Consider the following 72,089-nt stretch of genomic DNA (forward strand, 5'->3'; position numbering starts at 1 on the left):
GCCTGCACTTCTCGTACACCGTGCCCCGTACAGTCAGAGTTGCCTCACAGTAGCCGAGGACATTCACTGACCGGGATGTCGAAGCCATGGAGATTGATTGCTGCATTGGCAGTACTGGCAGTGCGTAGCACCTCACCGTGTTAGGGTGGATAAAACTCTCCGTACTCCCACTGTCGAAGGCCGATGGCGTCGAAGGCAGTCCCTCCCGCGGATCGCACGCGGTGCCGCTGGGCCTGGGGGCCGATTTTGCCCTGCAAACTTTCAGGTAATGACCCTTCTTACCGCAGCCAAAGCAGATCGCGTCTTTCACCGGGCAGCGTCGTCGTGGGTGCTTCTCCAGGCCGCAGAAGTAGCACCTCAGACCTCTGGAGACTGCTGCAGTGGTCAGTTCGGCGTCGGGACGGGGCCTGGCGTAGATTTGCGGCCCTCCCGGGTACAGAGATGGCTGTGGTCGCGGTGTCCACGGTGCGCCCTCGTGGTCGGGGGTGTAGGCCTCGAGGTTCCGGAAAGCCACCTCCAGTGAGCCGGCAAGCTCCACAGTTTTTTTCAGGTCCAACCCACCTTGTTCCAGCAGACGCTGCCGGATATCGGTCGACCTGATGCCCGCGACAAAGACATCTCTGATCAGGTTGTCGGCGTTTTGAGCGGCTGAAACGGCCTTGCAGCTGCAGGCTCTGCCGAGTGCACGCAGTTCACGCAGGAATTGTTCAGTCGATTCCCCGGGCTGCTGTCTGCGAGTGGCCAGCAGATGTCTGGCGTAGACCTCATTCTGCTGCCGGTTGTACTGGCTCTTTAGGAGATCGATTGCCTCCTGGTAAGTTTCCGCGTCTCAGATCATCGCGAAGGCGTGAGCGCTGACGCGGGCGCGGAGCACGTGTAGTTTGTCGATGTCTGTTACGACGATGGAGGAGGAGAAGGCGATGAAGGTCTCGAAGCAGCGCAGCCAGTGATCAAAAGAGTTTGAGGCCCCACAAACCTGGGGATCCAAATCCAATTTGTCAGGTTTCAGGAGTTGCTCCATCCCAAAATTTTTGTTAATAAAATTGATGCACCATTGATTACGCAAAGACTCGTTGTTGCGAAATAACAGGCTTTTATTAACAAAGAATTGGAGCACACCCGAACTGATAGCTAATCCGAACTGAGGCAAAAGCGGCGGAGAGCAGCCGCCTTTATACCCTGAGAAGGGAGGAGCCCCGGATTGAGGCAGCAGGGGCGTGTCCAGCCATATCACATAAACAGACAACTACAGTGGTTCACCACAATACCTTTCACAACTATCTCTGTTGATATTAGAGTAGTTGAAATCCCTGACCATTAACTTTATTGTTTCTGCACTTCTGAGCAATTTACCAACATACTTGCTCTTTTATCTCCCTCTGACTGTTTGGGGGATCTAAAGTACACTCCCAGCAATCTGAATGTCCCTCTTTTGTTCCTCAGTTCAAACCATTTGGCCTCCTTTGACGCTCCTTCCTGTACATCATCCCTCCTCCCAACTGTTCTTGCTTCTTTACCCAATATTGTGACCCCCCCCCCCACCCACCCCACCCCACCCCACCCCTACCACCTGTCTATCGTGTCTGAAAACCCTGTAACCAGGAATGTTCAGCTGCTATTCTGACTCCTCTTTAACTATGTTTCAGCTCAAAGATGTGTAGGTTAAATGGATTGGCCAGGCTCAATTGAACCTTAGTGAGGGGCCTGGATGGGATGCTCTTTCATAGAATTGGTGCAGGCTCGATGGGCCGAATGACCTCTCTTTGCACTGTAAGGATTCTATGATTCTATGAACTCCTTTGTTGTGAATGTCTGCCTTCTGTATTCAATTGTGAATTTCCTGCCTTCCATTTCCAGTTTGCCTTTTTTTTCTCCTGAACCTATGCCCAGATTCCCATGCCTCTGTGAAGCCAGTTTAAACCCTCACCAATACAATGAGTAAACCTGCCTAACATAATATTCGCTTGGGTCCTGTCCAGTTTGTACAGACCCCATCTCCCAGAACCAGTTCCAATGCCCCAGGAATCTAAAGCCCTCCCTCCCGCACTATCTCTCCAGATCTCTAAGGTCTTGATATTTAATTCCTAGCTTTTAAACCCAACCTACCGGACCTTACATTTCTTTCTCGCAGTGTTGTTGGTACTGATATGGGCCATGGCCTCCGGATGTTGGGACGGCATGGTGGCACAGTGGTTTGCATTGTTGCCTCACAGCGCCAGGGACCCGGGTTTAATTCCGACCTCGGGTCACTGTCTGTGTGGAGTTTGCACATTCTCCCTGTGTCTGCGTGGGTTTCCTCTGGGTGCTCCGGTTTCCTCCCACATCCAAAGATGTGTGGGTTAGGTTAGTTGGCCATGCTAAATTGACCCTAATGTCAGGAGGATTAGCAGGGTAAATTAGTGGGGTTACGGGAATAGGGCCTGGATGGGATTGTGGTCGGTGCAGACTAGATGGGCCGAATGGCCTCCTTCTGCACTGTAGGGATTCTACGGGATTCTCTTCTATGTTCACTCATCCCCACTCAGAGTGCTCTGCCTTAGTATATCATGAACTCTGGTACCAGGGAGGCAAGATACCATTGCTCGATTCACATCTGCATCTGCAGAAATATCATGCTCAATTTCTTAAATTACCACCTAAACAAGAACAAAGAACAAAGAACAGTACAGCACAGGAAACAGGCCCTTCGGCCCTCCAAGCCTGTGCCGCTCATTGGTCCAACTAGACCAATCGTTTGTATCCCTCCATTCCCAGGCTGCTCATGTGACTATCCAGGTAAGTCTTAAACGATGTCAGCGTGCCTGCCTCCACCACCCTACTTGGCAGCGCATTCCAGGCCCCCACCACCCTCTGTGTAAAAAACTGATGCGCGTCAATAAGCACATGGAACCAAGGCTTCGGTATTGAAGGCTTTAATAGAGTAACAATGGAACTACTAACACGAATACACCAGTTCAGACTGAAGGGGTCCTGCCGGAGCAGGGGGTCTTATACCTCGCCACCGGAGGCGGGACCCCACTGGAATGTGCCATGATAACTCTTATAACAGGTAAACACCCTAACCCAACAACATAGTACAACCCCCACAGTAACAACACCCTAGCCCAACAGTAACATAGTAACAAACCCCAGTGGTGAACCAACGATGGTTCACCACATTCACCCCTCCTTTAAGAACAAAAGGTGGCGGGGTGCACGAAAAACAGGTCATATAAACAGACAATAACAGACAAATCACAGGATTCACAAATCCAGACGGTCTGGAGGACCGCACCGACGCTGCGATCTCCTCAACACTGGTTGCGAAACCGGAGCAGGTGCTTGTGGTGGCGCTCTTTCCAAAGCAACGTCTGGCTGTCCCCTCAAGGACTCCCGGGCCGGCCGGCCCTGGTGAGGCGATGGTGCAGGGGATCCTGGAACGTTTGGTGGTATTGGTGGTGGTGATGATGATGGTGGCGCCGATCTCCGAGTCTCAGGCAAGCTGTACATGGGAGTAAAAGTGTTATGCACTGGTCCCGGTGCTGACCGCGCCACGTCTGGGGAAGTAATGAGGAGTAGTGGATTCGTGACTGGGGGAATAGGAGCGACAGGAGTTGCTAAGTCCCCTGCGGGCACCAGGTCTCTAATGGAGACAGTGTCCTCTCGCCCGTCAGGATATGCCACATAGGCATACTGAGGGTTGGCGTGGAGGAGTTGGACCGGTTCGACCAAGGGGTCGGACTTGCGAGCCCTCACATGTCGCCGCAGAAGGACGGGTCCTGGGTACGTCAACCAGGCTGGCAATGAGGTCCCCGAGGACGACTTCCGAGGGAATGAGAACATCCTCTCGTGGGGAGTAGCATTGGTTGCTGTACACAGGAGGGAGCGGATAGAATGGAGCGCATTTGGAAGGACCTCCTGCCAACGGGAGACTGGAAGGCCCCTGGATTTCAGTGCCAGTAGGACAGCCTTCCAGACTGTAGCATTCTCCCTTTCCACCTGTCCGTTACCCCTAGGGTTGTAGCTCGTGGTTCTACTAGAGGCAATCCCGAATGAGAGCAGGAATTGCCTCAAGTCGTTGCTCATGAACGACGAGCCCCTGTCGCTATGAATGTAGCAGGGGTACCCGAACAGGGTAAAAAGTTCACTGAAAACCTTAATGACGGTGGCAGTTGACGTGTCCGCACAGGGGAAAACAAACGGAAACCGGGAATACTCGTCTATTATGTTGAGAAAATAGACATTCCGGTCCGTTGAGGGAAGGGGGCCCTTAAAATCCACACTCAGCCTCTCAAAAGGGCGAGTGGCCTTGACCAATTGTGCCCGGTCTGGTCGATAAAAGTGTGGTTTGCATTCTGCGCAAATCCGACAGCTTCTAGTCACTGACCTGACATCCTCCACCGAGTAAGGCAGGTTGCGGGCTTTGACGAAGTGGTAGAGTCTGGTGACTCCAGGATGACACAGATCATTGTGGAGAGCCTTCAAGCGGTCCTCCTGCATGATGGCGCATGTTCCGCGCGAGAGGGCATCCGAGGGCTCATTGAGCTTCCCTGGACGATACATAATATCGTAATTATAGGTGGAGAGCTCAATTCTCCACCGCAAGATCTTATCGTTCTTGATCTTGCCCCTCTGCGTGTTACTGAACATAAACGCCACGGATCGTTGATCCGTGATCAGGGTGAACCGCTTCCCTGCCAGGTAATGGCGCCAGTGTCTGACTGCCTCCACAATGGCCTGAGCCTCCTTCTCCATCGCTGAGTGCCGAATTTCGGGGCCTTGAAGGGTGCGGGAAAAGAACGCGACGGGCCTGCCTGCCTGGTTTAGTGTGGCGGCTAGGGCGAAGTCAGATGCATCACTCTCCACCTGGAAAGGGATGGATTCATCCACCGCGTGCATCGTGGCTTTCGAGATGTCGCTCTTCAAAACCTTGAAGGCCAATTGGGCCTCCGGCGTAAGTGGAAAGGTCGTGGACTTAATGAGCGGACGAGCTTTGTCCGCGTAGTTGGGGACCCACTGTGCATAATACGAAAAAAACCCGAGGCATCTCCTCAGTGCTTTCGTGCTAGCGGGCAAGTGAAGTTCAGTGAGTGGGCGCATACGGTCTGGATCAGGGCCAATGACCCCGTTTTCCACCACGTATCCGAGGATGGCTAACCTACGCGTACGGAATACGCACTTCTCCCTGTTATAGGTCAGATTCAGGCGAGATGCAGTGCGCAGAAAGTGTTGGAGATTCGTGTCGTGGTCCTGCTGGTCATGGCCGCAGATGGTGACGTTATCCAGGTACGGGAAGGTAGCCCGCAACCCGTTCTGGTCCACCATTCGGTCCATAGCACGCTGGAAGACCGAGACCCCATTGGTGACACCAAATGGAACCCTGAGGAATTGGTATAGACGACCATCCGCCTCAAAAGCCGTATATTGTCGGTCCTCTGGGCGGATGTGGAGTTGATGGTAGGCGGACTTAAGGTCTATGGTAGAAAACACTCGGTACTGCGCAATCTGATTGACCATATCAGAAATGCGCGGGAGAGGATACGCATCCAGCTGCGTATAACGATTAATGGTCTGACTATAGTCGATGACCATCCGAGGTTTGTTCCCGCTTTTGACTACCACGACCTGCGCTCTCCATGGACTAGCACTGGCCTGTATGATCCCTTCCTTGAGGAGCCGCTGAACCTCAGATCTAATAAAGATCCGGTCCTCAGCGCTGTAACGCCTACTTTTAGTAGCGATGGGCTTGCAGCCAGGTACCAGATTTTTAAAAAGGGATGGTGTAGTGATTTTCAGGGTGGATAGATTGCACGCGGGGCGCTTTGGGCAATTTGGAGGCTGCGGCTGATTCCCTACTGCCAGTGAAGGGAGTGGCCCACCGTACTGTAGGATCACACTCTTCATGTGGACCATAAAGTTTAGTCCGAGGAGAATTGGCGCGCAAAGGTGAGGTAGCACAAGGAGCCTGTATTGCTCGTAAATTGTGCCCTGTACCTCAAGAGTTACCATACATCGTCCTTGGATCGGTACAGACCGGGACCGTGATGCCATGGAAATTGTCTGTTTGGCAGGGAAAATCCGGAGTCCACACCTTTTAGCAGTTTCAGGGTGTATGAAACTTTCGGTGCTTCCACTGTCAAACAGACAATTCACAGTTCTGCCACTAACCTTTACCTCCATCATAGAATGTTCCAGTCTGTAATGCCTGGTCTGATCCAGGGAGATCGACGCCACTGTTGGCCCCTGGGTGTCACTGCATGCTGCCGATGTGGATGCTGAGGACCCCTGCTGGTCGCTCCTAGTCGTCGTGGACCATGATGGCCGCCCCCATGAATCGCACGTGGGCGAGGGCGCCAAGCGCAGCGACTCCTGGTGGTCTTCCTCCTCCTCTGTCAGCCACGATGGCGCCGTCCTGGGATCGCACGTGGTCGGACCTCGTGGGTACTGCGACGCCGCAGGAGATTGTCTCCGTTCTGGAGGGTTACAAGCTGCACTGCCGTTTTTAGGTTTGGACCTGCAGACTTTGCCATAGTGGCCTTTTTTACCGCACTGGCTGCAGATTGCCGTTCTTGCCGGACACTGTTGCCGTGGATGCTTGGCCCCTCCACAAAAATAGCATCGCTGGCCACCTGGAGCTGCCGCCGTCGTCGAATCGATCTGGGAGCGCGGGTTAGCGGGGCGAGGAGGGAGCTGAGCTTGCTCCAACCACGTTGACTGCACGTGGTCCTCGGGGTACAGCGCCAAGCTCTTCGACGCCGCCTCCAACCTCACAGCCATCTCCATTGCCTGGGTCAAGTTGAATTTCCCCTTTTCCAGCAATTTAAGCCTGATGTACGAGGACCCTACCCCTGCTACGAACGCGTCTCGGGCGAGGTCGTACATATACTGTTCGGCGGAGACGTCCTTACAGTCGCAACCCCTGGCAAGCTGCAGGAGCTCATTGGCATAATCCTCCATGGTTTCGCCCGACTGCCGACGTCGTGTAGCGAGGAGGTAACGAGCATGTATCTCGTTGGGTGGCATAGTGTACCTTTTCTTTAGGAGCTCGACGGCACCCTGGTAAGTGGGAGCTGCACGAATGGCTAGGTAAATCGTGTCGCTTACCCTTGCGTGGAGGACCTGGAGTCTATCACTGTCTGTAGTGATAGCTACCGAGGCTGCCAGGTAGTCCTCAAAGCACTTCCACCAATGGTCGAATGTGTTAGCTGCACCGACCGCACGTGGGTCCAGTGTCAGACGATCCAGTTTTAGAATCTGTTCCATACTCTCTGTTTTTTTTTTCTTGTTGTACAGCTGTGAGTTTTCTGTTTACTCTATTAAATTGATGCGCGTCAATAAGCACATGGAACCCAGGCTTCGGTATTGAAGGCTTTAATAGAGTAACAATGGAACTACTAACACGAATACACCAGTTCAGACTGAAGGGGTCCTGCTGGAGCAGGGGGTCTTATACCTCGCCACCGGAGGCGGGACCCCACTGGAATGTGCCATGATAACTCTTATAACAGGTAAACACCCTAACCCAACAACATAGTACAACCCCCACAGTAACAACACCCTAGCCCAACAGTAACATAGTAACAAACCCCAGTGGTGAACCAACGATGGTTCACCACAAAAACGTCCCTCTGATATCTGAGTTATACTTCGCCCCTCTCACCTTGAGCCCGTGACCCCTCGTGATCGTCACCTCCGACCTGGGAAAAAGCTTCCCACTGTTCACCCTATCTATATCCTTCATAATCTTGTACACCTCTATTAGATCTCCCCTCATTCTCCGTCTTTCCAAGGAGAACAACCCCAGTCTACCCAATCTCTCCTCATAGCTAAGACCCTCCATACCAGGCAACATCCTGGTAAACCTTCTCTGCACTCTCTCTAACGCCTCCACGTCCTTCTGGTAGTGCGGTGACCAGAACTGGACGCAGTACTCCAAATGTGGCCTAACCAGCGTTCTATACAGCTGCATCATCAGACTCCAGCTTTTATACTCTATACCCCGTCCTATAAAGGCAAGCATACCATATGCCTTCTTCACCACCTTCTCCACCTGTGTTGCCACCTTCAAGGATTTGTGGACTTGCACACCTAGGTCCCTCTGTGTTTCTATACTCCTGATGACTCTGCCATTTATTGCATAACTCCTCCCTACATTATTTCTTCCAAAATGCATCACTTCGCATTTATCCGGATTAAACTCCATCTGCCACCTCTCCGCCCAATTTTCCAGCCTATTTATATCCTGCTGTATTGCCCGACAATGCTCTTCGCTATCCGCAAGTCCAGCCATCTTCGTGTCATCCGCAAACTTGTTGATTACACCAGTTACACCTTCTTCCAAATCATTTATATATATCACAAATAGCAGAGGTCCCAGTACAGAGCCCTGCGGAACACCACTGGTCACAGACCTCCAGCCGGAAAAAGACCCTTCGACCACTACCCTCTGTCTCCTATGGCCAAGCCAGTTCTCCACCCATCTAGCCACTTCTCCTTGTATCCCATGAGCCTTAACCTTCTTAACCAACCTGCCATGTGGGACTTTGTCAAATGCCTTACTGAAATCCATTTGGATGACATCCACGGCCCTTCCTTCATCAACCGTTTTTGTCACTTCCTCAAAAAACTCCACCAAATTTGTAAGGCACGACCTCCCTCTTACAAAACCATGCTGTCTGTCACTAATGAGATTGTTCCGTTCTAAATGCACATACATCCTATCTCTAAGAATCCTCTCCAACAACTTCCCTACCACGGACGTCAAGCTCACCGGCCTATAATTTCCTGGGTTATCCCTGCTACTCTTCTTAAACAATGGGACCACATTCGCTATCCTCCAATCCTCAGGGACCTCACCCGTGTCCAAAGAAGCGACAAAGATTTCCGTCAGAGGCCCAGCAATTTCATCTCTCGTCTCCCTGAGCAGTCGAGGATAGATGCCATCAGGCCCTGGGGCTTTGTCAGTTTTAATGTTCCCTAAAAAACCTAACACTTCCTCTCTTGTAATGGAGATTTTCTCTAACGGGTCAACACCTCCCTCCGAGACACTCCCGGTTAACACGCCCCTCTCCTTCGTGAATACCGATGCAAAGTATTCATTTAGGATCTCCCCTATTCCCTTGGGTTCTAAGCATAATTCCCCTCCTTTGTCCCTGAGAGGTCCGATTTTCTCCCTGACAACTCTTTTGTTCCTAATGTATGAATAGAATGCCTTAGGATTCTCCTTAATCCTGCCTGCCAAGAACATCTCGTGACCTCTTTTTGCCCTTCTAACTCCCCGTTTGAGATCTTTCCTACTCTCTCTGTATTCCTCCAGAGCTCCATCTGTTTTCAGTTGCCTGGACTTAACGTACGCCTCCCTTTTCCTTTTAATCAGATCCTCAATTTCCCTGGTTATCCACGGCTCTCGAATCCTACCTTTCCTATCTTTCCTTTTTACAGGCACATGCCTATCCTGCAGCCTTATCAATAGTTCCTTAAACATACTGTAAATAAATTTTAGACTTGTTCCTGAACCAGACAGAAAAGAAAACCCTCACCAGCTACTCGCTGATCACCTCATGCTTCCTTGTCTCCAGTCTCTCCGATAACAGACTGCTTTTGCCAAAGGAACAAATGGCTGACTGTTGACATGCCTGATTTACTCACCCTCCCGAGCACCTCCTCACTCTGCTGTCGTTGAATAAAGACCTGTCTTAGCTCCCTCCTCAGTGCCCACACTGGCTGCCCTGGAATGGACAGGTGTAACTTCCAGAGCTGCTACATCAAGCTCTCGGAGTGTGAAAGCTCGTGCTACCAAATAAACCTGTTGGACTTTAACCTGATGTTGTGAGACCTCTTATTGTGCTTACCCCAGTCCAACGCCGGCATCTTCACATCATATCAAGCACATGCAGCGAATAAGAGGGAGGGGTATAGAATTCCTAAAGTGCAGTCGCAGGCCATTTGGCCCATCGAGTCTGCACCAACTCTGACAGAATATCTTACCCAGGCCCTCTCCCCCGCCTTATCCCCCAGAACCCGATGCATTTACCATCTTTCGTCTTTCGGACTGTGGGAGGAAATCGGAGCACCCGGAGGAAACCCACACAGACATGGGGAGAACATGCAGTCTCCGCACAGTCACCTAAGAAGTATATGAGTATATGTATCATTACTATCTTCAATAATAGAAACATAGAAAAACTACAGCACAAACAGGCCTTTCGGCCCCACAAGTTGTACCAAACATATCCCTACCTTCTAGGCCTACCTATAACCCTCCATCCTATTAAGTCCCATGTACTCATCCAGGAGTCTCTTAAAAGTCCCTATTGAGTTTGCCTCCACCACCACTGACGGCAGCCGATTCCACTCACCCACCACCCTCTATGTGAAAAACTTCCCCCTAACATTTCCCCTGTACCTACCCCCCAGCACCTTAAACCTGTGTCCTCTCGTAGCAGCCATTTCCACCCTGGGAAAAAGCCTCTAGCTTTTGAACAAATTATTTGCCTGCAAGTAACTAGGTTTGATTGCAATTGTTTTATTTGCTTGTACAGATTGCAGTCTGCCGAAACATCCTTAATTTGGTGTGACCTTGGGTTTTATTCCCTGTAGGCTGGTGTAGATATTGAGAACCACTTTCAATATCTGCATGGAATTTTGCATTCACCCCGTGTTTTCCCTCCAGGTGCTCTGGTTTCCTCCCGCAGTCCAAAGATGTGAAAGTTAGGTGGATTAGCCATGGTAAATGTGTGGGATTACAGGGATAGGACGGAGGGGAGGTCCTGGGTGGGATGGTGTTTCGGAGAATTTGCAGACTCGATAGGCCGAATGGCCCTATGGTTCTATGTACTATAATCAATGTCACAGAGAGTACAGCCATGGATCGCTGTGGTGAAGTTCGATGCCATTAACATGCAAATATAATTTCACAGCAAAGCCCCTTGAGGTGATATCATCTGAAAACTGCACTGACGAGAGAAAGCCTCACTGCCCATCCAAAGTTCCAGAAATAGCTCCAATCTTGGGAAGGAGTTGAGGTGTTATTTGAATCTTCAGGTTCAGGCGAGTAAGCAGCAAATGCTGTGAATGTTTCACAGGCTGAGGTTCACAGGTTAACTTTGTTCCTGGGTAAACTTCAAAGGGATGGATTGTCTACGTCTGGAAGAATATTCATGATCATAAATTCCAAGCTAAGGGCTAGATACTGTGGAAGGTTTACTACATACACAGCATGCAGCTTTAATATCTATACAGTTTCTGAAATATTGTGGCTTTTCTGTCTGAGAAGAGGATGAATTAAATGTTATGAAGGTACTTTTTGGTCGTTTTTAATATATTTGTTCCATAATTTATAGCCCGTGTGTTTATTTGACTAATATCTTAGTTTAATAAACCACGACAGAATTCAGAATATATTCAGCATTCTAAATAAATCTAGAATAGTTTATTCTAAATAAATAAATTTGTGCTTGATCTCCTGTCCTGCTACATTACTAGATATTGAATTATAAAGGCACATTTCAGTTCATGAGCAACAAGGGCTCACTTACAGAAATTAATACTCAGCATTAGAAATATCAGAGTTAAAACCCCTAGAATCTTAAATGCCCTGTGGGGTGGACCATATGGGTTGAAATTGTGATACCGAAGCCAAAAAAATAGCTGACAAAGATTTATAAGCACTTTACAAAATGTTAGTTCCCAACTATTAGAATGATGCTGCTCATCGTAACTTTGAGATTGAATCATAGCTTTCTCGGTGAACCGGGCTAATGTAGTGTGAGATCTGTCAGTTTCCTTGAATTAGAACCATTAGGCCTAATTTTAGCCTGACCCTATAGCAGATGCAGCTCACATATTGACCAGCTGTCTCAAGATGAAACCAAATCTGGCTTAGATATCTCTGGAGCCACATTTAGGTCAATTCGTTGCAAGTATTCAATGACTCTGATTCCTCCTCTGGCAAAATATAGAGAAGTTAACTCGCGGAGTCTATTGTGATGAACCGGTTGAGCATTGATTAAAGTAATGCAGTTGATGTTGTCAACCTGGACAAATGATTGGTATCATACAACAAACTTGTCAACAAGACTGAAAGGCACAGGGTTGAAGGGATGGCGACAGGCTGTGCACAGGAAAGTTGCAAAGTCAAAATCTCCTCAGACATTCCATCCACAAAGTCTGTGAGTGGCTCACATTCTGAAGCCAACTCGTACCTTGCATTTGGTCACAAAAAACACACACTTGGAAGTTCCAACTGAAAAGTTAAGAGTTTCTCCTATTCTTAAACCGTGAATGCTAGTTCTAGCCCCTCCCACAAGAGGAAACATCTTTTCCATATCTACCCAATAAAGGCCACTAAGGTTCTTGTATGTTTCAATAAGATCACCTCTCATTTTCTAAACTCCAATGAATACAGACCCAGCTTACTCAACCTTCCTGCACAATTTGGAGGGTGATGGTTGAGGGGTGTTTTTCTGACTGGAAGACTGTGCCAATGGGGTCAGCGGGGATCAGCGTTGGGGGCCTTGCTGTTTGTGATTTATATAAATGTAGGAGGGTTGATCAGTAAGTTTGCAGATGATACGAAAATTGGTGGGCTGGTAAATAGTGAGGATAGCCTTAGATTACAGGAGGAGATAGGTGGGCTGATCAGTGGCAAATGCAATTCAATCCAGATAAGTGAGGTGATGAACTTGAACAGGACAAACAAGGCAAGGGAATACATGATGCACGGCAGGACCCTAGGAAACACCAAGGATCAGAGGGGGACCTTGGTGTATATGCACACCGGTCCCTTAACGTAGGGCTGGTAGATAAAATGGTTAAAAAGCCATATAGTATACTTGCCTTTATTAGCCAAGTCACAGGACTGGAGTAGGGAGGTTATGCTGGAACTATATATAAAACGTTAGTTAGGCCACAGCTAGAGTATTGAGTGCAGTTCTGGAATCCACATCATAGGAGGGAATTAATAGCATTAGAAAGGGTGCAGAGGAGATTTACCAGGATGTTGCCTGGGCTGGATAATTTTAGTTATAAAGAGATTGGATAGACTGAGGTTGTTTTCCTTGGAGCAGAGGAGACGGTAATATGATAGAGATGAATAAAATTATGAGGGACAGATAGACAGGAACAAACTTTCCTCTTGGAGGGATCAATGAGCAGGGGCATTGATTTAAGGTAAGGGGCAGTAGAGGGGATGTGAGGAAAAACTTCACCCAGAAGGTGGCAGGAGTCTGGAACACTGCCTGAAAGGGTGGTTAGAGATCAAGTATTATTTAGATATGCAATTGCAATGCCAAAGTATACAAGGTGTGGGCCAAGTGCTAGAAAATGGGATTAGAATATTTGGGTGGCATGTCTTTGACCAGTGCAGACTCGATGGGCCTGTGCTGTATTCTTCAATGACACCTTCATTCCAGGAATTAGTTCAACCTTCTCTGAACTGCTTCCAATACTATTGTATCCTTTTTCAAATGAGACCAGAACTATACAGCATTCCAGATATCTCACCAAGGCCCTGCACAGCTGCAATAAAACATCCCTACTCTTGTAATAAATGGCAATATTCCACTTGCTTTCCTAATTACTTGCTGTATCTGCATGTATTTTCTGCTTCATGTACCAGGATAGCCAGATCCCTCTGTACTAAGTTCTTGAATCTCCCCACTTGAATATACAGCTTTTCTATTCTACCTGCCATAGTGGACAAATTTATTTTTCCCTTCAGGATTGCTAACCAACCCATTTCTGGAAGTATGCAAAGACGTTGGACAAAGAACAAAGATCAGCTGTGATGCTTCTTCACTCAAACAACAGCAATTGGAGAGATATATGCAAGAGTGAGCAGCACCTGTAAACAGGAAAGAGACAATGCCTCCAAGATGGGAAGAAATTCAGCTGTTACCAGCAGCAACTCTTGACGTGTCCATGCAGTGTCAGACAATGAAAGGTTACAGAATACACGAGTAGTGAAACACAAAGCAAGATTATAAAACTTTAAGTTTATTGTCACAGTTTGAATTGGTTTGTAAACCATTTAAATAATGGCATTGTGACCCAGTTCAGTATTTAAATATTTCATGTAAATAAATTTAATGGCACAGACAGCTTTACAGGTAAACATTAATCAGAGGTATTTGTATTGTGACATTTACAGTGAAACAGAGAAAGGACCAGTTACGTCCTACTGGTGACATCTCCACAGTGCTACGAATTCCAGTCAACAATTCCATTTTTAACAGGATGCTAAGTTGTGAGAATCCTGTCTCAATTTTAAGACCGATTTATTTATTTAACCTGACAGACATTTTCTTTTTGCTACTATAGTATCAGTTAGAATTAAATGCTTTGTAACATATGGATCTAGTCAGCATCTTGTTCTGCAATGTGCCCTTTGTAAATATGTTAAGTGGCCATCTTTGGTGTAACAGCCAGATCAAGTGCAAGGAGCACAATTCTTCATTCACATGGGTAGATCCAAATATGAAATAAATCAAATACTGAATTCTGTGGAGCTCATTAACTGAATGAGTGGTTTTGCTTTTGCATAGCATTTTTAAAAACATGATGGAAACAGTTTTCCAGAAACTATTCCTTTAAGTAGATGTAAAATGTCTTTGAAATTATCCCCCATGTTAAACTTTCAAGTCAAGTCAGGTGTTCCTTTTTTGAAATGAAGCCATTTGGTGACCTTATCTGGAGCAACTAGTTTCAAGTCCCCCCAGGCATCTCCAAAATAATTTTGCTTTTAAGAGGTCTCCAACCTTAAAATTAAGATTGGCTTTAAAAATGTGACCAAAGTATAAAAATGTTTTCTTTTTTAAAAAAAGTGTGTAATTTCTGTTCCAACTCTCCACAAACCTAAGAAAAAAATGACTATGGAGCTGGTGAGGGAAATACAGATTTGGCCCCTTTAGTTTAAGCAATCTTTTCCAACACTTCAAGACAACCTCTCTAAAACCAACTACCCACATCATTCAGTAACTAAGAGGTTGATGACCAATATTCTTGATCCACCAAACAGTATTCCCATATTCACAACCTCTCCTGGAATCTGAATGAAGGTAGAACGAGCAAACCCTCCAGTAGCTGCAGCAATGTCTTGGTTCCTTGTTTGGGATTTTCCAGCATAGAGTCTAATCTAATCAGTCCTTCAGGAATGGATACAATTAGTACACTTCAAAATGTGAAAATCCCAAGACAAATTCTCCAACTCCTACAAAGTAAATCATTTGCGCAATGCCAAAGAGTGGTGCAATGACTAGCGCTCGACAGCCAGATCCCTTCAAGAATGCAGAAGGTCCCTCATTCACCCAGATTTTCCTGCAGGGAGAGAAAATTAAGTTAATTTCTAAGAGTCATTATAAAATCGTGCGTAGATTCAAGTGAAAATGTTATTTTAATAGGGTGGGAAGAGGGTACGAACCAAACAATGTTGGAATACATTTCTAGCTCCAGCAAGTTACCCTACAAACCCCAGCTGGTATAATGCATGCAGAGGTTTTAGGTCAGGTATAGCAGTGATTTGAGTTTGTAATCAAATATTCTGCCAACTGGCCCCAGGTTTCACACCATTTGAGCTTAGCCAGATTGAATTCACTTGCAGCACCATCTCAAGACGTGCACCCATTTGAGGTGATCCATTTGGCATGGAAACAGGCCCTTCGGCCCAACTTGGCATGGAAACAGGCCCTTCGGCCCAACTTGTCCATGCTGCCCTTTTTTAAAAAACCCCCAAGGTAATCCCAATTGCCTGCATTTGGCCCATATCCCTCCATACCCATCGTAACCATGTAACTATCTAAATGCTTTTTAAAAGATAAAATTGTACCCACCTCTACTACTACCTCGTTCCACTCACCACCCTCTGAACAATTTTGTATCTCTCCCCTCTCACCTTGTCTATGCCCCTCATTATTTTATGGACCTCCAAGATCACCCCTCAGCCTCCTACACTCCGAGAAAAAAGTCCCAGTCTATTCGGCCTCTCCTTATAACTCAATCCATCAAGTCCCAGTAGAATCCTACTAAATCTTTTCTGCACTCTTTCTAGTTTAATAATATCCTTTCTATAATAGGGTGACCAGAATTGCACACAGTATTCCAAGTGTGGCCTTACCAATGTCTTGTACAACTTCAACAAGACATCCCAACTCCTTTATTCAATGTTCTGACCAATGAAACCAAGCATGCTGAATGCCTTCTTCACCACTCTGTCCACCTGTGACTCCACTTTCAAGGAGCTATGAACATGTACCTCTCGGTCTCTTTGTTCTGTAACTCTCCCCAATGCCCTACCATTAACTGAGTAAGACCTGCCCTGGTTCAATCTACCAAAATGCATCACCTCACATTTGTCTAAATTAAACTCCATCTGCCATTCGTCAGCCCACTGGTCCAATTGATCAAGATCCCGTTGCAATTGGAGGTAACTTTCTTCACTGTCCACTATGCCACCAATCCTGGTGTCATCTGCAAACTTACTAACCATGCCCCCTCATCCAAATCATTAATATAAATGACAGATAACAGTGGGCCCAGCACTGATCCCTGAGGCACACCACTGGTCACAGGCCTCCAGTTTGAAAAACAATTCTCTACAACCACCCTCTGGCTTCTGTTAAGAAGCCAATTTTGTATCCATTTAGATGCCTCACCCTGGATCCCATGAGATTAAACTTTATGCAACAACTTACCATGCGGTACCTTGTCAAAGGCCTTACTAAAGTCCATGTAAACAACATCAACTGCACTGCCCTCATCTACCTTCTTGGTTACCCCTTCAGAAAACTCAATTAAATTTGAGACACATGATTTTCCACTCAAAGCCATGCTGACTGTCCCTAATCAGTCCTTGCATTTCTAAATGCCTGTAGATCCTGTCTCAAAATACCTTCCAACAATTTACCCACCACAGATGAGGCTCACTGGCCTGTAGTTCTTAGGCTTTTCCCTGCAGCCCTTTTTAAACAAGGGCACAACATTTGCCACTCTCCAATCTTCAGGCACCTCACCTGTGACTATTGATGATTCAAATATCTCTGCTAGGGGACCTGCAATTTCCTCCCTAGCCTCCCACAACGTCCTGGGATACACCATCAGGTCCCAGGGATTTATCTACCTTGATGCGCTTTAAGACTTCCAGCACCACCTCCTCTGTAATATGTACACTCCCATTTGACATGCACCCATCTGAGGTTTTACCAGAAGCACAGGACATGCTTCCACTAAAGCTCTCCATCAGAAAAGACCTTCTCCTACTTTATCATGTCACAGGTTAACAGCACAAAGATGGGACGGCTTTGCCTGATGCAGTTTTATGCTTGTCCGATACCCAATGGACTTTAAAAACCACTCTTCCACAAACTGCTCACTTGATTTTGCTCACCTTGCACAGTCCACAATTCCACTATAGGTTTCTTCATTTGCTCCTCTATGTAGTGACTGAAATCGGGTTTTGATCACTGAAATATAAAAATAGGTCAATTTACTATCAAATAGTTTGTTCCTGCATTTTCATAAGTGTAAAATAAAGTTCTTGGTCACTTTAGGTATAATTTAATGAAGCAATTGGATCTCTTTTGCCACGTGTAAAACATACTGGAAGCACAATGCTGTCCTTTATCTCAACCCTACATCAACTTTGTATAACCACCAACCGAACTAAGCTGATTCCAGGAAGAGGTGCCATTTATGTAACACAGGAAGCACTGTGCTTATTGGCAAGTGCTGTACTGCTTTAACCATTTAATTGCTAATTGAACCACAACTTAATTACAAACGGAGTGAATCCTGAATACAACAGTGAATAAACAAATTCATTTCAAACTCAAGCAGGTCAACTCCTGCGATGAGTCCTCTATTATGTTTGTGCATCCTATTTTGATTCTGTCCCAATTTTATCCTAACACAAATCACTATTGGAAATTGAAGTTTAGTTGGCCTGGTTAAAGCTTGTACAAAGTTAATCTTACCAGATTTGTTCTAGTCTTACACTTTTCAAATGTGCTTCACTGAGTTGTGAAGTGTAGTGTGGTGATACTGTGCTATTAATATATGGGTGGGGGGGGGGGTTGGCCTGCTTTAAGATCCAGTGTTTGGTTAGTCAGTTTGTCTGGCAGGGATACAGGTGCTGGAAAACAGGATAATTACTCATTTTGCAGAATGCGCTTTTGTTTACCAAGAGAATCCCTGGGGTGCTTTCTTGATTCAAGTAACGGAAAAAGTTAGTGACACGGGGTCTTATAGTCATGTGATATTAAACATGGGGAGGGGCTAGGTATGCAGCAGAGAAAGAGTTACCCGAGTTCAGTTGTTGGAGAGGGCTGTTTAAAGTTAGAAGCTACAAGTAGCCCTCTCTTCTACACAATCTCTGGAAGCTCCAAAGCTTCCCTTAACCTTAACAAAGGTTAAGCAAGTATGCCTGGATTTGCTATTTTTTAAAGCAGGTTTAAGCATTGAGAAATACTGCTCAAGATAGCAGTTAAAAGTAGTTTCCTTTCATTTTCAAAGATCATTCAACGGCCATTTCATTACAGTCATACTGTGTTATGAATAAAGCTTGTTTTGTTAAAAAGATCCTCAATTTGTCAATAGAATTACTTCTGGAGTACAATGACTGGTTAGCACAGATGCCTCAGCACCAGGCATCCAGGTTCAATTCTGGCTTCAGTGCCTGTGTGGACTTTTTTCATTCTCTCGTGTGGGGGGATTCCCACAAGCGCTCCAGTTCTCCCCCACCCCCCAAAACCATTGGTTACTTTTGACCCATATAGTGGAAGAAAAATCTTTCAAGTCCAACACAGCATGCTTACCATCACATGGGTTGACAGCTACAGCAGCAACAGAACCAGCAATACATCCTGATAAAAATGAATGGAGGAAAGAAGCTTTCCCATCCAACGAATTTTGTCCAAGTTTGTACAGATTGGCAAACAATGGGAAGTAGATGACAGAGAAAGGAACATCCCTGTTTATTAAAAGGAATATAATCAATAGAGAACACATTTTCGTACAATCATAATTGGCAAGGCTACATATTGCTGTTAATTTATTCAGTGATTGTATTACATAGCAAGGTTACATTAAGCATCCTAACCATTCAGTAGCTCAGTAAAGGACACTGGTAAGAACCCATTAAGGATTCAAGTACCTTGCTGAGGAATGTAGCTGCATCTTCCAACTGACCACGTTAGCAGAGGGGCAAGTCACATGCTGTACATGCAAAATATTTTGGCTGTTACCACTTCTGAAAAACACCCACCTGGTATATAGATTTTGCATTTCTAATTTGAGCACATTTTGAACTGTACAATATTAAATGTATTGCTGGGATTAACAGAAGCTAGCAATTGATATTATTGGTGCCTTGGTACAAAATGTCACATGATTTTATTTCTGACAGAATACTGGTAAATATAAAATAACCTAGTGACATTAAAGCTACTGTACCTCAGTATAGTGGCTCCTAATCCTTTATACAGTCCCCGGAATCCTTGGGAGTAGAACAGATCTTTGGCAATCTGGGTAGCAGACGTTGGCCTGGTAACAGCAGCAGGGCCAACATTGTATGCCCGACTCAGAACTGGGTTAGTGGCTACAACTTTAGTGGATGAACTTGAAGGCAATTTCAATCTCTGCTGGGCTGCTGTATCAAAGAAAATAAATTTAGTATCCTTGCTAATGTCTAATATAATCCTTGCCATATGAAGTTATGTTACTTAATTCGAGTAAATTGACTGGTTACCTAATCTGCCAGCATCCTGGAGCTGGATTTTCAACATCTCCATAGGAGTAGTGACAACAACTTGACAGAGTCCTGCCCCACAACCTGCCAGCATCTCTTTGAACACATTTAAGCCCTTACTGAAAAACAAAAGAATACATTCAAATGCCTGTGGAAATCAAGGTGCCACATGCTATATTAACCACAATACAACATAGATACTAAACAGTATTTAAACTTAATGATTTTTGACATAATACAATTAAGGAATTTCCATTAAAAGCTTTCCAGCTTGAATATCTTGGATTAGGAATGTCAAAATTAAATTTTACACACTACTATACACAATCAAACTGGGCAATTGTTCCCCTGCTTCATTTTATTACACAAGTTGATTATGTAGCAACATTACAGAAACTAGTGACTGCCTTTCCCATTAAGGCAACTATCTGATGAACTCCCAATTTACTTATGCTAAAACAAAACCAAACATACCCATTTTTTGACAAATACTGACGAAAAAAGTCATTTGCAGCAAGTTTAATGGCCTTCTCAGGTGTTACCAATGTTAGGTTCACAGCCGCACCTATGGGACAGAAAACAGACACCAGAGTCTTACTCCCCATGGATTTCATGTAGTCACCATTTACATTCAGCACAATTAGATATAATGATTTCTATATTCAAGTCAATACTCTGTCTCCCCGGTTTTAACACAACACTGAGCTTATGCAGCTTTATGGATTAATCGCCGAGCAGCTGTATGACAGAAAGTCTTCCAAGTGACAGAGCACCTGATGTAAACAGGAATGACTCAACAGAAGGAAGGGGAATCTTCCACACGAAATATAGGGTCTTAATTTCTGGTTAGATTAACCTATTAATAAAATAACTAGATAGCAATAGCCTGAAGTCTTGAAAGCAACTATTTACTCCATTTTGTTGAATACATGGGATGCCATTCTGAACAAGCTTCAGCATTTCAGAAGGCCTGGTTTAACAATGTGTTCCCCTTCAGTTCTCTCAGGGTGGAATTATACCCTCCAATGGTTGGGAGTGAATCCACCATCATGTGGGGTGATGAGCCATAAACTAAAAGCTTACAACTCACTTTGATTTGTCCGACCACAGTAAGGAACAGCTGGACACAAGTGTAGATAAGTAACCAAAGGTTCATAATCATAATTAATTAAATCTCTGGACATCATACAATAGGATCAGACTCAGCCAGGACAGTCCTAGATTGAACAGCTTTCCAATGTCATCCAAGCTCAAGAATAGAGACTTTGGCCAAGAGACCAAAAAGGTTGAGTGATGGAATTTGATCAAATCATAATGCAAAGTTTGGGAACTGTGCAATGTTAAGCACAGCTAGATGGGTTGAAATTTGGAGGGTTAGGCATCTAGCAGAGTGTATAATCTTAGGTACTCCCTTTAAAATGCTGCAAAAGCTCCAATGTTGGCTAATCCAGGTTTAAAGGGGATTAAAGTAGAATGTCTGAAATGCAACGTATAAATTACAGTATTCCAATTACACAAATACATATTTCCAGAGAATAGAAGATAGATCAGAAGGGACATAAATAGCTATACTTAAGCAGTGTTTTGATATTGCATGCAGATTAAAACTTTTGCACCATTGAGCAAGATTGACAGTGCTAATAGATTGGAATATGAAGATACAGAACAAAGACTCCATGAAATCAAAGTATTGGTTTGTTTGATGAAGATCACATTAAACTCCAACTTCTAATGAAGAATCTGTAATTTTGAGAAGTGATAGAAGTGACTATTGTCAACAATACTTCTATATCGTAAAAAAAACATCAAGAGCAACCACTTGAAAGTGTAGTCCGGGAAAATGGGAGCCGAATTCTTATTCAAACAAACTGCACATTTCACTGGTGAAAAGTTAATGCCACATTATTCTGGGCAATGCAGTTTTGCAGCTTCCAGGTTAACAGCACGGTAGCAGTGGTTAACACTGCTGCCTCACAGCACCAGGGACCTAGGTTCAAATCCAGCCTCTGGTCACTGACTGTGTGAAGTTTTCACATTGTCCCATGTCCACATGGGTTTCCTCCCACAGTCCAAAGATGTGCGGGTTAGGTGGATTGACCATGCTAAATTGACCCTAGTGTCAGGGGGATTAATAGGGTAAATGTGTGGGGTTGCAGGGGATTGTGGTCAGTGCAGACCCGATGGGCCAAATGGCCTCCTTCTGCACGGTTGGGATTCTATGCTTCTAATCTACGGAGATATCAAACACGTGCAAATCATCAGGCTCTCAAGTCCAAATATGGTTTATGCCAAGTTAACACACTTCGGCTAAGTTTGCTGCGTTGACACTTTTGACTTCAATGTACCTGGGCTAAGGAGAAGCTAATTTTCTGTACATCACTTGATGTATATCATTCTGTACATCAAGGGAAAGATTTAGGCTCAGCTGTGATCCCAATTGTAGTTAAATAACCAGACAATAATTTGCCACCTTTAGCTTTTAATTTCCAGATAAACTGCTTAGCACAAACAGCATTCAAGATAGTAAAACGACAGAGTGCCCAATGATTCAAATTACGACAGTTTGCTAACTGCACTCTACAGCAGAGCAAATGCTACCCATTGGGACAGATGTGACAACAATCACTAAAAACATTCCACCCCAATGTAAGGTCACCATCAAAACTAATAGGTTAAGATTTCAGAGTTTCTTTGCAAACTGAACTAAGGCAGGAGGGAAGATCAGTAGAGATGCTGCATACAGTTTTAAGAATGAAGAAATAAGAGAGCAGAGGGGAAAAGGGATGAGGACATTCTTAGGAGTGAGCAAGGTGGAATCTTTGCTGAAAGATTTTACAAATATACAGAAAATAGAATTAAATGGATCCTAATTACAATAGTAAATGGTACTGTAAACCATTTAATGATTTGATCCATCGTGGCTTCGCCAGATCGGCTAGCCCTCAATATCCTTGGCGACTGTCTGTAACATGAAAAACAGATACAAGCAACAGCATTTCCTCCAAGTTTTTTTAAGCAGTGGACACTTGGCATTAACATCTCCTTGTTTGCATTTACATATTTACAGTGCACTGCTTACATGAATTCCTAAACTTAAAGCACCTCATCAATAGGCATGTCTTAAGAGCTCACATTCTTGGTCACAGGTGTTACTTTGGTATTTAACATTAGCTGATTAACCAGAAAGCATACTGGCAGATTCCCCCCCCGGCAAGGCTAAGCAAAGTAGAGAATAGGCTAGGCTTAATTTCTTCAAATAGTGTATTCGTTTCGTTCATATCTGCCCTCTCAAAGGACAGGCTTTTATCTAAAATCCATTAGGTTGTGCTACCTTCAATAATTTGCAAGATTTCGGAGTTACCTCTGATTTGAGTCCCCTCTGGTGCTACACCCCAATAGCCATGACTCAAAATTAAGTTGTAAGAGCAAATGCTGGCAAGCTACATGACCACAAAGGACAATGTAACCAAGCTAAACACTTGCACAGCAACCAGGAAAGAACTGGGCTTACCCCTGCCCTTGACTGAGGTTCAGGTACATGTAACTGACCTAGACTATTTTAACCTTGCGTTGCCAGCAACCAGTCCTAGGTCATTCCAATCTGCTTGGAAAAGCTAACAATAGTGCTGCTTAGTTTAATCTCAACAGGTATATTATAGATCAGCTAGATAGTCAATATCTTTTCTCAAAGGTAGGGAAGTCTAAAACTAGAGGCATAGGTTTAAGGTGAGGGGAGAGATACAAGAGTCCAGAGGGGCAATTTTTCTACAGAGAGTGGTGTGTGTCTGGAATGAGCTGCCAGAGGTAGCAGTAGAGGCAGGTACAATTTTTGACTTTTAAAAAGCATTTAGACAGTTACGTGATTAAGATGGCTATCAAGGGATATGGGCCAAACGCGGGCAATTGGGACTAGCTTAGTCATTAAAAAAAGGGGAGGCATGGACAAGTTGGGCCGAAGGGCCTGTTTCCATGCTGTAAACCTCTATTCAACTCATTTCCCCTTAATTATTTTGCTTACATTTAACACTGTCAAAATAAAAAGAGCCCAAATGGCAAGGAGTCAAATTCACAGGCTGCTTTCTCCCCTTGCCAATCACGGTCTAAATACAATCGTTTTAGAGATCTGACACAAGCTCATGACAGAATTATTACTACAAGTTACTTTGATGATATACCACCAGTTTAGGTTTTATAGGACTAGTATAATTCAGTATATTGTGTTGTACTATGAAGCCCCACCAGTTTATCAATAGTTATTTTGTAGCAGCATATAGTTGAATCTACTACAATTCACCTGAAGAACATGGTCTCCTGAAAACATGCCCAATTACTGCAGCTTTAAACACTTAACTCCATACACTTGTGTACATGACCTACACAGTAGTGCTGAATGGCCTGACTACACCACTGAACCAGGTCTCTTATTTAAAAAATGCTCAGGAGTTTATTAAATCTTCAATATATTGTTTAGATATTTAATTCTGAACACCGGTTGTAACTAGTGATTTGAGAGATTATGAGGCCTCTAATTCATGTCATGTTATCTGTCTAAACAGGTGCACTCAGCACCCCAAGAGGCCCAGCTCTAGATGCCACCTGGTGATGCCTGCTGCATGTGCAGATGAGGCTAGGAAAGGAAGGAGTGGGTTCAGTTTATACATGAACGGCAACTGCAGAAGGGTGCCAGAGGATTCCTAGCAGCATTGCTGTTGAACCCCAGCATAATTAAAACAAGAAAAGATGGCGAGAAACTGACATGTCTTTAGACTTTTAATCTGAATGGTGACAGCTAATGCTACTATATTCAAAAGACATTCAATTTCAGGACAGTCTAAACTGAAGGGCTGTTTGCAAACTAAATGCACTGAATGGTACCCAAAAATATTATCTACACATGTTGGAGTAAGTCACTGACAAGATACGAGCTCTAAAAAAATTCAGGCATCATTGCACATTCTAATGTTGAGAAGCAGAAAGTGGAAACAATCCTTACCTCTGTACATTCCAAAATATCCTTCAGATCGCACAGTCTTAATCAGACAGTCCATCCTTGAGACAAGAGAAAAAGTAATTATAAAGGAGCAACAAGAGAACTCAACACAGCTACCAAAGAAATAAAGGATGGAACAGCAGTTGAAACTAATACCGCCTTTCCAGGCTTTTTAAAATCAGATTTCTAAATTGCAGTAAGGCTCAAGTTCAATGCTACTGTAGTGCACTATTATTTAAGAAATGTGGAGATGCCGGTCACTGAGCAGAGACTGATAGCCAAGTTCCGCACACATGAGGACGGCCTCAACCGGGATCTTGGGTTCATGTCACGCTATCTGTAACCCCCACAACTTGCCTGGACTTATAAAATCTCACTGGCTGTCCTGTCTGGAGACAATACACATCTCTTTAACCTGTGCTTAATGCTCTCTCCACTCACATTGTCTGTACCTTTAAGACTTGATTAGCTGTATTAGCATTCCAATCATTATTCTGTAAATTGAGTGTGTGTCCTGTTTGGGAGCACATCTCCCACTCCACCTGACGAAGGAGCAGCATGCTCCGAAAGCTAGTGGCATTTGCTACCAAATAAACCTGTTGGACTTTAACCTGGTGTTGTTAGACTTTTTACTGTTATTTAAGAAAAACATGGCAGTGGATTATATACAGACTAGTTTGACTTTCAAACTTCCACTCAACAGATGAAGGAGCTGCTCTCCGCCAAGAAACCAGCAACTGCCAATATCATCAATTTAGAACTTTTGACTAGCCTAAAATCTTGTATAAAACATTCCAGTCACAGCACAATAATGCACCAAGATAAGTTTGAAAGATGAAATGTTAGCTGAACCCAAATAGCAAATACATGTCAGATTTGGTGTAAAATGCATTCACGCCCTCATTTGAAATCAACAGTTTAATACTAAAGCTCACATGCTGGTGTAGATACGCTGCCCAGTCCTTTGGTTCTGCAGCCTGGTCTTGACCAGGTCTATCGGAAAAACACAAGTGACTCCAATCAATCCAGCAGCTCCACCATTGATGAGTTTAGCAGGGAGGCTGAGTATTGAACAAAAGGAAGCAAACAGTTAGTTGCAAGTTATATATTAAATGTCCAACAGAACTTCTGAACCTTGTTTGAACAGGATGGCTTAAGAGGCAAATGTGCCACAATATGGTACTAAGACAGACAGAGCACAGTCTCCAGTTTTATTATTGTGTCATGCTTAGATGGAGACACGTAGGGACCCCATGTGGTTTTGAGCATCTTGGGCCAGAAAGACAACTCCAACCAAGTTTGCCGCCCCTGATCATTTACCATGATGCTTACTAAAAGTGTAGACTCATGAGTTCAGATTCAGCTGCAATTTTTTTTAAACAAAAGAGACCCAATAAAACTTGCTGAAACTGGGCTGGAATATTGCAAGCTCAGTAAGAAGTTTAACAACACCAGGTTAAAGTCCAACAGGTTTATTTGGTAGCAAAAGCCACACCAGATACCAAATAAACCTGTTGGGCTTTAACCTGGTGTTGTTAAACTTCTTACTGTGTTTACCCCAGTCCAACGCCGGCATCTCCACATCATATTGCAAGCTACCATTACTGGTAGAATTATAGCCTGGCTGTCAGCACCAATTTCAGAGAGTGTGCTGGAGTTTCATATTTCCAATATTTCTGTAAAAACGCTGAAGACCTCATCCATTGAAATGTTAACTTTCTCTCTCCACAGATGCTGCCAGACCTGTTGAATTTATCCAACTGTCAATAACTGACTCATAACTGAAGTTCCACAATTTTGAATTGTACTTCATTCAAAATAAAAGCCACTTGCAGCATTACAAAAACATGAATAGAACTGAAGGGCACACTTCAACCACTGGGGCAGGGGTAGGAAGGTACAAAGAATATTAGAAATTGAGTGAACTATAAGCCTTTAACTTGTGAAAAACAAAAAATGCCTACCTGATTTGGTTGCTGGACATATTTGCAGTTTTCTTCAAAGTATGCAGAAACAAGATGGTTACAAGTTCACACAGCACAGCTGAACAGTTACCGAGGAAGTGCAGCTTAGATCCTGTAGAACAAATGTCATATTTCAGCTCACTTCAACAGTCACATTAATACACCCAAGAATCACATGCGAGTATGCTAGGTTATTCTGCACGCAATCAAGTCTCAACTTAATAGTCAGAGGTACTGTGCCTCAGTAGTAAACCTATTACAGAAAGTATGAATCCTGACTTCATTTTACTCCAGCAGGACTCAATGGACAAGTATTCCTCAGTCAGGGAGTCGGCTAGCTCAGTTGGTTTAATGGCTGGTTTGTAGTGAGCAATGCCAACAGTGCGGGTTCAATTCCTGTACCCACTGAGGTTACTCATGAAGGCCCCACCTTCTTAACCTTGCCTTGTACCTAATGATCCTCAGGTTAAATCACTACCAGTCAGCTCTCCCCTGAAAGGGGGAAACAGTCGATGGTCATCTGGGACCATGAAGACTTTGCCATTATTCCTCAGCAGGTACATCTTAGTTGATTTATTTCTTCAACCTTCCATCTCAGGTATCTTATCACTTCAGTTGCAGGACTTGGCTGACCAGAGACCAGGATTCAAATTCTTGGCTCTGGTTAATATCAACAGACACCAATGAAATCTTAAATAGGCTTATAGGATCCAAAGAAACTTCATTTCTTCAGATTTATGGACACTGGAATCAATTTATTTACAACGTTAGATTCACCTTCCACAATGACACACACACACCTTTCACTACTCTGAAGCCACTCCAAGATGATTCATTTAATCTGATCCTTGCTAGGTTACTGATCATTCAACAAAATACTCAACTCAGCGGAAACTCCCGACACAAGAAAATCTTATTGTCTGGCTTTGGTTACAACTCTCAAGCTCTGACAAAACATGTCATTGTATCCCTGAAGATACAAACCTGCCATTATATGGAATGGGCAGTCACATGGCAGATTAAATTAACAGAAAAATGAGGCAATCCATTTTGGTGGAAGAATATGGAGACGGTACTTACCATGATACAATTTTTTACAAAAAGAGGTGCGGGAGTGTGTCTGGAGGTGCTTATGCATACATCATTGAAAGTAACAGGAGGTTATCACAGTTAAAGCATTTGGGACACGAATTCATAAATTCAGAATACAAAGAAGCCAGGAAATATGCAGACCTGGAATAAAACAAATTCTGCAGCATCTGAATTATTGGACCTAATTCTGGGCACCACACTAGGAAAGAAAGCTTTGAAGAGGGAACAGATTGCTGGAGTTTGAGTTAGCTCCATTTCTCCCTCCACAGATGCTGCCAGACCTGCTGAGTATTTCCAGCATTTTCTGTTTTAATTTCAAATTTCCACCATTTGGAGTAGTTTTCCTTTTATCTTTGAAAGGGAACTGGATATGGGAAAGCAGGGTAGTGGGAATAACTGAAATGCCCTTTGAAAGAGCTAGGATAAACTCAATGAACTTGACCACTATCCTTTAGCTGTACTAGAGGGAAATTCCATTCTGTTGCAATATGAACAGTAGACCAGATAGAGTTTCAATTTAAATCAACTACTTCATCTACCAAACCAATAACCTCACATCCTCACCACTGTTGTGATATCACAGAAAGTTCCACGTACTCAACATGATGCTGGTCATTTTCCCAGCCATGGTCTAAAGCTTGTAAACTATTACTAGTGAACTAATTTCAGTCGCACAGGATAACACTCAGTGGATAGACATGGTTATAGTGTCATGGAAGATTACACGTAGTCAAACCAGCTGAAGTAAAATCAATAAGCAGTTGCAGGGAGGTGGAGATCTAAAGAAAATAATCTTGTTCCGTGAGGCTCAATCCTACAGTCAGCACGCTATTAAGTTGCAAATGCTTTGCAATGTGATCTGTACCTTCAGATCACATAACTGGAATACATCTAAAGGGTTATGAATCTATGGTTCATGAGGTTTATCTAACACTGGGCCCAAGTTCTGCGCAACCTCATGATCACAATGTGCCAGGGAGACAGCTTGATTCAACTCTGCAGTCATGTAAAAGAATTTGAATGAACAAATTGTGCAAGTCACACAGCATCTGGCAAAAAGTAGCTTTCAACTAAAAGAGCAATAAAGTGGCCAGCAACTTTCCCAGACCAAAAATTTAGAAAGGAATTTCAACAAACACTGATCAGAGAATTCATTTCTCAATTTCACTTTGTTAGCTGGGAGAGAAACAAATTCTGCTGGTCTTTCGAAAGTTACACAAAACCTCACCACAGAAATAGCTAACAACATTGCCCACATTCTCAGCACAGTCACAGAAACAACATTTCAACACACACCTCCAGTATATTTTTAAAAGCCACAAAAACGTCTATTCTCAGTTTCTGAAAATCATCAGATTACTTCTGGGTTCTGAGAAACAACTATCTGCCAGCTCATTACGCTGCACTGTGCTTCGTAAAGATAACTTTCAACAAAAATTCCACCCGCCAAACTTGCTGCAAAAAGCCAATACCCACTTCAAATATCAATTTTAATGGAGGGCAGTGTGGACAATTCTGTATTTCAGCAAGTACTTAACATTAGTACTTCCTACTGTTAAAAGGATTGTGTATACACCTCCAAATCAATACAAATCCCAAAAGAAACTCATTGCTACAGCATAAATTCGTGACCTTTTTGCCTGATGATTACTTAACTGGGCACAGTAATATTGAAAGTAAATTGCTAAAAGCAAATACCGGCACTGCTCAAAACCAAGTTATTAGCTCTGAAATTGCTGTTAGTAACTGCTTTAGTCACTAATGTGAAACGCAAGAGACGAGACCACCATCATTCAAACAAAAATCCTTCATTGTCTAAGTGATGCACCAAAGTGTTGGTCCAGACAATGTGTGCACCTCCCAACATATGCAGTAGTATTTCTTAAACAAATACAACTCAACGACCAAAGTTGAACCACAAAGCATTAAGGTTACAGATTAATTTCCCCGCCTGAAGTTAGTCAAGCACATCCCTGAAGCAGAGTACAGGACACCATTTTTACATGGAGATACAAGACCAGATCAATTTGATTCAAACATTAATGTCTACTTTGAAAAAGGGACCAACCAAGGAGGAATGATAATCAGGAATGGGTCAATCCCTACAGGGAAGGTGGGGGGGGAAATCACCAAGAGACTCACAGGCTATAGATTGATCCAAAGGCACAGGACAAAACTATGCATATTCATCATTGAGCAACCAATCGACTCATTCTTAGACAAGGGTTTGTAAATTACAAAAAAACCCAATCAATCATGTGATTAAGAGTCAGAAAATATCCCCTCACTTAAAATGTTGCAATCTGGTGACTCAACTCTGGGCACTTCCTCATATGGAAAATTTAGGCTGAACACCCAGCATGAAATATATAATAGTTCAAGCCATTCGTTCCTGAAATCTGCTCTCATTTCCCCAGTGTTAAGTAAGGTAACAACTACATACATCCGCAGTGAAGTGCCACCTGTAGGGAACTAAAACGACAAATAAAACCCGAACCGAGCCATGATTTAGACAACTGGGGGGGGGGGGGGGGGATACACTCAATGAAGTGACACTCATAGCTGGATAGTGACAGCTCCCCCACCCAACTGCCTGCCCCCCGCCCTCGCCAACCCGCCTGCCTTACCTTCCCCCAGCAGAACCACCCCCTCCCCCAGCAGAACCACCCCCTCCCCCAGCAGAACCACCGCCTCCCCCAGCAGAACCACCCCCTCCCCCAGCAGAACCACCCCCTCCCCCAGCAGAACCACCCCCCTCCCCCAGCAGAACCACCCCCTCCCCCAGCAGAACCACCCCCCTCCCCCAGCAGAACCACCCCCCTCCCCCAGCAGAACCACCCCCCTCCCCCAGCAGAACCACCCCCCTCCCCCAGCAGAACCACCCCCCTCCCCCAGCAGAACCACCCCCCTCCCCCAGCAGAACCACCCCCGTCCCCCCAAACCACTTCCCCTCCATCGACTGGCTGGTTCCCCGGCTGCCGCCCGGGCGGGCAGAGTGGCGGGCTTTTGGTACCGAAGCAGTGCTCACCTTTGCACAGTTGTTGCGGGTGTCGGTATTGACGGTGAGGGCTGTGTGTTGCCGGGTCTCGGTAGCGGTTGTGCTGTGCTGTGCTGTGCTGTGCTGTGGGCTGGGCTGGGTACTACCTGAGCGGGCAGGCTCTTGTCAGAATGGTGCCGGTGCCGGCGCCGCTCGCTCCGTTATCAGAGTCGCCACGAGACGGAGCCGCCCCCACCCGCTGGCCAATCCACTCAGCGGGGACCGCTAATCCCATTGGCCAGCAGCATGGGGGGGGGGGGGTGGGGGGGCGTGGTCTCTTCCCGGGCACTGGCCAATCCGATTAGGGGATACTGAGCTGTACAATGTGATTGGCTCCCGCCCAACTCCATAGTGACCCATTCAAACAGACGGCAGTTGAATAGCTGACCAATCAGATAGCAGCAACTCTGAACCAATCAGACTCCGCCAAGTCTGCGTGATCGCCGCGTGATCAAAATGGCGGCGGGTGTGCGCGCGCAGCTGGACTGTGCTGTGCATGAGCTCCCTCCACCTTTGATGCTGCAATGGCTGGAAACATGACGTGGAGATGCCGCCGATGGACTGGGGTGAACACAGTAAGAGTTTTAACAACACCAGGTTAAAGTCCAACAGGTTTATGTGGTAGTAAATGTCATTAGCTTTCGGAGCGCTGCTCCTTCGTCAGATGGAGTGGAAATCCAGCTAATAGCAAGTCAATGGTATTTGCTCCCAAATAGACCTGTTGGACTTTAACCTGGTGTTGTTAAAACTCTTACTGTGTTTACCCCAGTCCAACACCGGCATCTCCACATCACAAATAAGGCACACAGAGACACAAACTCAAGTTACAGAATACTGATCAGAATGCGAATCTTTACAGGTAATCAAGTCTTAAAGATACAGACAATGTGAGTGGAGGGAGCATTAGGCACAGGTTAAAGAGATGTGTATTGTCTCCAGACAGGACAGCCAGCGAGATTCTGCAGGTCCAGGCAAGTTGTGGGGGTCACAGATAGTGTGACATGAACCCAATATCCCGGTTGAGGCCGTCCTCATGTGTGCGGAACTTGCCCATCAGTTTCTGCTCAGTGACTCCGCGCTGCCGTGTGTCGTGAAGGCCGCCTTGGAGAACGCTTACCCGAATATCAGAGGCCGAATGCCCGTGACCGCTGAAGTGTTCCCCAACAGGAAGAGAACACTCTTGCATGGTGATTGTCGAGCGGTGTTCATTCATCCGTTGTCGTAGCGTCTGCATGATCTCCCCAATGTACCATGCCTCGGGACATCCTTTCCTGCAGCATATCAGGTCAACAACGTTGGCCGAGTTGCAAGAGTAGGTACCGTGTACCTGGTGGATGGTGTTCTCACATGAGATGATGGCATCCGTGTCAATGATCCGGCAAGTCTTGCAGAGGTTGCTGTGCAGGGTTGTGTGATGTGGTCACTGTTCTCCTGAAGGCTGGGTAGTTTGCTGTGGCCAATGATCTTAGAATCTTAGAAACCCTACAGCACAGAGAGAGGCCATTTGGCCCATCGAGTCTGCACCGACCGCAATCCCACCCAGGCCCAACCCCCATATCCCTACATATTTACCCCCTAATCCCTCTAATCTACGCATCCCAAGACACTAAGGGCAATTTTAGCATGGCCAATCAACCTAACCCGCACATCTTTGGACTGTGGGAGGAAACCGGAGCACCCGCAGGAAACCCACCCAGATACGAAGAGAATGTGCAAACTCCACACAGACAGTAACCCAAGCTGGTTTCGAACCCAGGTCCCTGGAGCTGTGAAGCAGCAGTGCCAACCACAGTGCTACCGTGCCGCCCTGGTTTGTTTGAGGTTGTGCGGTTGTTTGAAGGCAAGAAGTGGGGGTGTGGGGATGGATGTCGGATCTGGAGAAGATTTCCCGGAGCGAAGAAGTTACGACGTCTTCTCCGGCGCTTTCAACATGTTATTGATGAAGACGAACATCTTGCCAAGGCCATCCCCACACCCCCACTTCTTGCCTTCAAACAACCGCACAACCTCAAACAGACCATTGTTCGCAGCAAACTACCTAGTCTTCAGGAGAACAGTGACCACGGCACCACACAACCCTGCCACAGCAACCTCTGCAAGACGTGCCGGATCATCGACACGGATGCCATCATCTCACGTGAGAACACCATCCACCAGGTACACGGTACATACTCTTGCAACTCGGCCAACTTTGTCTACCTGATACGCTGCAGGAAAGGATGTCCCGAGGCATGGTACATTGGGGAAACCATGCAGACGCTACGACAACGGATGAATGAACACCACTCGACAATCACCAGGCAAGACTGTTCTCTTCCTGTTGGGGAGCACTTCAGCAGTCACGGGCATTCAGCCTCTGATCTTCTGGTCAGCGTTCTCCAAGGCGGCCTTCACGACACACGACAGCGCAGAGTCGCTGAGCAGAAACTGATAGCCAAGTTCCACACACATGAGGACGGCCTCAACCGGGATATTGGGTTCATGTCACACTATCTGTAACCCCCACAGCTTGCCTGGACCTGCAGAATCTCACTGGCTGTCCTGAATGGAGACAATACACATCTCTTTAACCTGTGCTTAATGCTCCCTCCACTCACATTGTCTGTATCTTTAAGACTTGATTAGCTGTAAAGATTCACATTCTAATCAGTATTCTGTAACTTGAGTTTGTGTCTCTGTGTGCCTTATTTGTGAGCAGATATCCATTCCATCTGACGAAGGAGCAGCGCTCCGAAAGCTAATGGCATTTGCTACCAAATAAACCTGTTGGACTTTAACCTGGTGTTGTTAAAACTCTTATTGCTGGAAACACTGAGAAGGTTCTGGCAGCGTCTGTGGAGAGAAAAAACAGAGTTAATGTTTTTAACCCAATATGGATGTGGAGAGAGGTAGGGATGTACAGAATAAAGGTCAGCACTATCTGAAAGCAAAGTAGCAGAAAAGATTTCTAATCTTCTTGGACAGCTAGGCTCAAGGATAATTTTGGACTTCACTGCAACCCCAGCGACGTTGCAACGATTATACATATAAGAGGAGAATGATGGATTTTGACTTTGTTTTTAAAATATGAAGGATAATGTTAAAGTGCAGGTGCCAATGGAAAGAGGGGAGAGAGAGAACACCTGCCAGTAGATGACCAGCTACTTTTGTAGCATAGAATCACTAGAGTGCAGAAGGAAGCCATTCAGCCCACTGAGTCTGCACTGACTCCCTGAAAGAACATCTTACCCGCCCCCCCCCACCCCGCCTGCCCGCCCCCTACTTGTAACCCTGCTCATTTACTATGGCCAAGCTACACATCTTTGGACACTAAGGGGCAATTTAGCATAGCCAATCCACCTAACCTGCATATCTTTGGACTGTGGGGGAAAGTAGCCGGAGGAAACTCACACATACACTGGGAGAATGTACAGACTCCAAGCAAATAGTCACTCAGGCTGGAATTGAACCTGGAATTGATGTGAGGCGGCTGTACTCACTGCTGCCCATCACTGATCTTTATCTTAGTCTGAGTTTGGCTAACAATTATGTTTATGGTGTTTGTACAGGGCTCCTCTGATGAAGCCAGCACCCAAAGGTGCCAAGAAATTCATAACTAAAGTCACTATAAAAGGTGGCAAGAAACAGATAAAGTTGTGGAAGGAGAGTAAGTAAAAACATGTATACCCTGTGGTGGAGAGGATTGGCACAAGCACCGGCATATCACAGAAAAACATGGACACATCACAGGAATTATATTTATGCAGATCCTCATGTCACCTCAGGATCTCCCAAAGTGCTTTACAGCCAATGAAGTACTTTTGAAATGTAGTCATTTTATTGATGTCAGAAATCTGGCAGCCAATTTGCACTCAGCAAGCTACGTGACAATGAGCAGGCAATCCATTTGAGAAGTAAATATTGGCTAAGGCACAAGGAGAACTCCTCTGCTCTTTGAAACAATGCCGTGGGGTTTTTTGTGTCCCCACCTGCGAGTGTGGACAGTGCCTTTGTTTGACGTCTCATCAAAAGTTAGCAGCTCCAACAGTGCAGCATTCCCTCTGTACTTTATGTCAGTGGAGTGGGACTTGAACCCATGACCTTTCGTCTTAACAGGAGAGTGCTCAGTGATCCACAGTTGGACAGCTTGAATTCCCCAGTGAATGATATTTCTGAATACGTTGCAGATGGAGATTCCTGACTGACCTGTTGCAGCAAGTGTTCAACCAGCTGCTATGGACCCAAGCTGTTGTGTGCCTGCTGCAGCTCAGTGACTATTTTCATAGGAGGCAAGTTTCCCTTTGTCTCACAGGCCCCTCACTGTATCAGGAGCCTGGCAATACATCGGAGGAGCATTCAGAGCCACAGATTTGAGGTGTTCATTGCACCATCTGGAAATAAAACTTCACATTGCACAAAATACTAATAACTGATAGATACTAAAATAGAAGTTGGGAGTAACGCTTCACCATGTAGCAGGACCACTGGTGACCAATGTGGATGGTCAAATCTCCAAGGAGCATTGAACTGGGCTGACATGTACCAGAGATTATGATGCCAAATAGTCAACAAGCTCATATCAGAATATCTATTCAGAGATACCATGATGTGGAAAAAGTAAATCAACCTTTGATCCATTAGATTTTCTTCTCTCCACACTCAGTGTTGGTTCAAACTTTTCATCTTATTATCTTTAATCTTTATCACAGAATTGTTCTGGTGCAATAGAAGGTTATTCAGCCCATCATGTCTGCATCAGCTCTCCAAATCAACAGTATGACTGACTGCATTCCCCACCATACCTTTGCACATTGTTTCTAATCAAATAATCATCTAATGTCCTCTTGAATGCCTTGATTGAACCTGCCTCCACCACACTTCCAGGCAGTGCATTCCAGACCTGAACCACTTGTTGTGTGAAAGTTTGGATAGGGATATAGAGCAAAAGTGGGCAAGCAGAGCTACAGATCAACCATGATCTCATTGAATGGCTTGCTCCTCTCTTCCTTTGATGCAAAGAGGGTAGTCAGTGGCAGGTCACGCAGCTTTCATTTAAGCTACACAAAGGGAGAACGAAATGCTTGTTGCAGTGCGTGTGGTTCGAGCAGTATTTATAAGCAAGAGATATGATTCAGGCTGGTTAAATGCTCAGCAAGAATATTGTGAGAAACCCATCTGCACACATGCAATGCTGTTAAATCCTTCATGTTCAAACAAATACCATAGAGGAACGCCAGTCATTTAACACGAGAGTCAAAATGTCTAACACCTGAGTGAGGACATCAATCACATTAACTTTAAACAGCAGGAATGCAGAGGTGGTGATCTGCAGTGTGACTGGATGACGTTAGGTAGTTTTCACATTTTCTATTTTACCAAAGTAACAGACAGACGGGCATCTGAGGATTACTGTTCATTTTCTGTAATTACCGGGGTGAAAGCAGCTCACACAGTATAATTAACACCCGACTCATTGGAATCAGGCCTGAGAGATATGAGTGGAGATGATGACTGACAATAACCTTGCAGCACAGATTGCACACTCTAAAGAACAAAATCATATCGGTTTGAGAAAGGATGGCTGATTTGTTCTGTGAAACTACCCCAAAAAGGGCAGGGAAGTGGGAAATCCAGCCCCACCATATAGAGTGTTGAACTACATAAGGAGTCGAGAATGAAAAGTGCTCAAGAAGAACTTGGGTAAACAAGAACAGGAAGTGCTGGAAATGCTCAGCAGGTCTGGCAGGATCTGTGGAGAGAGAAACAGAGTCAATGTTTCAAGTTCAATATGACTCTTCTTCAGAGCTGAGTGTTGTGAACAATAGACCTTTCTGTGGGCACTGTAAGTCTGGGACGGGTTTGGGCATCTGATATATGTCCGTGGAGGAAACTGAGTAGCTTCAGCATGACCTCTGGGTTTGTCAGTAGAAGCCGGCAGTTTGTTTGTACCTTTAAGACTTGATTAGCTGTAAGTATTTGCATTCCAACCATTATTCTGTAAATTGAGTTTGTGTCTTTATATGCCCTGTTTGTGAACAGAATTCCCACTCACCTGAAGAAGGAGCTTAAGGCTCCGAAAGCTAGTGGCTTTTGCTACCAAATAAACCTGTTGGACTTTAACCTGGTGTTGTTAAACTTCTTACTTTGTCAGTAGAACACAGTAAGAAGTCTAACAACACCAGGTTAAAGTCCAACAGGTTTATTTGGGAGCAAAAGCCACACAAGCTTTCAGAACAGGCTGTTCTGGGTGGGAGTTCTGATCACAAACAGGGCACAAAGACACAAACTCAATTTACATGAATAATGATTGGAATGCGAGTCTTTACAGCTAATCAAGTCTTAAAGGTACAGACAATGTGGGTGGAGGGAGCATTAAGCACAGGTTAAAGAGATGTGTATTGTCTCGGCACAACATCGTGGGCCGAAGGGCCTGTTCTGTGCTGTACTGTTCTATGTTCTATGTTCCATGTCTCCAGACAGGACAGCTAGTGAGATTTTGCACATCCAGGCAGGTTGTGGGAGTTACAGATAGTGTGACATGAACCCATTATCCCGGTTGAGGCCATCCTCATGTGTACGGAACCTGGCTATCAGTCTCTGCTCAGCGACTCTGCGCTGTCGTGTGTTGTGAAGGCCGCCTTGGAGAACGCTTACCCGGAGATCAGAGGCCGAATGCCCGTGACCGCTGAAGTGCTCCCCAACAGGAAGAGAACACTCTTGCCTGGTGATTGTCGAGCGGTGTTCATTCATCCGTTGTCGTAGCATCTGCATGGTTTCCCCAATGTACCATGCCTCGGGACATCCTTTCCTGCAGCATAACAGGTAGACAACGTTGGCCGAGTTGCAAGAGTAGGTACCGTGTACCTGGTGGATGGTGTTCTCACGTGAGATGATGACATCTGTGTCGATGATCCGGCACGTCTTGCAGAGGTTGCTGTGGCAGGGTTGTGTGGTGTCGTGGTCACTGTTCTCCTGAAGGCTGGGTAGTTTGCTGCGGACAATGGTCTGTTTGAGGTTGTGCGGTTGTTTGAAAGCAAGAAGTGGGGGTGTGGGGATGGCCTTGGCGAGATGTTCGTCTTCATCAATGACATGTTGAACACGGAGGAGATGTCATAGCTTCTCCGCTCCGGGGAAGTACTGGACGACGAAGGGTACTCTGTCTGCCGTGTTGGTGTTTGTCTTCTGAGGAGGTCGGTGGGGTTTTTCACTGAGGCGCGTCGGAACTGTCGATCGATGAGTCGAGCGCCATATCCTGGTCTTATGAGGGCATCTTTCAGCGTCTGGAGGTGTCTGTTGCGATCCTCCTCATCCGAGCAGATCCTGTGTATACGGAGGGCTTGTCCGTAGGGGATGGCTTCTTTAATGTGTTTAGGGTGGAAGCTGGAGAAGTGGAGCATCGTGAGGTTATCCGTGGGCTTGCGGTACAGTGAGGTGCTGAGGTGACCGTCCTTAATGGAGATGCGTGTGTCCAAGAATGCACCGATTCCGGAGAGTAGTCCATGGTGAGTCTGATGGTGGGATGGAACTTGTTGATGTCATCATATAGTTGTTTCAGTGATTGTTCACCATGAGTCCAAAGGAAGAAAATGTCATCGATGTATCTAGTGTATAGCATCGGTTGAAGGTCCTGTGCGGTGAAGAAGTCTTGTTAGAACCTGTGCATGAAGATGTTGGCATATTGAGGTGCGAATTTTGTCCCCATGGCTGTTCCGTGTGTCTGGATGAAGAACTGGTTGTTGAAGGTGAAGACATTGTGGTCCAGGATGAAGCGGATGAGTTGTAAAATTGCATCTGGAAACTGGCAGTTGTCGGTGTTGAGTACTGAGGCAGTTGCAGCAATGCCGTCATCATGGGGGATGCTGGTGTAGAGTGCCGAGGTGTCATCGACACGGATGCCATCATCTCACGCGAAAACACCATCCACCAGGTACACAGTACATACTCTTGCAGCTCGGCCAATGTTGTTACGCTGCAGGAAAGGATGTCCTGAGGCATGGTACATTGGGGAAACCATACAGACGCTACAACAACGGATGAATGAACACCGCTCGACAATCACCAGGCAAGACTGTTCTTTTCCTGTTGGGGAGCACTTCAGCGGTCACGGGCATTCAGCCTCTGATCTCCGGGTAAGCGTTCTCCAAGGCGGCCTTCACGACACACGACAGCGCAGAGTCGCTGAGCAGAAACTGATAGCCAAGTTCCGCACACATGAGGACGGCCTCAACCGGGGTATTGGGTTCATGTCACACTATCTGTAACCCCCACAACCTGCCTAGATGTGCAAAATCTCACTAACTGTCCTGTCTGGAGACAATACACATCTCTTTAACCTGTGCTTAATGCTCCCTCCACCCACATTGTCTGTACCTTTAAGACTTGATTAGCTGTAAAGACTCGCATTCCAATCATTATTCATGTAAATTGAGTTTGTGTCTTTGTGCCCTGTTTGTGATCAGAACTCCCACCCACCTGTTGAAGGGACAGCCTGTTCCGAAAGCTAATGGCTTTTGCTCCCAAATAAACCTGTTGGACTTTAACCTGGTGTTGTTAGACTTCTTACTGTGTTTATCCCAGTCCAACGCCGGCATCTCCACATCATTTGTCAGTAGAAGCCATTTGATTGTTTCCTTGCCATCTGTCCAACAGGAAAGACTTTAAACAGGTCAAAAATCACATGGATGATGAAGATCAGGGGAATTCTCCCCTGTGCTCGCACCGAAACTTGGCCCTCAAAAGAACAGCACTAAAACAGAGTAACTAGTCATTGTCTCATTGTGTGTTACCTAAGCAGTGACTACCCTTCAAAAAATCTATTTCCTTGGTTCTAACACACCTTGGCACACCCTGAAGTGGTGAAATGCAAGTTTTTGCTTGAGACAATAGATGAACATTTCTAGTCTGGGGTTTTTGGAAATCAGGCGTTGTACCTATAGTGGTGGGGAGGGGCAGGGAGGGAAGTCCGCGGGGTCAGAATTTGAGGCGGTAGCTAAATTAACTGGCTTCCTATCCCATTTTTGCAGAGTCCTCAGAGACAGAATGAAGTCACACCAGCCTCTTATTATTGGATTTAAGACACAACAACCTAATGTCTCTTAAATCCCCATTTTGTCTAGTTTTATACTCCCACCATGGTCACACTAACTGCTAACTCTTACAACAAAGACCTACATGAATGATACTCATGGGAGAGGACCAGAGAGCGATTAAAGCCCCTGGAATTATAGCACAACTGGAAGTTAATGCTGAAAGGAGACTGAAGGAAGGAGCCGAATTGGTCTGAAAAACAGGTACAGCGTCTTGAGCAAAGTAGCAGGGGACTGATGTTACCCAGAGTCAGTGCCTGTCAAAGAGAAGTGAAGATAGATGTTTGTTTTGGAGAATTGTCAGCAGTAAGCACGTGAGTGGGACAGAATGGTTCTGTGCTGTAACTTGATCATGTTGCCTAAGGCTGTTCAGCCATTTCTGTTGAATATTGCAAGTTAACATCAAGGTTGTGTAGCCCCAGGCCGTGCTCCTGGTCCCTCAGTAGGGCTGTGGAAGATACCAGGCCAGCCTCGAGATTGCAGTCGCGTATCTATGGTGTTAGGTCAGTTCCTAGCTCCAGTTTCCTCCACAGGCTGTATGAGTCAACCTGCTGCCAAGTTCCATGACAGCCAGCTGCATTTACAGAGATATGTGAGCAGACTGTTAGTCAATTCTGCATATAGATAGTGTCCAAAATGCTATTCATACTGTGTTATCAGTTACACATTCACACAAGAATCTCAGTAATGCTGAGTTCAGGTCCTTGCATGCAAGGTACACCATGTAATGCATTTCACAAGCTAGCTTAGAAAGAAGAAGCCCTTTGGGTTATTTGATCTCAGTCTTCCTCAATATCATAAGCCGGCTGCCTTCCTGTCATAACTTCTGCTTTTTGTTACATGTGTCTACATTTTTGCTGTCACCTTTCTGCTCCAGGACCTTAAAAGAGGTCTTTCTGCTCCAGGTCAACCTCTACATAGAAAAACACATTTTGACCCAAATTGTCCCCTCATGGTGTTGACCAGGGGCTTCCTTGTCTCGATATCCTGGGAATATCAGAAATATTTACTTCATTTCATTCAGCTTTTTCTGCTTCTGTATAACTACTTTGCAAGCTCCTCCATTCGTATGTCCGAGCCTGCATTGTCCAGCTCTCTGACCTGAGTGCCCTGTACAACCATCACCTTTGCTTCACCACTGGTGAGAGAACTTTCATCCATCTCATCACTGAAACCTCCATAGTCCTCTGCCTCTCGCTAGACCCACTGTCTTTTCTAAAGCCTGCTCAACGCCAGATGGTTCTCCCTCTATTACTGATATCCTCTTCTTCAGTGGAGCTTCTAAGGGTGTGATAAAAGCATGTGTCTGTTGTTAATCATTGTCATGCGGGATACTGCTGGACAGTCCATGTTCTGAGCTTAGCCAAGGTGCTTCACATTTAACAGCCTATGGATTCCCACCACCTGGACTCACACTAGGGTGAAGGAAAGAACTTTCCAGCAAAATTCAAATGGGGAAAAAAGTGAGGAGAATGAACAAGTATTATAAATGGGGTGAAAACTGCAGTAGTAAGAAAATGTGTGAAAATGAACAGGTACCAAACACTTATAAAATTATAGCATTATAGTTATATCACTGGACTAGTAATCCAGAGAATGCGGGTTCCCAGCAAAATATGAAGCTGTTGAAATGTTATAAAATTCCAGCAGGTCTATTAATCTTCCTTATGGAAGGAAACCTGCCCTCAGTTGCATGGCTGATTTTTAATCGCCCTCAACTGACCTAACAAGCCAATGGTTAGGCACTTCAAAGACTTCTAAACTCAACATTGAATTCAAACATTTCAGTTAATAACCTCTGCCCCTATTTTGTTTTTGTGTTTTGAGTTTGTATCAGCTGTTGGTAATAATTCTGCTTTTCCCATTTGTAATCCCCTGAGATATTTTTTATTTTTCATTCCCTTTGCCTTGCAGTATTATAGGAACAGGAGTAGGCCATTCAGCCTGTCAAGCCTGCTCCACCATTCAATAGAATCATGGTTGATCAGACACTTCAATGCCTTTTACACCTACTATCCCCATACCCCCTTACATTATTGTTAATTAGAAATCTATCAATCTCTACCTGAAACACATTCAATGACTGAGCTGCCACAGCCTTGTGGGTTAAAGAATTCCAAAGAGTCACAACCCTCTGTGTAAATAAAGGGCTTCCTCCTTACTTGAAATTGTGCCCTCTGTTTCTAGATTCCCCATCAAGGGCAACATCTTATCATTTAATCTCTCTCTCTCTCTTCCACCCTATCAGAGATTATCTCTTTAGTTCTCTCCACTTTCCCTGACCCTGTACTTGCTTCGAACTTGTCACATCTCAAACTTATCCCATTCTGATGAAAGGTCATCAAGCTGAAACATTAACAGAGTTACTCTCAACACAGATGCTGAGTGTTTCCAGCATTTTCTAGTGTTTTTCGTGTGTATGTGTGTCTGTAGATAGTGAATGTCACTTCATATCTAATATTTGAGAGCTACAGACATAGCTGACCATGTCTGTACTAAATGTCTGCTCCAACAGGAGTCATTGGTTGTGATCAGGAACAAACCCTTATTGCTGCCATGATTGAGATTGTCTAACTCACTGCAGCCAGGTTGGAACTGAACCTTCTTAGTCTTTATGATTCAAGGACATATTGGAATAGAATATCGTGTTAAAAGCTCAAAGCCACTTAACTCCTTGTATAATTAGACTAGTGTGTGTGTGAATGAATGGGCTCTCTGTCTGCAGTGTGCTTCTACACACTAATAAAGGAGCAGGTTGGAAATGACATCTGAGAAGGGCAGGCACAGACTTGATCTTTACCAAACCACAGCAAGCTCTCTGGGGTCTACATAATTTACAAACAGTCAGCTTTTATTTTTACTCTAATATGATTTTACCCTAATATCCCCCGACATTAGCACTGAGATTCCCTTGTGAAGGCACTGACTGCTGTACGATTCTATCTCACCCCCTCTCCTCTTTCCCCTTCAGTTTTGATTCCTTTGTCTGAATGGGGCAGTGCTATTCAAGTATGTCGCTGACTGCTCCATGGAAACAGGTTCGTAATTGAAATCCACTCCCATGTATATAAAATGAGAAGGATTGTTCCCTGTGTAGTTCTCAGCCCTAGCTGATAGCAATGAATAGTGAAAATTACTGAAAGGATAAAGATCAGGGTCCATCTAGGTCATCTTTTACCATCCTGGTAGTTACATGATACAATGATAATGATAATACAATAATTCTAGAAAGGATGGGAGTTGTGTAATGGTAATTTCCAGAATGGTAGTAATCCAGAAGGCCAGGCTAATGCTCTGGGGACACAGGTTCAAATCCCACCAAGGCAGCTGGAGGAACTTAAATGTAGTTAATACATCTGGAATATAAACTAGTCTCAGTAATGAAGCTATCATTGATTGCTGTAATAACCCATCTGGTTCACAAATGCCCTTTAGGAAAGGAAATTTACCATCCTTACTGGGTCTGGCCTACATGACTCCAGACCCACAGCAATGTGGTTGACTCTTAACTGCCCTTTGGAATGGTCGAGAAAGTCATTCAGTTGAAGGGTAATTTAGATGGGCAACAAATACTGACCTTGTCAGAATGTCCACATCCCAACAAAAGGATGCAGAGATCTACTGGAATGATTGCACTGATCTCATGTTAGTGTGTCAAAGCTAACATATCAAGAAGCAAGAGAGAATATTGAGCAGATAGGTCAGTAAAGCCAGGATTATATACCAATTTTAAAAAATAGACATCAAACATCACAAACACAGATTTTCCTATCACTAAAGATCAATGCCTTTCTGCATTAGCAAACCAGGTCAAAATGGAAGAAATAATGAAAGGAATGATTGTAATTGGTAAAGAATGACACTGGGAAATTGAGACAAAATAGGGAATCTTGAGGGATTACAAACATTGTGTGAGAGAGCAAATGATCAAAAACTAACTATTAGGCAACAGGGAGAAGACCAGGGTATAGTGTCTCACAACTAGAGTCCCATAATCCAGGGTAATAGGCAGAGGCCTGGGCACAGCTGTAAAATATTTGAATCTGACAACCAAATTTATAATTTATGACCTTTAATTGTGTCTGACCAAGTCTTTGGCACAGCAACTGTCCTTAATCTGTAGGCATATAGGGAAATAATGAGATGAACCCATTTTCTCTCTGAGTACAAGTGGGATTTTCCCCACCCACACACACACACACTTACTTTGATCAATTGTCTGAATCCTAACTCTCTCCAAAAGTTGTTAAGGTCAAGCTCAAAACCTGTGGAATCACTCAGACCGTCCTTGCTGCCTCTATGGTGCAACAAGTGTGAATAAAGGCCCCACAAATGAGTGAATTCCAGTAAATTTCTAGCTGGCCTATCTGTACTGAGTTCACTGCCCCATTTTGTTATCTTAAGACAGTTTTTGCAGTGTCGTTTCAGTGTGGTGACAGCCACATCCTGCAACCCATATTCTGCAATGCAGCAGCCGCTGAACTGTACTGTCAGCTAAGCTGTACCCAGGCGCATTAAACCATAAAGTCCAAAGATGTGCGGGTTAGGTTGATTGGCCATGCTAAAAAAAATTGCCCCTTAGAGTCCTGAGATGCGTAGGTTAGAGGGATTAGCGGGTAAAATATATAGGGATGTGGGGGTAGGGCCTGGGTGGATTGTGGTCGGTGCAGACTCGATGGGCCCAATGGCCTCTTTCTGCACTGTAGGGTTTCTATGATAAACATCTGGAAACGAACAGCTTTAACCATATTTTTAGCTATAGAACAAACCTACAAGCCATTTATAAATCAAAAGAAAGCAAAAACCTTCATTTTATTGGATTAAGCTAACTCCTTATCCTACATCTAATCATATCCATGACTAGGGTGTCTAATATCCCATGTTGAGGCACAGGGCACACCCTCTCTGTCCTCGTCACAAATTTAAGGATCCATTTTAAAGTGTTACCACTGGAAAGCGTGCAGGGACTTCCTTTTCCCTTTGCAAGTTATTTAAGAAAAATTGCTTACATGTTGGTATCGAACTATCATTCCTTGTAGTTCCAACTTCCACTCAGTAAGTTTGCAGATGACATGAAAATTGGTGTTGTGGTAAGTAGCGAAGAGCCTTAGATTACAGGACAATATAGACGGGCTGGTCAGATGGGGGAGAACAACAGTGGCAAATGAAATTTAACCCTGAGAAGTGTGAGGTGATGTGTTCTGGGAAGACTAAAGAGGTAGGAGAACACACAATGGACGGTAGGGCCCGAGGAAGTGCCGAGGACCAGAGAGAGCTTGGGGTGCATTTCCCTGAATCCCTGAAGGCAGCAGGACAGCAATGTAAGGTGGTTTAGATGGCATATAGGAAACTTGCTTTTATTAGCTAAGGCACGCAATGTAAGAGCAGGAAGGATATGAAGGAGCTATATAAAATGTTGGTTAATCTAAAGTTTATTTATTATTAGTCACAAGTAGGCTTACTTTAACACTGCAATGAAGTTGCTGTGAAATTCCCCTAATTGGGCCACAGGCTGTGTGCAGTTCCAGTCACCACACTAGAGGAAGGATGTGATTGCAGAGAGGGTGCAGAGGATATTCACCAGGATGTTGGCTGGGCTGGAGCGTTTCAGCTATGAAGAGAGGCTGGTTAGGCTGGAGTTGTTTTCCTTAGAGGGGAAGGGATAGAGGGGAGGGGGGGGGGGAAAGGATGGAGGGGAGGGGGGGAAGGGATGGAGGGGAGGGGGGGAAGGGATGGAGGGGAGGGGGGAAGGGATGGAGGGGAGGGGGGAAGGGATGGAGGGGAGGGGGGGAAGGGATGGGGGGGAGGATGGAGAGGAGGGGGGAAGGATGGAGGGGAGGGGGGAAGGATGGAGAGGAGGGGGGAGGATGGAGGGCGAAGGATGGAGGGAGGAAGGATGGAAGGGGGAAGGATGGAAGGGGGAGGGATGGAGGGGGGCGAGGTGGAGGGATGGAGGGGGAGGGGGAAGGTTGGAGGAGCAGGGAGTTGGGGTGGGGAGGGGAAGGTGAGGCAGGGGGAGTTGGGGGAGGTGAAGTGGGGGGGGTGGGGGAGGGAGTGGGGACAGGAGGGGAGATGCGCAAACTGCGCTCTGTGATCCAGCACCGATGCAGAAATATCAGAAAAATCCTGCTTCAAATCCTGTTCTTTGTTGTGTTACTCTGAACACAGAGTGGGGCAGTGAGCCAAGTCAGACAGTGAAAAGTTGGGGGTCATCTTTAAAAACGAGGTACAGGAAACGCTAAGGACTTTCTGGCCAAATGTTGATGGTCGACTTTTACATGAAACTCATTTGAAACTTATCTGAATTTAAGTGCACCTCGTGGACTATTGCATAAGAGGTGTTGACCCAGATAGGCCACTTATGGTGATGTTTTAAGGCTGCTGCTAAGGCAACCATGGTCACAATTATTGGTTTCAACTGGAACAAACCACAACTATTTTCTGCACCTGTTTTACAGCACAGTAACTAACTTCACTTCCTGTTTGGACAGCAAAAGATTCCAGTTTATTATTTGGTTTACCTGGGTGGTTTAGAATTTACTGAAAGGAGTGTTCCTTACTTGGCCTTTGTCTAACCTGGTTATAAATCCCTACAGCAAACCAGATGGCTCCAGTCTGCACCACTTCAAACAGCCCATTGTCCTGTCTACAAAGGCTTCGTTCTGTTAACTCCTTGTTTGCTCAATCCTACTGTTACTTCACTGTCTTCTCTAAAGGATGATCAGAACTCTGCTGCTCTTCTTCAAATAAGGGAAATGGTGGCGTAGTGGTGATATCGCTGGGCTAGTAATCCCAAGACCCAGGCTAATGCTCTGGGGACCTTGGTTCAAATCTCATCATGACACCTGGTGTCATTTAAATTCAGTTAATAATTCTGGACCATAAAGCTCGTCTCAGCAATGATGACCATGAAACTATCATCCATTATTGTAAAAAATCCATCTGGTTCACTAATGTTCTTTAGGAAAGGAAACCTGCCATCCTTGTCCCGTCTAACCTACATGTGACTGCAGATACGGTTGACTCTTAATTGCCCTCTGAAGTGGCCAAGCAAGCCATTCAGTTCAAGTGTAATTAGGATGGGTAACAAATGCTGGCCTTGCCTGCGATGCCCATACGCCATGAAATAATAGTGCCATGGGACAGAGATGGCAGAGGCATTACTACACAGAGGCATCACTGTCTCACTACACATGAGAAAAGACTGGTAGATAGCTAATGTAATTCCTATGATTAAGATGGGTCAGAACATGCCCAGCGAATTATAGACAGTCATGTTAACACAGGAAATCTGTGACCTCTCTATCATCTAGAAGGACAAAGGTAACAGATACATGGGAATGCCACCACTTGCAGATTTTTCTCCAAGCCACTCCCATCCTGACTTGGGACCATATCACCGTTCCTTCACTATCGCTGAGTCAAATTCTGGAACTCCTTCCCTAACAGCACTGTGGGTGTACCTACACCGCATGAATTGTAGCAGTTCAAGAAGGCAGCTCACCACCACCTTCTCAAGCGCAATTAGGAATGGGCAATAAATGTCGGCCTAGAAAGCGATGCCCATGTCACCTGAAAGAACAACAAAAAAATTAAAGTAATGGACTTCCTAGAAAAGGAGGGAATGGGAGAGCATTTAAATGTTGAGAAATATAATAATGAATAGTCAGCATGGATTTCAAAAGGGAAAATCTTGCTTGGCTAGATTTATTGAGGACATGACAAGAGAAAGGAGACAATGAAATGCAGAAAATGTAATTTATCTGGGTTTTTGAAAGGCTTTTGATAAGGTGCCCTGCGATAGATTAATGAATAAGGTGACAGAATGTGGAGTCAGGGGACAAGTGACAGAACGGATTGCTAGCTGGCTTCGAAACAGAAAGCAAAATGTTGTTATTCAGAGTGGCAGAAAGTGGGACATGGTGTTCCACAAGGATCTGTGTTGGGACCACTGCTGTTCGCAACTGACATTAATGATTTGGAGTTTGGAATCGAAAACACAGGCCCATAACTTCTGACCTCCGGGGCATTCTACCCGGTGGCTACCTTAAGATGCACTGCGAAACCACCACAGCTCCATCACGCACCCATGCGCATGCACACACACACACCCGGATGTCCACTGGGCCATTGCCCTCTACTGGGAACCACCTGATTCTTTGATTACAATCACAACTTCAGGTGGTTCTGACTATTACAGCAATACCTGCCCAGAAAAATGGCTAATTTAAATTAGTGTCCGAACCTGATGGGATGCCTACGCTCCATCAGGAAGTGCAGGCTGCTGGCAGGCAGGCCAGGGACAGGCTTTCATAGTCCTTCAGCCACTGAATATTGTATGAGCAAAGTGTGAGGGCATTAAAATAGAACACAGCTAAAATCAATACAGGAAGGTATGAATCACTTTGATGGACTCCTTTTCAGTCAAGAAGGAAGAATTTAGAAACATAGAAACCCTACAGTGTAGAAAGAGGCCATTTGGCCCATCGAGTCTGCACCGACCACAATCCCGCCCAAGCCCTACCCCCATATCCACCCGCTAATCCCTCTAACCTATGCATCTCAGGACACTAAGGGGCAATTTTAGCATGGCCAATCAACCTAACCCGCACATCTTTGGACTGTGGGAGGAAACCGGAGCACCCGGAGGAAACCCACGCAGACACGAGGAGAATGTGCAAACTCCACACAGACAGTGACCCAAGCCGGGAATCGAACCCAGGTCCCTGGAGCTGTGAAGCAGCAGTGCTAACTACTGTGCTACCGTGCCACCCTTTGTATTTCCATACCAATTTGTATTTCCATACCGATTATTGACAATCCCAAATCATCTTGAGGCCAATAGGATATTTTTAAAGTGTCATCACTTTAAAATGTAGGAAATGTGGCAGCCAATTTGCCCACAACATAATCCCCCAGACAGCAGTGTGATAATGATTAGAAAGTCTGTTTTAGTGAGATTGGGAGAGGGATTGGTGCAGGGACACCAGGGAGAAGCTTTCTGCTCTTCTTCGAAATTGTACCATGAGAAGTTTGCCTCGAAGAGCAATCCCACAATATAACACTCTGGAGTGTTAGCCTAGGCTTTGCACGCCGATCTCAGCCGTGGGGCTTGAGCTCAGGACTTTCTGACAGATATGAGAGTGCTACCACTCAGCCACAGCTGACACCCAAGAAAGCAGTTGCTGAAGTCAGCAACATTTGGGATTCATCGCTCATGTTTTCTCGCAGCAAGGCAAGCCTCCACCTGTTCAGAACAGAAGATTGCTGAGCAAGCTGGAATTAGTGAGCCAAGGAGCTAGTCCATTGTTTATGGAGACTATGTGCCCATGATTTTTCATAGTATAACAAAATTAACCACCAAAACCAAAATTCCCAAAGGAGTCTATTCACCGATACAATCATTCACGGAGGCGAGTTGCCGCTATTAGTGAAATAAATTTTGAACTGATTGATGAGGGCTTGAATAATCAGTTGAGCTCCTTTGAATGGCAGGTCTAACAAACAATAAATTGGAGCAGCTGCCTGAACCATGCACAAATATTTTAATTATTTATTATTTCAAAATAATTATTGTGGGCATGTTATTGAATGAATGAAATTTTTGCTGAATATCTTTCTGTGAACTTGCTGCTCTTAAAATACTGGGAGTGGTGAAGTGTAGGTTTCAAGTTGCTGCAGTGCCTCATCCTCTGAAGAATCATTTGTAATTAACCCATATGTTTCAAAATATAATTTAACTGGTTGCACAATTCCACCCTTTCCTTTGAACTTTGTTTTGCTCACCCATGAAATAAGTAGGTTCTTTAGCCATCAATCCATGTTATTCCACTCATCACAGTATTTCTGTAGCTGTGCTCCCCCCCCCACCCCCCCCCCCCCGCCCCGCCCCGCCTCTCCCCTCCCCATGTCTCTGGGATGTTCATGGTGGGCAACTGGTTTAGCCAATAATTGCCAGATCTGGCTTAATCACCTAAAGCATCTCTCCTCTGTCAAAATAGCTCATTGTTCTAGGATCATTCTAGAATGAAAAGGTCATTCTTGGCTCCTGTTCTCCATTACTAATCATCTCCTAAAAGCCCTTTTCCCTCTGCCTGCTCCACCCTCACCTCCAACAATACGTGTGAGTAACTCAAGAATTTCTTTCTTATCGAGATTGATATTAACTGTTCTGTCTGCCACTTCCCGCCCCCTCCCCCAATCCCCCCCGAAGATTCACCCTCCCCTTGCTCTGAACTCACTCCTTTTAGCTTCTCTCCTGTCTGAGTCATTGGCACCTGTCTCGACCCCTAATTTTCCTCCTTGGCTCCCAGGCTAGCTGATCTTGTTAATGGTCTCCTCCCCTTCAAATCTGCCATCATCACCTTCTCTGTCAAAATAAACCCTTGATTCATCTGTCCTTGCAAACTGCCAGCTGCTTTCCTTTCCCCATCATGTTCATGAATGTACTGTTGTCTCCCAGTTGTTGCCCTTTATCTTTCTGCAGCACTGACTGTGACTCCCTCCAATCTGTGCTCCCTGCCCCCATGCTGAGACAACCCTGATCACAAATAACACCCTTTGTGATTATGAGAATGGTGAACCATCCCTCCTCATTCGTTGTATTAATTCACGGGAGGTGGGCATTATTGTCAAGACTAGCATTTATTGCCCATTGCCAGTTGCCTTTGCTAACGTAGTGGGCAGACCATTTCAGAGGGCAGTTAGAAGTCAATCAAATTGCTGTGGGTCTGGAGTCACAAGTAGGTCAGTCGAGGCATAAAGAGCAAATCTCTGTCATTTAAAGGACAAGAGTGAATCAATGCGTTTTTACGACAAGCTGATAGTTATATGATCACCGTTACTAAGACTAGCTTTTAATTTAATTTAATTAGATTTAAATTCCCCAGATGGGCATGGTAGGATTTGAACTCCTGTTTCTAGATCACTGGATTATTAGTCCAGTAACATACACTGCTAATATTCCCATCAAATCCACCTCAATGTATACAGCCTTTGATACTGATCACACTGCCCTCCTCCAGTGCCTTACTCCCGCCCTTGTCCCTCGATGGAATTCCTGTGTCTGCTTCCAATCAGTCACAGCCAAAGATTCACCCGCACTGGCTTCTCATCCTCTGAAGCACTGGCTTCTCGTCCTCCACCCGCATTGGCTTCTCATCCTCCACCCGCACTGGCTTCTCATCCTCCGCCCACACTGGCTTCTCATCTTCCGCCCGCACTGGCTTCTCATCCTCCGCCCGCACTGGCTTCTCATCTTCCGCCCGCACTGGCTTCTCATCCTCCGCCCGCACTGGCTTCTCATCTTCCGTCCGCACTGGCTTCTCATCCTCCACCCGCACTGGCTTCTCATCCTCCACCCGCACTGGCTTCTCATCATTCGCCCGCACTGGCTTCTCATCCTACTCCTGCACTGGCTTCTCATCCTCCGCCCGCACTGGCTCCTCATCCTCCGAAGCACTGGCTCCTCATCCTCCGAAGCACTGGCTTCTCATCCTCCGCCTGCACTGGCTTCTCATCCTCCGCCTGCACTGGCTTCTCATCCTCCGCCTGCACTGGCTTCTCATCCTACTCCTGCACTGGCTTCTCATCCTCTGAAGCACTGGCTTCTCAACCTCCGCCCGCACTGGCTTCTCATCCTCCGCCCGCACTGGCTTCTCATTCTCCACCCGCACTGGCTTCTCATCCTCCACCCGCACTGGCTTCTCATCCTCCGCCCGCACTGGCTTCTCATCCTCCACCCACACTGGCTTCTCATCCTTCGCCCGCACTGGCTTCCCATCCTACTCCTGCACTGGCTTCTCATCCTCCGCCCGCACTGGCTTCTCATCCTCCGCCCGCACTGGCTTCTCATCCTCCGAAGCACTGGCTTCTCATCCTCCGAAGCACTGGCTTCTCATCCTCCGCCTGCACTGGCTTCTCATCCTCCGCCCGCACTGGCTTCTCATCCACCGCCTGCACTGGCTTCTCATCCTCCACCTGCACTGGCTTCTCACCCTCCACCTGCACTGGCTTCTCATCCTCCGCCCGCACTGGCTTCTCATCCTCCACCTGCACTGGCTTCTCATCCTCCGAAGCACTGGCTTCTCATCCTCTGAAGCACTGGCTTCCCATCCTACTCCTGCACTGGCTTCTCATTCTCCGCCCGCACTGGCTTCTCATCCTCCAACCGCACTGGCTTCTCATCCTCCGACCGCACTGGCTTCTGATCCTCCGCCCGCACTGGCATCTCATCCTCCGACCTCACTGGCTTCTCATCCTCCGACCACACTGGCTTCTCATCCTCCGCCCGCACTGGCTTCTCATCCTCCGACCGCACTGGCTTCTCATCCTCCACCCGCACTGGCTTCTCATCCTCCACCCGCACTGGCTTCTCATCCTCCGCCCGCACTGGCTTCTCATCCTCCACCTGCACTGGCTTCTCATCCTCCGCCCGCACTGGCTCCTCATCCTCCGCCCGCACTGGCTTCTCATCCTACTCCTGCACTGGCTTCTCATCCTCCGAAGCACTGACTTCTCATCCTCTGAAGCACTGGCTTCTCATCCTCCACCTGCACTGGCTTCTCATCCTACTCCTGCACTGGCTTATCATCCTACTCCTGCACTGGCTTCTCATCCTCCGAAGCACTGGCTTCTCATCCTCCGCCCGCACTGGCTTCTCATCCTCCACCTGCACTGGCTTCTCATCCTCTGAAGCACTGGCTTCCTATCCTACTCCTGCACTGACTTCCCATCCTCCACCCGCACTGGCTTCTCATCCTCCACCTGCACTGGCTTCTCATTCTCCGCCCGCACTGACTTCTCATCCTCCACCTGCACTGGCTTCTCATTCTCCGCCCGCACTGACTTCTCATCCTCCGACTGCACTGGCTTCTCATCCTCCGCCCGCACTGACTTCTCATCCTCCGACTGCACTGGCTTCTCATCCTCCGCCCGCACTGGCTTCTCATCCTCCACCTGCACTGGCTTCTCATTCTCCGCCCGCACTGACTTCTCATCCTCCGCCCGCACTGGCTTCTCATCCTCCGCCCGCACTGGCTTCTCATCCTCCGCCCGCACTGGCTTCTCATCCTCCGCCTGCACTGGCTTCTCATCCTCCGACAGCACTGGCTTCTCATCCTCCACCCGCACTGGCTTCTCATCCTCCGCCCGCACTGGCTCCTCATCCTCCGCCCGCACTGGCTTCTCATCCTACTCCTGCACTGGCTTCTCATCCTCCGAAGCACTGACTTCTCATCCTCTGAAGCACTGGCTTCTCATCCTCCACCTGCACTGGCTTCTCATCCTACTCCTGCACTGGCTTATCATCCTACTCCTGCACTGGCTTCTCATCCTCCGAAGCACTGGCTTCTCATCCTCCGCCCGCACTGGCTTCTCATCCTCCACCTGCACTGGCTTCTCATCCTCCGTCCACACTGGCTTCTCATCCTCCGTCCACACTGGCTTCTCATCCTCCACCCGCACTGGCTTCTCATCCTCTGAAGCACTGGCTTCCTATCCTACTCCTGCACTGGCTTCTCATCCTCCGCCCGCACTGGCTTCTCATCCTCCACCTGCACTGGCTTCTCATCCTCCGTCCACACTGACTTCTCATCCTCCACCCGCACTGGCTTCTCATCCTCCGCCCGCACTGGCTTCTCATCCTCCACCTGCACTGGCTTCTCATCCTCCGTCCACACTGGCTTCTCATCCTCCACCCGCACTGGCTTCTCATCCTCCGCCCGCACTGGCTTCTCATCCTCCACCCGCACTGGCTTCTCATCCTCCACCCGCACTGGCTTCTCATCCTCCACCCGCACTGGCTTCTCATCCTCCACCCGCACTGGCTCCTCATCCTCCGCCCGCACTGGCTTCTCATCCTCGCCCGCACTGGCTTCTCATCCTCCGTCCACACTGGCTTCTCATCCTCCACCCGCACTGGCTTCTCATCCTCCGACTGCACTGGCTTCTCATCCTCCGACTGCACTGGCTTCTCATCCTCCACCCGCACTGGCTTCTCATCCTCCACCTGCACTGGCTTCTCATTCTCCGCCCGCACTGACTTCTCATCCTCCGACTGCACTGGCTTCTCATCCTCCGCCCGCACTGGCTTCTCATCCTCCGCCCGCACTGGCTTCTCATCCTCCGCCTGCACTGGCTTCTCATCCTCCGACCGCACTGGCTTCTCATCCTCCACCCGCACTGGCTTCTCATCCTACTCCTGCACTGGCTCCTCATCCTCCGCCCGCACTGGCTTCTCATCCTCCACCTGCACTGGCTTCTCATTCTCCGCCCGCACTGGCTTCTCATCCTCCGCCCGCACTGGCTCCTCATCCTCCGCCCGCACTGGCTTCTCATCCTACTCCTGCACTGGCTTCTCATCCTCCGAAGCACTGGCTTCTCATCCTCCGCCCGCACTGGCTTCTCATCCTCCACCTGCACTGGCTTCTCATCCTCCGTCCACACTGGCTTCTCATCCTCCACCCGCACTGGCTTCTCATCCACTGAAGCACTGGCTTCCTATCCTACTCCTGCACTGACTTCTCATCCTCCGACCGCACTGGCTTCTCATCCTCCGCCCGCACTGGCTTCTCATCCTCCACCTGCACTGGCTTCTCATCCTCTGCCCGCACTAGCTTCTCATCCTCCGCTCGCACTGGCTTCTCATCCTCCACCTGCACTGACTTCTCATCCTCCGACTGCACTGGCATCTCATCCTCCGCCCGCACTGGCTTCTCATCCTCCGCCCGCACTGGCTTCTCATCGTACTCCTGCACTGGCTTCTCATCCTCCGCCCGCACTGGCTTCTCATCCTCCGCCCGCACTGGCTTCTCATCCTACTCCTGCACTGGCTTCTCATCCTCCGCCCGCACTGGCTTCTCATCTTCCACCTGCACTGGCTTCTCATCCTCCGACTGCACTGGCTTCTCATCCTCCGCCCGCACTGGCTTCTCATTCTACTCCTGCACTGGCTTCTCATCCTACTCCTGCACTGGCTTCTCATTCTACTCCTGCACTGGCTTCTCATCCTCTGCCCGCACTGGCTTCTCATCCTCCACCTGCACTGGCTTCTCATCCTCCGTCCACACTGGCTTCTCATCCTCCACCCGCACTGGCTTCTCATCCACTGAAGCACTGGCTTCCTATCCTACTCCTGCACTGACTTCTCATCCTCCGCCCGCACTGGCTTCTCATTCTCCACCTGCACTGGCTTCTCATCCTCCGTCCACACTGGCTTCTCATCCTCTGAAGCACTGGCTTCCTATCCTACTCCTGCACTGGCTTCTCATCCTCCGCCTGCAGTGGCTTCTCATCCTACTCCTGCACTGGCTACTCATCCTCGCCCGCACTGGCTTCTCATCCTCTGCCTGCACTGGCTTCTCATCCTCCACCTGCACTGGCTTCTCATCCTACTCCTGCACTGGCTTCTCATCCTCGCCCACACTGGCTTCTCATCCTTCGCCTGCACTGGCTTCTCATCCTCCGAAGCACTGGCTTCTCATCCTCCGCCTGCACTGGCTTCTCATCCTCCGCCCGCACTGGCTTCTCAACTTCCGCCTGCACTGGCTTCTCAACCTCCGAAGCACTGGCTTCTCATCCTCCGAAGCACTGGCTTCTCATTCTCCGCCCGCACTGGCTTCTCATCCTCCGCCTGCACTGGCTTCTCATCCTCCGCCCGCACTGGCTTCTCATCCTCCGCCCGCACTGGCTTCTCATCCTCCGCCCGCACTGGCTTCTCATTCTCCGCCCGCACTGGCTTCTCATCCTCCGCCTGCACTGGCTTCTCATCCTCCGCCCGCACTGGCTTCTCAACCTCCGCCTGCACTGGCTTCTCAACCTCCGAAGCACTGGCTTCTCATCCTCCGAAGCACTGGCTTCTCATTCTCCGCCCGCACTGGCTTCTCATCCTCCGCCTGCACTGGCTTCTCATCCTCCGCCCGCACTGGCTTCTCATCCTCCGCCCGCACTGGCTTCTCATCCTCCGCCCGCACTGGCTTCTCATTCTCCGCCCGCACTGGCTTCTCATCCTCCGCCTGCACTGGCTTCTCATCCTCCGCCCGCACTGGCTTCTCATCCTCCGCCTGCACTGGCTTCTCAACCTCCGAAGCACTGGCTTCTCATCCTCCGAAGCACTGGCTTCTCATTCTCCGCCCGCACTGGCTTCTCATCCTACTCCTGCACTGGCTTCTCAACCTCCGAAGCACTGGCTTCTCATCCTCCGAAGCACTGGCTTCTCATCCTCTGCCTGCACTGGCTTCTCATCCTCCGCCCGCACTGGCTTCTCATCCTCCGCCCGCACTGGCTTCTCATCCTCCGCCTGCACTGCCTTCTCATCCTCCGCCCGCACTGGCTTCTCATCCTCTGCCTGCACTTATATCTTTGGAAATCCCGGGTATATGGTTGACTCCATCTATTTCTCATCTACAGAGGGATCATCTTTAGAGGGATACAAAAGAATGGTCTAGTTGGGCACATGAGCGGCGCGGGCTTGGAGGGCCGAAGGGCCTGTTCCTGTGCTGTTTTGTTCTTTGTTCTTTGTTCTTATATGCTGTCTCTAATGGATATCATTCAAAACACATCAGCAAACCCCATACATCCACTGTTGACAACTGTCTCTCTCTCAGCTTAACCTCTCTTGACCCCATTAGCGCCTGTGATTTGTCAGGCTGCTTGTCTGACATTCAGTACTCCAGTGAAATGTTGGGAAGGCTGAAGCCACTGTCTTCAATCCCTGCCACAACTCCATTCGGAGGGCACTGTGTCCATCCAACTCCTGGATCGCTGGACTGTTTGCAAGCTCGCTGTTCTATTTCACCCTGAGCTGAGATTCCAGCCACTTACCTTCTCCATTACCAAGACCTCATGCTGTTACAGAGGTGGAGGTTTTTGTCCCTGCCTCAGTCATCTGGTAGTGAAAGTCTCATTCATGCTTTTGTAATTTTCAGTCTGAGCTATTCAAATGCTCTCCTCTCACTCACCTTCCACCCTCTGTAAATTCAGCTTACCCAAATATATGTTGTCTGTATCCTAACTCCCACAAAATCCTGCTCATCCGTCACCCCTGTGCTCACTGATCTACTTTGATTTCCACTCTGGCAGTATCTCAAATTAATCATTTCCATCCTGGTGTTCAAATTCTTCCATGGTCTTGCCATTCCTTATCTCTGTAACCTCCTCCACTAAACAACTGGAAAACCTCAACACTCTTCCAGTTGGGCGCTTCACAGCCTTCTGGACTCAACATTGAGTTCAACAACTTCAGAGCATGAACTCTATCCACCATTCGGATTCCTCCGCCCCAGAGCCAATTCTGTATCTTGTTTTCATGTTTTTGCTTTCGAGCAGCGCTGACCCTTTTTCCATATGAACACATTCTGCTATTTTGCTTTCAGATGGTGCTGACCTTTATCCTTATACCTGCTTTAGTCTTTAATACTGTCAGTACCACTGCCTTTTTGTTTCCATGACATCTTTGTCATTTAATCTCTCCTGCCCTCCAACTTATCCCTGACCTTCTATTTTGCTCTTCCCCCTTTTTCAACATCATAAACCCATCACATTCCTACCTCTCTCCAGTTCTGATGAAGAGTCACATTAGTCACTCTCTCAGGTGTGATGCGCTATCAATCAGGCAAAAGACTACTTGTGTGCCAATACAACTGTAGGCTTTTATTTATTACAGAACCAGGAGCACATCCCAACAGATAACCGACCCAAACTGAACAAGGGGGAGGAAACAGCCACCTTTATACTAGGTGACAAGGGGAGGAGCTGAGCCGGCAGGGGATGTGTCCAGGCATGACAAACACACAACGGTGGGCCAGGCAGGACAAAGGCACAACTGAAGTCCACCACAAGGTGCTCCCAGACTAGCTGAGTTTTTGTTCAGCATTTTCTTGTTTTTATTTGACATTCTGCCTTCTTGCACAGCCCCAATTTTGATCACCATTGGCAGCTGTGCTTTCAGCTGCCAGGGCCCTAAAGCTCTAACATTCGCTGAAAACCTCCACCCTCGTTTGAGGCTGGGATTCTCCGCCGCTGCTGAAAGTGAATGGAATTTTGGCTGGAACGCCAAATTCTCCATTCCCACTTGCAGTGGGACAGTTGCGGATGAGATGGGAGAATCCCGTCCATTGTCTCACTAAACCTCAACATCTCTCAGTCCTCTTTTATGTAGATGCTTAAGAGTTATCTTTCAGACCAAGCTTGAGTCATGTGTTCTGATATCTCTGTATGTGACTTGGTGTCACATTCTGCCTGGTCATCCCCCAGTGAAACACATTGACACGGTTAACAATGTTGAAGAGACTCAATAAATGCTCAGTCTATTTCAGTCTCTACCCCGTCCCTGCCGCTCTCTACCCCGTTCCTGCTGCTCTCTACCCCATTCCTGCTGCTCTCTACCCCATCCCTGCTGCTCTCTACCCCGTCCCTGCCCCTCTCTACCCCATCCCTGCCACTCTCTACCCTGTCCCTGCTGCTCTCTACCCCATCCCTGCCGCTCTCTACCCCATCCCTGCTGCTCTCTACCCCGTCCCTGCTGCTCTCTACCCCGTCCCTGCCCCTCTCTACCCCATCCCTGCCACTCTCTACCCCGTCCCTGCTGCTCTCTACCCCGTCCCTGCTGCTCTCTACCCCATCCCTGCTGCTCTCTACCCCATCCCTGCTGCTCTCTACCCCGTCCCTGCCGCTCTCTACCCCATCCCTGCCGCTCTCTACCCCATCCCTGCCGCTCTCTACCCCATCCCTGCTGCTCTCTACCCCGTCCCTGCCGCTCTCTACCCCATCCCTGCCGCTCTCTACCCTGTCCCTGCCGCTCTCTACACCGTCCCTGCCGCTCTCTACCCCGTCCCAGTCCCTCTCTACCCCGTCCCTGCCGCTCTCTACCCCGTCCCTGCCACTCTCTACCCCGTCCCTGCCGCTCTCTACCCCATCCCTGCCCCTCTCTACCCCGTCCCAGCCCCTCTCTACCCCGTCCCTGCCGCTCTCTACCCCATCCCTGCCCCTCTCTACCCCGTCCCTGCCGCTCTCTACCCCATCCCTGCCCCTCTCTACCCCATCCCTGCTGCTCTCTGGCATGTCCCTGCCGCTCTGTATGTTGGTACTTGCCGCTCTCTGCCTCTCACTTTCTTGTCGTGTGTTCTCTGCCCAAAGGCAGGTTCTTTGCTCATTGTCTGTTGATGCTTCGTCCTGAGCTATTTTCCTGAGGGTTTCTGTCTGCGGTGGTCTTCCATTGCCTTCCAATCTCAGGGTCAGGGGAAGAAGGCAGGTCTCAGCAAGAACAGCAATCTAACTGGCATTGTTGGTGTTCTAACTAAGTTTAATGCAAGCTAGCCATCCAGATAACTGGCCCGCACATTTAACCACGCTGTGGAGTAAAGCAGATTAATGATTCATTTCACCTTATTTAACATGGCCTGCCTTCAGACAGATGGAAGAAAGTAAGGAAACTAAAGCCATCATAGATCACCAGTTAAGGAGTGTTGGACTAATTTGTCCTCTTCTCCACATACTTTTGGAAGGATGTGCTCAGATAGGCCCGTAAGGAGATTTACAACAACCGTACCTTGTTTAAGAAACTACAGTTTTGGAGACTTGAGAAACTGGGATTATGCTGATCTTGATATTTAAAATTATGTTGGATTTTGATTGAATGAATAAGGAGAAGCTGCTTCCATTGGCAGAAGGTCAGTACAGTAAGAAGTTTAACAACACCAGGTTAAAGTCCAACAGGTTTATTTGGTAGCAAAAGCCACAAGCTTTCGGAGCGCTGCTCCTTCGTCAGGAGAGTAGGAATTCAGAATTCCCACTCACCTGAAGAAGGGGCTTAAGGCTCCGAAAGCTAGTGGCTTTTGCTACCAAATAAACCTGTTGGACTTTAACCTGGTGTTGTTAAACTTCTTACTGTGTTTACCCCAGTCCAACGCCGGCATCTCCACATCTGAAGGTCAGTAACCAGAGGACACAGATTTCAGACAATTGGGTAAAGGAGCAGAGGTGAAGTTTATCCGTGTACTGATTTATATTTATTTATAGTGATCTGGAATGATTGGAAAACGCTTCAAGTGTAACTTTCAGATTGGAATTGGACAGATAATTAAATTTAAAAATGTGTAGGTTATGGGGAGATAGCTTGGATTAAAGAAAAGTACTGCAGATGCTGGAAATCTGAAACAAAAACAGAGTCTCAGCAAATCTGGCAGAGTCTGTGGAAAGAGAAACAGATGATGTTTCAATTTGATTCATCTGAAGGAGTCCAATTTGACTCGAAGCATTGGGCTGAGGGTTACATACCCCTGGTGTTTCCCACAGTGAAATCTGCAGCCCAGCCACCATATTGAAATGAATAATCAGGGGTCAGTTGGGCTTGTTATCAAGACAATTGACCCTGATAATACATTGTCCATGCTGTAATACATTTGACATGGACAGCCAAGAGGGAGCGGGAAGTCCAATTTTTAAAATCAAATGCTTAGGAGCAGGAAGGAAGGGAGGGAATGGCTTTCCAGAGGCTGTCTATTTCCCTCTCCTTTTCCTTCTTTCCTACCTCCTTCCCCACCAGCTCCTCTTCTTACCCTATCAAATCTGATTGGCCAGCTCCAAAGGGTGGGATTTCCTTCCCAATGAAGGAGTGGGAATCCCGCTCGTTCCTCGTCAGTCTACCCCTCTGTACATTATGACTGCAGGGAGTGTTGGCATGGGGCATGTTAACTCCACACTGATGTGCGCCGGAATTTTACCGCCTCGCCCGCCTGAGCCTCGTAAGATCCTGCTGGGACAGACATAACTGGCTGAATGGCCTTTTCCTGTGCTGAAAGAATCCACCACTTGGAAACCTGCTGCCCCACCTCAGAGTAGATTACTGCCTTACAGGTTGACACAGGGCTATGTGAGTCAACACACAGGAATGACTGATACCATCGCGAAGGTATCTATGGAAAATTCAACCTTGTGAGATAGCTGCGTTACGTCAGAGCTGGTACACTGCTTTCAATATCTGTCTGTGAGGTTAACCATAACTGGAATATTGTATTTCTCTGATCCATCCACATTAACAGATTCTTATCGTATCCTGTGACGTTGTGGTGAGATCTAGCCTGTGACGGTGCAGTGTGATGAGAGGGTCACTGAGACTTATCCATTGACTCATTGTTCTAAGCCTCTAACACAGACTAGAGCGATAATCATCATTGCCTTGATAATTTGATCAATTTCTATTGATTATTATCTGGAGTAATATTCCGGGCTTGCATAACAAAGAATGATTTCAAAATCATTTGCATGGTATAGAATTACATGTTGAAAGATCCCATGGTGTGAGTAATCAGTTCAGATCACAAGATTGGCTTTTGTTGCCACACCATGTGAGATTACTACCATAATGTTTGGTGTAGGATACTGTGAGTCAAAGCCCATAAAACTAATATGGGTCTGTCTGACACTGTTGAGTAAGAAGTCTCACAACACCAGGTTAAGGTCCAACAGGTTTATTTGGTAGCAAATACCATAAGCTTTCGGAGCAATGCTCCTTCGTCAGATGGAGTGGTCTCTGTTCTCAAACAGGGCACAGACACAGAAATCAAATTACAGAATACTGATTAGAATGCAAATCTCTACAGCCAGCCAGGTCTTAAATGCACAGACAATGTGGGTGGAGGGAGCATTCAACACAGGTTGAAGAGATGTGTATTGTCTCCAGACAGTACAGCTTGTGAAATTGTGCAAGTCCAGGAGTCAAGCTGTGGGGATTACTGATAATGTGACATAAATCCAACATCCCGGTTTAGACCGTCCTCATGTGTGCGAAACTTGGCTATCAGTTTCTGCTCAGTGACTCTGCGCTGTCGTGTGTCGTGAAGGCCGCCTTGGAGAACGCTTACCTGAAGATCCAAGGCTGAATGCCCGTGACTGCTGAAGTGCTCCCCCACAGGAAGAGAACAGTCTTGCCTGGTGATTGTCGAGCGGTGTTCATTCATCCGTTGTTGTAGCGTCTGCATGGTTTCGTAGCGTCTGCATGTCCCGAGGCATGGTACATTGGGGAAACCATGCAGACGCTACGACAACGGATGAATGAACACCGCTTGACAATCACCAGGCAAGACTGTTCTCTTCCTGTGGGGGAGCACTTCAGCAGTCACGGGCATTCAGCCTTGGATCTTCAGGTAAGCGTTCTCCAAGGCGGCCTTCACGACACACGACAGCGCAGAGTCACTGAGCAGAAACTGATAGCCAAGTTTCGCACACATGAGGACGGTCTAAACCGGGATGTTGGATTTATGTCACATTATCAGTAACCCCCACAGCTTGACTCCTGGACTTGCACAATTTCACAAGCTGTACTGTCTGGAGACAATACACATCTCTTCAACCTGTGTTGAATGCTCCCTCCACCCACATTGTCTGTGCATTTAAGACCTGGCTGGCTGTAGAGATTTGCATTCTAATCAGTATTCTGTAATTTGATTTCTGTGTCTGTGCCCTGTTTGAGAACAGAGACCACTCCATCTGACGAAGGAGCAGCGCTCCGGAAGCTTATGGTATTTGCTACCAAATAAACCTGTTGGACTTTAACCTGGTGTTGTGAGACTTCTTACTGTGCTTACCCCAGTCCAACGCCGGCATCTCCACATCATGACACTGTTGAACCAGAGAAGTGTGCGGTAATGCATTAGAGTAGAACAAATAAGACAAGGGGCCATACAATAAATGATAGGATACTGTGAGGAGGAACCGAGAGACCTCGGAATGCATGTTTGCAGATCCCTGAAAGTGTCTGGACAGGTCGTAGAGTCATAGAGGTTCACAGCATGGAAACAGGCCCTTTGGCCCAACTTGTCCATGTCACCCATTTTTTTAAACCCCTAAGCTAGTCCTAATTGCCCGCATTTGGCCCATAACCTTCCATACCCATCTTACCCATGTAAATGTCTAAATGCTTTTTAATAGAGAGGTAGTTGAGGCGGTCACAAAGGCATATGCGATAATTGCCTTTAATGGATGAGATTAGAGGATAAGAACAGGGAGGATATGTGAGAATTGTATAAGACATAGGCCACAGGTAGAGTACTGCGTACAGGTCTGACGGTCACATTGGCATTGTTGCCTCACAGCTCCAGGGACCCAGGTTCGATTCCAGCCTTGGGTGACTGTGTGGAGTTTGCACGTTCTCCCCGTGTCTACATGGGTTTCCTTTGGGTGCTCTGGTTTCCTCCCACAGTCCAAAGATGTGCAGGTTAGATGGATCGGCCATGCTAAATTACCCCTTAGTGTCCAAAGATCATAGAAACCCTACAGTACAGAAAGAGGCCATTCGGCCCATCGAGTCTGCACCGACCACAATCCCACCCAGGCCCTACCCCCATATCCCTACATATTTACCCACTAATCCCTCTAACCTACGCATCTCAGGACACTAAGGGCAATTTTGAGCATGGCCAATCAACCTAACCCGCACATCTTTGGACTGTGGGAGGAAACCGGAGCACCCGGAGGAAACCCACGCAGACACGAGGAGAATGTGCCAACTCCACACAGACAGTGACCCAAGACGGGAATCGAACCCAGGTCCCTGGAGCTGTGAAGCAGCAGTGCTAACCACTGTGCCACCGTGCCGTATAGCTCCTCACAGTATCCTATATGTGCCATATAGCAGGTAAATGCATGGGGTTTTGGGATAGGTGGGGTTTGGGACTGGGTAAGATGCTATTTCGGAGAGTTGGTGCAGACTTAATGAGACGAATGGCCTCCTACTGCACTACAGGGGTTCTATGGATTTTAGGAGGGATATGATTGTATTAGAGAGGGTAAGAGGAGAACCATGCCAGGAGTACAGAATTTTAGCTGTGAGGAAAGATTGGACAAGCTGAGATTGTTTTCTACATAATAGAGGAGGCTGAGGGAGATTTAATTAAAGTGTGTAAAATCATGAAGGACCTACTCTAGTAGACAGCATCCCCGTAACCCTGAGCATTTGCTATGACTAATCCACCTAAACTGCACATCTTTGCACTGTAGGAGGAAACCGGAGCACCCGGAGGAAACCCACGCAGACACGGGGAGAAAGTGCAAACTCCACACAGGCAGTCATCTGAGACTGGAATTGAACCCGGCTCCCGAGCACTGCGAGGCAGCGGTGCTAACCACTGTGCCACCGTGCCGTGGGCTGAATGGTTTCTTTCTGTGCCATAAATCCTCTATGTTTCTGAAGTTGAAGGTTATATACCTTTCAACAGGGCAAAGGTTAGTATTCATCACACAAAAGGCATCCTGATCACATCACCCTCTAGCAGCCACAGAATTTCCTTGGTTACTGTTAACTCTGGACTTGCTGTATGAACCTCCAACACCTGAACTATAAATCCCATGTTAATGTTGTGAGCAGCTTCCTCCAATCACCTAATAAGAATTTGAGGAACAGATTCAGGGGTAGCCGCCACCATCCCTTAACATCTTGACTGATTATCTAGTACAATATCACTTTCCTGCCTACCTCCAACTATTCCCTTAGTGCCATAGAATCTATCAATCACAGTCTTGAATGTCCTCAGTGACTGAGCCCTCTGGGTTAGAACATTCCAAAAGATTGACATTACAACCTCTTGAGTGAAGAGATCTCCCCACACCCTCAGTCCCAAATAGTCGACACTGATCCTGAGATTGGCTGATGTCGTCGGTGCCATATTGTTCTGGACATGCCTGAGTCCTCACTCCTCAGGGTATAACATAAAGGGACTTTTTACTGAATATGCTTTGATGGGATTGATTGATCTTTGCTGTAGCACTTTGCTTCTGTGTTATAAGCTGCTAATTTTCATATTCGACATATTTCATTTACAAAGCACAAATTGGCATCTCCTGAAAGCTTGGCGCATCCTGAGGTTGTGAAGAAAGCCACGTCAATACAAGTTTTCTTATTCAACCTTCAAATAGATTTGAGACAGTCGCTTTAGCCTGTACAAGTTGAGTTATTGCCATGAATTTTTGCACCTTGTGAGTGACAGGAGGATCTGGTGGACGTTCCATGCAATCTTTTGATGAACTGTAAACTGTAATATGACTTAAACCTGGCAGACTAACAGTGAACAAAGTGCCAGGGTCTGCAGGGAGTCAGTCTGCTTGTGAACACGAGACAAGTTTAAGCTGCAACAGTACCTATCTTCACCTACATGTTAAAACTCCCCCTGGCAAACATTCCAGCTCAGCATGCAGACGAAAATAAACTTAATGGACTGGAACTGCTCATTGTCAGATCTGTGTCTACATGACTAGGTATTGAGAGGCAGCTTCACAGAGCCTCTCTTGACTGATGACCCTGTCACACTATCTCTTGCTAGCAAGCTGCTAAGCTGGATCCAGCATTTTCACAGCACCTTTGTCTTGCTTTTTTCTAACCCCCTCGGGCAGGGGTTGGAAACCTTTCATTACTTGAAGAGTCTTTTTTTTTAAAAAGCCTGAAAAAAACTATTTGGAGCCGCAAGATGAAAATATATTAAAGGGCGGTACAGCGGCACAGTGGTTAGCACTGTCGCCTTGGGGTGACTGTGTGGAGTTTGTATGTTAGAAACATAGAAAAACTACAGCACAATACAGGCCCTTCAGCCCACAAAGTTGTGCCGAACATGTCCCGACCTTAGTGATTACTCGGCTTACCTATAACCCTCTATCTTACTAAGTTCCATGTACTTATCTAAAAGTCTCTTAAAAGACCCTATCGAATCTGCCTCCACCACCGTTGCTGACAGCCCATTCCACGCACCCACCACCCTCTGAGTGAAAAACTTACCCCTGACATCTCCTCTGTACCTACTCCCCAGCACCTTAAACCCGTGTCCTCTTGTGGCAACCATTTCAGCCCTGGGAAAAAGCCTCTGACTGTCCACTCGATCAATACCTCTCAACATCTTATACACCTCTATCAGGTCACCCCTCACCCTTCATCTCTCCAAGGAGAAAAGGCCGAGCTCACTCAACCTATCCTCATAAGGCATGCTCCCCAACCCAGGCAACATCCTTGTGAATCTCCTCTGCACCCTTTCTATGGCTTCCACACCCTTCCTGTAATGAGGCGACCAGAACTGAGCACAGTACTCCAAGTGGGGTCTGACCAGGGTCCTATATAGCTGCAACATTATCTCACGACTCCTAAACTCAATTCCTCGATTGATGAAGGCCAGTACACCATATGCCTTCTTAACCACAGCCTCAACCTGCACAGCTGCTTTGAGCGTCCTATGAACTCGGACCCCACGATCCTTCTGATCTTCCACTCTGCCAAGAGTCCGACCATTAATATTATATTCCGCCATCCTATTTGACCTGCCAAAATGAACTACCTCACACTTAACTGGGTTGAACTCCATCTGCCACTTCTCCGCCCAGTCTTGCATCCTATCAATGTCTCGCTGCAACTTCTGACATCCCTCCACACTATCCACAACACCTCCAACCTTTGTGTCATCAGCAAACTTACCAACCCATCCCTCCACTTCCTCATCCAGGTCATTTATAAAAATCACAAAGAGTAAGGGTCCCAGAACAGATCCCTGGGGCACTCCACTGGTGACCGACCTCCATGCAGAATATGACCCATCTATAACCACTCTTTGCCTTCTGTGGGCAAGCCAGTTCTGGATCCACAAAGCAATGTCCCCTTGGATCCCATGCCCCCTCACTTTCTCAATAAGCCTTGCATGGGGCACCTTATCAAATGCCTTGCTGAAGTCCATATATACTACATCTACTGCTCTTCCTTCATCAATGTGTTTAGTCACATCCTCAAAAAATTCAATCAGGCTCGTAAGGCATGATCTGCCTTTGACAAAGCCATGCTGACTATTCTTAATCATATTATACCTCTCCAAATGTTCATAAATCCAGCCTCTCAGGATCTTCTCCATCAACTTACCAACCATTGAGGTTAGACTCACTGGTCTATAATTTCCAGGGCTATCTCTACTCCCTTTCTTGAATAAAGGAACAACATCCGCAATCCTCCAATCCTCCGGAACCTCTCCCATCTCCATTGATGATGCAAAGATCATCGCCAGAGGCTCAGCAATTTCCTCCCTCGCCTCTCACAGTAGCCTGGGGTACATCTCATCCAGTCCTGGCGACTTATCTAACTTGATGCTTTTCAAAAGCTCCAACACATCCTCTTTCTTAATATCTACATGCTCAAGCTTTTCAGTCCACTGCAAGTCTGCACTACAACCACCAAGATCCTTTTCCATAGTGAATACTGAAGTAAAGTATTCATTAAGTACCTCTGCCATTTCCTCCGGTTCCATACAAACTTTCCCACCGTCACACTTGATAGGTCCTATTCTTTCACATCTTATCCTCTTGCTCTTCACATACTTGTAGAATGCCTTGGGGTTTTCGTTAATCTTGCCTGTCAAGACTTTCTCATGACCCCTTCTGGCTCTCCTAATTTCCTTCTTAAGATCCTTCCTATTAGCTGTATATTCTTCAAGATCTCTAACATTACCTAGCTCCCTGAACCTTTTGTAAGCTTTTCTTTTCTTCTTGACTAGATTCATTACAGCCTTTGTACACCACGGTTTCTGTAACCTACCATAACTTCCCTGTCTCATTGGAACGTTGCTATGCAGAACTCCAGACAAATATTCCCTGAAAATTTGCCACATTTCTTCCGTACATTTCCCTGAGAAAACCTCTTTCCAATTTAAGCCTCCAATTTCCTGCCTGATAGCCTCATAATTCCCCTTACTCCAATTAAACACTTTTCTAACTTGTCTGATCTTATCTCTCTCCGATGCTATTGTAAAGGAGATAGAATTATGATCACTTTCTCCAAAATGCTCTCCCACTGAGAGATCTGACACCTGCCCAGGTTCATTTCCCAATACCAAATCAAGTACAGCCTCTCCTCTTGTAGGCTTATCTACATACTGTGTCAAGAAACCCTCCTGAACACACCTAACAAACTCCTCCCCATCTACACCCCTTACTCTAGGGAGATTCCAATCAATATTTGGGAAATTAAAATCTCCCATCACGCCAACTCTGTTATTATTACACCTTTCCAGGATCTGTTTCCCTATCTGCTCCTCAACATCCCTGTCACAATTGGACGGCCTATAGAAAACACCCAGTAAAGTTATTGACCCCTTCCTGTTCCTAACCTCCACCCAGAGAGACTCCGTAGACAATCCCTCCATGGTGTCCATTTTTTCTGCAGCCGTGACACTATCTCAACAGTGCCACTCCCCCACCTCTTTTGCCTCCCTCCCTGTCCCTTCTGAAACATCTGAAACCCGGCACTTGAAGTAACCAGTCCTGTCCCTGAGTCATCCAAGTCTCTGTAATGTTCTCCCCATGTCGGTGTGGGTTTCCTCCCGGTGCTCCGGTTTCCTCTCAAAGTCCAAAGATGTGCAGGTTAGGTGGATTGGTCATGCCAAATTGACCCTTAGTGTCCCACGATATGTAGGTTGGGGGAATTAGTACAGTACATAAGGTTATAGGGAATAGGGCCTCGGTGGGTTGCTCTGTCAGAGAGGCAGTGCAGACTCGATGGCTGAATGGTCTCTTTTTGCACTGTTGGGATTCTATGAATTGAGTAAACACCTAAGCACACATTGAGGAAAAAAATAGTTCATCAAGAATCTGAGGCACTTATTTGATGATAGAAAAATAATTGACTTTAATTGCTCTCTGGCAATAAGAATGACTGAATTGGGTATAGTTTCATTCTTGTACAGATGCCAAGCAAATAGTCCCATTTCTGCATTCCGGGAAATGGTTAGAAACTTAGTTTTGTTTTCAAAGTTGAATCTTGGTGTTAACACAAATCGTAAATTTGCCTTTCATTTTAGCAACGTTTTCCTGGAGACACCTAACATTTCCGTTCCCTTCCAGGTGCATATTTTATGGCAAAGCTTTTGAGTTTTTAGCCAGGTGGAATTAGATTTGTTTATTAACATAAAATATTTCATCCCTTATGTCAGATGTCTGCGGCTGTCCTGTTCAGCTTGGGAGTGGGGTTGCCAACTGTGATGAAATGTATTCCTATAGGTTTCATTGCATGACTTGCTCCCACGCTCCAGCCATTAGTCGGCCGACACATCCACCCTTGTGACGCACTTCCCATTTTGTCAATTGGAAAGCTAAAAGGCACTTTACCCAATTGGATGATGCTTGACTGTCAGCCAAATTTGGCATGACCAATCCATTATCCCCATTTTCAACATTTCTATTTCTGGTAAAGAGAAATATTCAAAGAAATGTTTTTTAAAAATCTTTTTTAATGACCTGACGGTTTTTCTCCAGGTCACACACAGATATGTTTGTTATTATTTCTAGACTTGTAATATAGTACTGTAGCTATGTTATCTAGTGTCCTGGAGATTAACTTTCAATTCCTGGAGACTCCAGGCCAATCCTGGAGGGTTGGCAACCCTACATGTGAGCAAAATAAAATTTGGCCAAGTTACAATCTTAATTTTTAGAGATTCAACACAATTCAACCCTTTTGGTTTTTGGGATTGAATTCATTTTTTTTCCAAATATGACACGAATAACTCAGTCTTCCTGCAAATTCTTTTGCAACCGAACATGTTTTTGACGATCATTCTCAAAGATTCAGAGGTATGTGCACATTAAAACACATGTCTTTTCTTGGATCTTGTGATACCGATTGTCAGGGTTATTCACCTTTGAAACCCAACAGCAGAGAACTCCAGTACTCCATTACTGAACCTCAATAGTGAGAGGCAGGTGCCCCAGATAAAGTTACCGATCCGAGAAGATTGTCCTGGACTCTCGGGGAATTTCAGATTAATCCCCTGGACACCATGCGGAATTTAGGAATCAAATCACGGCTTTGTTTCTGTACATTGTTTTGGAACATTATTTATTATTTTTTAGCCCTAATGGAGGGGGATAAAAACTGACAGACAAGAATCATCTGACAGGCAACAGAGGTTGTTCACTGTTTAGTTAGTGGTGGGTCAAGAGGATTGATGTCAGACAAGCCAGTGGCGAGATAGCAGGGGCACAGAATGGGAGACAGCAGGGCACATGATGAAATCTCCAGAAACACATTCAGCTGGAGTTGGCAGCCTTAACCCAAGGGAGAATCCTGACGCCAGTCCAGGGCAGCTCCTCAAGCTTGAGGTGCATGTGGCTTGGTTCATCAATCATCACGCGTCAGGTTTCAAATGCACCACATAGAACTGAAGCACAGAATTTGGACAAGTTTCAGGGCCCAGTTCATGATGCAGTGAGCTGATCGCAGCTGGGTAGTTGGTAACAGTGGTGAAATTAACGTCAATTTCTGATCACTGTTCCTGGGCACTGCGAAAAAAATGGACGAGAGAGGAGTCCAGTAGATTGTCATTGTTTTGTGAGATCTTCAGTCAGAAAGCCTGTCAATATTCATCATCAAGGATCAGACACAGATGATGAAGGGTTGGGTAAGCTATTGTAACTCATAGCCATCAGCCTATGGAGAACATCAATAATTGCAGTAAAGAGAAAATGATAAAGACCAAATGTATGCATTAAAATGTTTTTTTGTTAAGTACCGGATCTGCTGTGATGTTGCTCACACAATATAACATGTCGCGCACAGTGAATTATGATGTTATCGTAATGGTAGTGTGTGTAAACTGTCATGATTTTGCAAGTGGTGGTTGCTGGGCTGACCAAATCCCAAAGGGAAACTTGATGGAGCTATCATAACAATTTATAATTTGTATTTTGTTATGAGAGGTTATGTAGACTGAAGCCAGGAGTAAAAATTCCAGTACCACGTTTGAAAATTTTAAATATTAAACAAAGACATTTATTAAGAAAAGAAAGCTTTTCCATTACTGAATTATGTGCTTCAGTTCTATGTGGTGCATTTGAAACCTGGCGCGTGATGATTGATGAACCAAGCCACATGCACCTCAAGCTTGAGGAGCTGCCCTGGACTGGCGTCAGGATTCTCCCTTGGGTTAAGGCTGCCAACTCCAGCTGAATGTGTTTCTGGAGATTTCATCATGTGCCCTGCTGTCTCCCATTCTGTGCCCCTGCTATCTCGCCACTGACTTGTCTGACATCAATCCCCTTGACCCACCACTAACTAAACAGTGAACAACCTCTGTTGCCTGTCAGATGATTCTTGTCTGTCAGTTTTTATCCCCCTCCATTAGGGCTAAAAAATAATAAATAATGTTCCAAAACAATGTACAGAAACAAAGCCGTGATTTGATTCCTAAATTCCGCATGGTGTCCAGGGGATTAATCTGAAATTCCCCGAGAGTCCAGGACAATCTTCTCGGATCGGTAACTTTATCTGGGGCACCTGCCTCTCACTATTGAGGTTCAGTAATGGAACACAAGATTACATTTACACAGTTAAAAGGAATCTTACAGACATTTCCCAAAGATTTTTATTTAGTTAAACTCACAAATAAACACCCCTTTTTAGGCAGCATTCTCTATAGATTCTTCATCTATAAGTATTCCACTGCAGCTATAAGGGAGGTATTTCACAGGTTTTCCCTCCCCCTCTCACTCAATGATGGAAATCCAAGGCTTGTAACAAAATCTTGCTTTCTGGAACAAACAGACACTTCTCTGGGAGGCTGCTTTACTTCGCAGGTCTACTGCAGCACAACATACTCAAGATCTCATCTGGTCACTCCTCCCGTACAGCTTTCAATCTTTCCTTAAATAGGTTTATTTTTTTCTTTCACCTTTAAGCCCATTGTTCTTAACCTTCTTTGGAAGTTACCTTTTCCAGAATATAAAAATCTTTCATGTTGTCTTTATGGCCATTAATTTCAGGAAAAGTAAACGTAATAACTTTACCTTATTTATTTATGATCTTTGCCAGTTGTAAATCTGCCTTTTATTTATCTTTCAACTCCAACAGCTAAGAATTCAACTCTTCGTATATCTCCTAATGCAAATTCCCATTCATGTTGTATTTATCCCATCTTGGATGGTTCATCTCCACTTCAAGATGCCTGATTTTACACCTAAACCCTTTGATGATATAACCTTGCAGTCTAACTGTCTTTAGTTTAATTAAATTAGTCACATACACATACAAACCCGCTTCGCAGTACACCACAATAATAGTAGAAAAACATGGCATTTTCTTTACAAAACTTACCTGTCCTTTTAAAGTTGAATGGTCTAGTTGTTGTACATTAGTACATCCTGAGGTTAATTGTCTCCCGTACAATTTCAGGTAATTGTAAAGCTGCAGCTCCTTCTCAAGGTCAATGTGATT

General features: G+C 46.2%; 1 protein-coding gene across 4 annotated transcripts; it reads right to left on the reverse strand.

The window, feature by feature from the left end:
* Window positions 1–13,954: 13,954 nt before the first annotated feature.
* On the reverse strand, window positions 13,955–31,021 carry LOC144511927 (mitochondrial glutamate carrier 1-like). 4 transcript variants are annotated; one of them, XM_078242393.1, is made up of 11 exons: window positions 30,792–31,021; window positions 26,672–26,783; window positions 25,643–25,768; window positions 24,711–24,766; window positions 22,592–22,679; window positions 20,192–20,282; window positions 19,718–19,836; window positions 19,423–19,618; window positions 18,786–18,940; window positions 17,360–17,435; window positions 13,955–15,294 (listed from the first exon to the last, which is right to left on the reverse strand). In XM_078242393.1, the coding sequence occupies exons 5-11, from the start codon at window positions 22,614–22,616 to the stop codon at window positions 15,141–15,143; spliced, it is 816 nt and encodes a 271-aa protein (XP_078098519.1). In that variant the 5' UTR covers window positions 22,617–22,679; window positions 24,711–24,766; window positions 25,643–25,768; window positions 26,672–26,783; window positions 30,792–31,021; the 3' UTR covers window positions 13,955–15,140. The 4 variants fall into 4 exon arrangements, with proteins under 4 accessions (XP_078098519.1, XP_078098520.1, XP_078098517.1 ...); XM_078242394.1 differs by having other exon boundaries at window positions 19,423–19,615; window positions 30,792–30,966; XM_078242391.1 differs by lacking the exon at window positions 22,592–22,679 and having other exon boundaries at window positions 30,792–31,010.
* Between the last annotated feature and the right edge of the window lie 41,068 nt (window positions 31,022–72,089).

The sequence above is a fragment of the Mustelus asterias genome, chromosome 25 (assembly GCF_964213995.1).
Source record: "Mustelus asterias chromosome 25, sMusAst1.hap1.1, whole genome shotgun sequence".
Lineage (NCBI taxonomy): Eukaryota > Metazoa > Chordata > Chondrichthyes > Carcharhiniformes > Triakidae > Mustelus > Mustelus asterias.

Coding starts and splice junctions, on each gene's coding strand:
- LOC144511927 (XM_078242391.1), bottom strand. CDS start 26,691: ATGTCCAGCAACCAAATCAG. Junction 20,283..24,710: donor ATATTTTGGAATGTACAGAG/GTAAGGATTGTT, acceptor TCTGTCCCATAG/GTGCGGCTGTGAACCTAACA. Junction 19,619..19,717: donor CCAGGATGCTGGCAGATTAG/GTAACCAGTCAA, acceptor TCTTTGATACAG/CAGCCCAGCAGAGATTGAAA.